The sequence below is a fragment of the Camellia sinensis genome, chromosome 11 (assembly GCF_055761805.1).
Source record: "Camellia sinensis isolate YWXY chromosome 11, ASM5576180v1, whole genome shotgun sequence".
NCBI classification, from domain to species: Eukaryota; Viridiplantae; Streptophyta; class Magnoliopsida; order Ericales; family Theaceae; genus Camellia; species Camellia sinensis.
Genome location: NC_138971.1, coordinates 8,953,941 through 9,026,029, shown reverse-complemented (window position 1 = coordinate 9,026,029; position 72,089 = coordinate 8,953,941). Strand labels below are relative to the sequence as shown.

The 72,089-nt window shown below is 36.7% G+C and overlaps 3 protein-coding genes across 3 annotated transcripts in view; 1 reads left to right on the top strand and 2 right to left on the bottom strand.

Moving 5' to 3' along the window:
* Window positions 1-32,044: 32,044 nt before the first annotated feature.
* LOC114268308 (uncharacterized) lies at window positions 32,045-43,783 on the top strand. The gene is made up of 5 exons (XM_082893553.1): window positions 32,045-32,641; window positions 41,168-41,232; window positions 41,328-41,503; window positions 42,599-42,707; window positions 43,318-43,783. Exons 1-5 carry the CDS (start codon window positions 32,311-32,313, stop codon window positions 43,618-43,620), a joined length of 984 nt encoding a protein of 327 aa, XP_082749679.1. The 5' UTR covers window positions 32,045-32,310; the 3' UTR covers window positions 43,621-43,783.
* Window positions 43,784-63,623: 19,840 nt separating this feature from the next.
* LOC145803329 (uncharacterized) lies at window positions 63,624-63,929 on the bottom strand. Its single transcript, XM_082896603.1, has one exon. The coding sequence runs from the start codon at window positions 63,927-63,929 to the stop codon at window positions 63,624-63,626; it is 306 nt and encodes a 101-aa protein (XP_082752729.1).
* Window positions 63,930-68,886: 4,957 nt separating this feature from the next.
* Window positions 68,887-72,089, bottom strand: part of LOC145801841 (pentatricopeptide repeat-containing protein At5g08305-like) — a 6,512-nt gene continuing 3,309 nt past the window's right edge. The window contains exon 2 of the mRNA XM_082893541.1: window positions 68,887-69,776. Coding sequence (XP_082749667.1) covers window positions 69,648-69,776 — 129 coding nt within the window. The 3' untranslated portion in view covers window positions 68,887-69,647. The remainder of the gene's footprint in view (window positions 69,777-72,089) is intronic.

Below are 72,089 nucleotides of genomic sequence, written 5' to 3'. Positions count from 1 at the left end.
GGTCTGGTGTGATTTTTGCAACAAGCCTCGCCATACACGCGAAACGTGTTGGAAGATCCATGGCAAACCTGTCAACTGGAAAAGCAGCAAACAAGGAGAGAAGAATCGTGGCTTTCCTACCGCTAATGAAGCCGATTCAAGTCCCTTCAACAAAGAGCAGATTGATCAACTCTTAAAGCTGATAAAATCCAACTCCTCATCCGGTACTCCTAGTGTTTTGTTGGCACAAACAGGTAGAAATCCTAAAGCCTTCTCTTGCCTAAACTTCTCTCCGTGGATCATAGATTCCGGTGCCTCCGATCACATGACTAGTTTTTCCCATTTATTTAGTACCTATTTCCCTTGTTCTGGTCATGACAAAATCAGAATAGCCGATGGTAGTTTTTCACCTATTGCAAGAAAAGGATTTATTAAACTAACTGAGAAAATTAATCTCAATGCTGTTCTTCACGTCCCCAACTTAGCCTGTAACCTTTTGTCTGTCAGTAAACTATCTAAGGATTCTAATTGTCGTGTTACATTTTTTGAATCCCATTGTGAATTTCAGGACCAGAACTCGGGGATGATGATTGGGCGTGCTAGGATGCTTGAAGGTCTTTACTACTTTGATGAAGTACCTGTTAGTAATAAAAAAGCTCAGAGCTTTAATAGTACTAGTTCAATCTCTGTTCGAGAAAAAATAATGCTATGGCACTATAGGCTAGGACATCCTAGTTTTCTTTATCTGAAACATTTATTTCCAGAATTATTTAAAGGGATTGATTGTTCTTCTTTTCATTGTGAAAATTGCATTTTTGCAAAATTTCATCGCTCTACTTATTTGCCAAAACCTTACCAGGCTTCCAAACCTTTTTATTTGATTCATAGTGATGTTTGGGGGCCTTCTAAAATCACTACTCTTTCTGGTAAAAGATGGTTTGTTACATTTATTGATGACCATACCCGCTTATGTTGGATTTATTTGATGAATAAAAAATCTGACGTGAAAAATTTATTCACAAATTTTTACAATATGATTGAAAACCAATTTCAAACCAAAATTGGTATTTTACATTCTGATAATGGAACAGAATATTTCAATGAGCAGTTGGGTGAGTTTTTGGAAAAAAAAGGAAATTTTTCATCAATCTACATGTCGGGATACCCCTCAACAAAATGGCATTGCAGAACGAAAAAATAAACATCTACTTGAAGTAGCACGTGCTATAATGTTTTACATGCATGTTCCTAAATATTTATGGGGTGAAGCAATTTTAACAGCCTCTTATTTGATAAACAGGATGCCTACAAAGGTGTTAACATACAAAACACCTTTCGATTGTCTCAAAACTTTTTTTCCTGACACGAGGTTGTTTTCTGATTTACCCGCCAAAGTTTTTGGATGTACTGCCTATGTTCATGTTCCCAGTCAATTTCGTTCAAAACTTGACCCCCGTGCTATAAAATGTGTTTTTTTGGGTTATTCCTCAAACAAAAAGGGGTATAAGTGTTTCGATCCTCAAACCAAGAAATTTCATGTGAGTATGGATGTGTCATTTGTGAAAACAAAATCCTATTTCCCCAACACTTCTCTTCAGGAGGAGACAAGTGGAGTAGAAGACCGTTTTTGGGATATTTCTATCCCGCTCCCCAATGTCATTTATCCTGCACAAAAATCACATCTGTCTGATAATGATCACTTAGGAGAACCAAGTTCTATGGTGCCTAGTCAAGAAGATTCTTGTTTAGAGGGAGAAGCACTACAAAATGATCTAAATCCTGAGCTTCAGGTTTATACTAGGAAGCGATTTCATCTGAGGAATAATGACCCGAATGTCTATCCTAATGACCCGAATGTCCACCCGAGTTCTGGCATCGAAATTTTAGGTAATCCTATTCCTTCTATTTCCGACCTTGATGCTCCTATAGCAATTAGGAAAGGTGTCCGAAATTGCATTAAACATCCTATTGCAAATTACCTCTCCTATCAAAGACTGTCTAAAAACCATAGAGCTTTCACATCTAGGATTTCACACTTGTTTGTTCCAAGGAATATACAGGAAGCATTGGATGATCCGAATTGGAAATTAGCAGTCATGGAGGAGATGAATGCTTTAAGGAGAAGTGGTACTTGGGAGATAGTTGATCTACCCAAAGACAAGAAAACAGTTGGGTGTAAATGGGTGTTTACGATAAAATGTAACGCAGATGGAAGCGTTGAGAGATACAAGGCGAGACTGGTGGCTAAAGGCTTCACTCAAACTTATGGGATCGACTATCAGGAGACGTTTGCTCCTGTTGCTAAAATAAATTCCATCAGAGTACTGTTATCTCTTGCAGTAAATTCAGATTGGCCTCTACATCAACTTGACATTAAAAATGCATTTCTCAATGGTGATCTTGAAGAGGAGGTGTTCATGAGCCTACCGCCGGGATTTGAGCAGAGACTTGGAAGCGACAGAGTATGCAGATTGAACAAGTCATTATACGGACTCAAACAATCACCAAGAGCGTGGTTTGAACGCTTTGGGAAGGCAGTTATCAGTTGTGGCTTCTCGCAAAGTCAAGCAAATCACACAATATTTTATAAACATTCAAAAAACAGTAAAATTGCAATTTTGATTGTTTATGTTGATGACATCATTTTAACTGGTAATGATGAAGCAGAGTTAGCAGCCCTCAAAGAGAAACTCGTAAAAGAATTTCACATTAAGGATCTGGGAGCCCTCAAGTATTTCCTCAGAATGGAATTTGCAAGATCCAAGGAAGGTATATTCGTTAATCAGAGAAAATATGTTCTTGATCTCCTTGGAGAAACAGGTATGCTTGGTTGTAAGATGGTGGAGACTCCGATCGAGCCTAACTTGAAGTTACAAGCTGCTAAGGCTGAAGAAGTCAAAGAGAGGGAACAATATCAGCGACTTGTCGGGAAATTGATTTACTTGTCTCATACGCGGCCTGATATTGCCTTTGCAGTCAGCATGGTAAGTCAGTTCATGCACTCACCAGGGGCAGAGCACTTTGAGGCCGTTTATAAGATCTTAAGATATTTGAAAGGAACTCCAGGGAGAGGCTTACTGTTCAAGAAACATGGACATCTTCAAGTTGAAGTATACACAGATGCAGACTGGACAGGAAGTGTTACAGACAGGAGATCAACATCCGGATACTGCTCCTTTGTAGGTGGGAACCTAGTTACATGGCGGAGTAAAAAACAGAATGTGGTAGCTAGAAGTAGTGCAGAAGCAGAGTTCAGAGCTGTTGCCCATGGAATCTGTGAAGTAATGTGGATTAAAAGAATTCTTGAAGAATTAAAGCTTTCTCACCCGACACCTATGAAGGTCTATTGTGACAACAAAGCAGCTATATCTATAGCTCATAATCCAGTTCTACATGATCGCACAAAACATATAGAAGTGGATAAACATTTCATCAAGGAGAAAATCAATGCTGGCATAATCTGTATGACCTACCTTCCAACAGGTGAACAATTAGCTGATGTGCTAACGAAGGGACTACACAAGAAGCAATTTGATAAGCTGACTAGCAAGCTGGCTATGGAAGATATCTTCAAACCAGCTTGAGGGGGAGTGCTGGAAATTTGTGTTAATGCATATAATAAGATAGTGGCATATGATAGTGGTGTTGGTGGTAGATAGTGGCATGTATAGAATATGATAGTGGTGTTGGTGGTAGATAGTGGCATGTATATAATATGATAGTGGTAGATAGTGGTAATATATAATATGTAAGTGGCATATAATGGGTTATAATGATGTTTGTAATATCTCCTATATAAGGAGTGTCATTTGGTCTTGTAAAATAAGAAGTTTTGAATATAACAGAAATATATTCCTTCTTCCTCATATTTTCGGAGTTCTTCTTCCTCATATTTTCTAAGTCATTTGGAGGAGGGTCCTGGTGATATACTTGTATTCTTGACTGGCCAAGAAGAGATTGAATTTGTTGAGAGGCTTGTCCAAGAAAAACTTCGACAGTTGCCAGAAGACAATCAGAAGGTCAAAGTTTTGTCGATATTCTCATCCCTTCCTTCAGAAAAGCAGATGCAGGTCTTTATGCCAGCTCCAACTGGATTTCGCAAGGTAGATTGTTGGTGCATGGTAGATTTGTTTTGGGTAGGGGATGACCAGATACATATTATTGTCATTATAAATGCCTAATTCGATGCCTTTTTATTGTAATTTTCGAGGGAAAACAATTAATGGATCTTTATTCAAGTCTGCCTTGAGTGTCATTGTAGTGTGATCTCCTTGGTTGAAGCTGATTCTGTAAATAATGGATAATCTCTGGCTGTAGAGGGCAACTTGTCATAAGAAATGCCGCAGAAAGTAATTCGAACTGACATGTTATTGCCAGTCATGCAATTGAAACTTTTATAGGCAACTATGCTTGTCTGAAGCCCCTATGAGCATGATTAATGAAATATCAATGGGTTGCTAACTTGCTATCAATAATTGGACAAAATTAAGTTATGTGAAGATCAAAAGAAGTCCATATCCTTGATCAGTGATTGCATGCCAAGTGCATTGACAATGATCTTACCAGCGTAAGGTTTTGGTGAGTGCCTGCAACGTACCTTAAACTCTTCTGGTTACTCAAATGCTCCTTGAAGCATACAAGGGTTTTAAAAAGTACATCCAAGTGCATCAGGATGGCACTTGCTCAGAACTAAAAATGGTTACTCTTGTATATTGCACGACTGTCACTAGTGTTGGTAGGACAGTCTGATAGAGTTCTCTGCCTTTTTGAAAGGGTGTCCCTGGTGTATATACTGAATCAGACTCTGCCTTTTTGGTAGAGGTTGTCCCTAGTGATGTTTTCATATATTTTAAGATGCTTCTAATCCTCTAAAATACTGGATCATGTATATTGATGTTTAAGATGAAATATATTGTGATAATCCAACTAATGGGCACTCTTTATTTCTTTGATCACTATTGGTTTTTGTTGTTCTTTTGGTATTAATATTTGGATTGGGCATGATTTTGAATATTGTGCATTGTAAGTGCAAGCTATACTTGCATTTTGGGTCATCTATTTTGTTGCTGATGCACTACTCTTAACAACTAAAGGTATCTGTGTGTCTAAGCACCAGTTACATGTTCTGTTCAGGTAATACTGGCAACTAATATTGCTGAAACTTCTGTAACAATACCTGGAATCAAGTATGTGATAGATCCTGGATTTGTGAAAGCACGCACCTACTGTGCTCATACAGGGATGGAATCATTGATCATTGTTCCAACCTCAAAAGCACAGGCTCTTCAAAGAAGGTAGGCATATTGGACTATAACTTAACGGAAAAAATCCATTTTATGCTTTATTTATTTATTTATTATTTTTAAGTATGTTTCTTATTCATCATATCATATCTTTAAAACATTTAAAAATGAGTGAATTTTTGTGAATTCATTCAATAGTCCTTTTGTTTACCTGCACACAATTTCCACTAAGGCTCCATTTGTTTTGAAGTAAAATATTTTACACAAAAAATTATTTTTCTTGTAAATTGATTTACACAAAAATGTTTTTATTTTTGTTTTTCGGCATTTGGTTGACACTTGAAACAAACACATTTATTGCCTAAAAGAGAAATTTTGATTTAATAAAAGTGTTATTTATGAATTTTTAGTGAGCTAAGATACTTATTTGAAAAGGCTAAATCTAAATGTGTTGAAAAGATGGTGAGTGAGTTAATTTTGTAAAAATGGACTTACGGAATTTTTAAAGGCAAGTCATTTTTGAAAAAAATGATGCAAAAATATTTTCTTTAAAAAATGTTTTACTTATTGTTCGACCAAACAATGGAAAATGAGTAAAATATTTTTGACAAAAACATTTTACGTTAAAATAAACGGAGCCTAACTGAAGAATAGATGAATGGATTTTAATCTTGTGCCTACTATATTTATTTCAGTGGACGTGCAGGCCGTGAAGTACCCGGAAAATGCTTCCGCCTCTATCCTGAGAGTGAATTTGAGAAACTCAGTGATTCCACAATTCCAGAGATTAGACGGTGCAACCTTTCAAATGTCATTTTGCAACTCAAGGCTCTTGGCGTTGATGATATTATTGGGTTTGACTTCATGGAAAAACCATCAAGGTGAAATAAATAATATAATGAGATTAGTTTAACACTTTTCTCAGCATTTCGCGATTGGCTGTTTGTGCATGCATTTTTTGATAAGTTCTGATTATGTCAACTTTACTAGGCCCAATGATGATTTTTTTGGGTTGATCACCTCATATTATTTGTTTATGTACTTTGTGTCGTTGTATTTAACTGCCTGTCTGGCCTCTTTTTTTTTTTACTATTTCAACAAAAGTCCTTCATTCCTTCTCATTTTTCTTCTTGTACTATCCAAACAACTTGATTGGAAGTAAAAAGTATAAAAAGTTAGGAATACATCTAAAATGTTGTTAATTAAGCAATGATGTTAAAAAAAGTCAATTAGATTGTTTTTAGCTTATGAGGTTTGCAAAGCATAATTTGTACCCATCTTATTGTTAAAGCTTGGATTAAAGCATGTTTTTTGGTTGGATTTGCTTTGATTTGTCTAATTATATTATTCCTTGGCAGTGCAAATTAAGTTTTTTTTGGGGTGAATCAGTGCAAATTAAGTTTTCATTGCATTTGCAGGAAGGTTTTATTGGGTTAATTATTATGCATATTTATGCCTACAATTTAGTGGAGCAATTTCTATAATCAGATCTAGGTACAAGGAGAGAAAAAATAGATAGAATAAGAGAAAATTCTCATTCCCCACTTGAATCCCTTTGGCATCAGTGTTGGGGTAAGCTTGCATTGCACAACCTTCAACTTCTCTAAAACTTGTGTTTCCATATTTAGTAACTTAAAGACTTAGTAGCAAAACTCATATAAACCTGCTTATGTCTATTAATGAAGACCAAATATCACAAATAACGTAAAATCTTACATGCATACCAATATTGCAGTCCATGTTTAAAGAAAATTTAGAAGATTATTAAAAGATCCTTGACTCCAAAAACATAATCAAACATCTGAAAAACTGAAATAGAAATGTTTGACTTCAAACATAAAATAAGATTAAATTTGATTTTAAAAGTAAATTACAAGCTCCCAATTTGAAGCCACATCAATAACATGCCAAAGTAAGGCTTGGGCCTCGGGAACATCTGTTCTTGCAGTTTGTACAGTTTGATAATGTACTGTAACTTGTCTCCATTAGTTATATTGTCCTCATTCGGTGCTAACTGTAGTTTCTTCAATGTTTTTATTTCTAATTTGCCACTTAGGTATATGTCTATATCCTCATGGCTGAACAGTATAAGATGTGTTATACAGTTCTTTTTTAATAATTTACTTGTTAATTGGATTCACATGACAAAAATATTCCTGACAAGCATCCCTATATCAATCGACATCGGGAAAAATTGCCTCTCCAATAATTTTGTTGTTAATTTGATCAAATTGACAAAATATTCCTGACAAGCATCCCTACATTAATTAACCTCATTATGATTCTATAGGAAACATCTACTCTTACCCTCTCCTTGGATAATTGAAGCGAGATAATCAAACTGGTTGTTTTTGGTCTAGAATGCAACAATATATATAGGCCTAATGTTCTGTTCATATTGGTAATTTTTTTTTTATTTACTTTAATCCAGTCTTCTTGATTTTCTTTGTTGTCTGTTAATTGTTAATCGTAATTTCTGTAATTATCTGTATATCATCCATCTTGTCTGCTTTCTCAAGGAGCCTACAATATTTACCAGAAAACCGCTGGCTTTTGACATTTGCTGAATGTTCATTCCATTTGCTGAATTTCATTTTTATGTCACAGAATAGTATTATATGTGTGTGGGTAAAAATCTGACCACACTGCCCGTTTAGTGATCAGCAGCAAAGCACCGGCAGAATAGATGGCTTTAGCAACCTGTAACAGAAAGAAAAAGCTCCGGCGGTGGTTCTTCCACCCGGGGGTACTCCGACGATCAAGTCAGTATGTTTCTCAAGAGTAATCAAATACTAGACTGAATATTCAAAGTATGAATTGCATACCTTCGACCCATGGGGGTGCCTCTCTTTTATAATATACTTAATCCAAGTCCAACTAGAAGTATGACTTCTATGAACTCCAATCTTAGTGCTTACTCTGGACTCTTTAAGAGATAGAGATAAACTCCCTAAGAGCTTTATCCTTATCTTAACTAAGTCCCCTCTTTGCCTTAGGACTCTTGTCCCTTATCTTCGGACTCCGACATCTTCGGAGATGACCTCGGCTTCTCCGAGATTACCTCGGCTTAACTACCAGGGCACGTGGCACCTCGGCTGACACGTCGGCGTCACCATGCCACGTGTTGGTATTCAGAAAATATGTCCCCACAACTGCCCCCTAGGTTCCATTACCTCGGCATTCTGAGGTGATGGAACCTATTCCGAATTTTTTGTCACTTCTTTTCTGAATAATGGCTCAAAAAGACTGTTTTGCCAAGATTATCTTCTTTCAGCCGACGTGTTCTCTTCGGAGAACGAGGCTTCGGTCGTACTCCCCTATGCACATGAGCTGTCATGCATATCTAACTGTTTCTTCCATGTGTTTCGTCTTTATTGGAGCGTGTCAGTGACGCGCCTGGAAGCTGTCTGTTCGTTCGTCTGCGCCGTCTGACGCGTGCGTTACCCTAGGCGTAATGATGGCCCTAATTTTGCCGCCGTTTCACATTTTTGACAAAACTTCTTTTGCCTCTATCTTTTCTTCACTTTTTCTTTCCATCTTCTTGCTCTTTCTCTTCCCGAAAGCTCGCTCTTCCTCTTCAAATCTGCCATTGCTTCAATTTCTTCTCTGGAACTGTTCTTAGTCCCGTATTCTTGCAAAGCCTTCTTTGCTGTCGCAACTGGTTTCTGGGTTCGACGAGTATTGCCTCGGCTTCACTTCTCCTGGTAAGACCCCTTCCTTTAATTTCTTTCATTCTCTTTATGTGCTATTGTCAGTCTGTTGCCATTACTGATCTTACTCGAGGTCTGGGATCTATTTGTATCTTGAATTTTGTGGCTATATTTTGAACCTCTATGCTTTTCCATCATTCTCTTTGCCGCTGTTCTTGATGTTTTCCTGTACCTCTATTGTTTCTGAAAATTATACCTCTGTTCTTGAATCTGAAACTTCGTTTTTGTTTTCTCTTTTTTGTATCTGCCCCAGATCTGTGCCCTCGATCTTTATCTTAATAGTTCGTAGATTTGGGATTTGTCTATAGAACCCTTAATCTTTAGGGAAACCTGAAAAACGCCCATCTTCTGAAACATATTCCTCTTAGTTTAGGCCGACATAATGGGTATGTGGAGGCATAGGGTAAATACCCCAACAAGTCTTGAATACTTTAGGCAAGAATTCTCTATCCCAGCCGACGTTCATCTTAAGCTGGCTGGGGATAATGACACTATCGTGCCTACAGACCATACAATGCCTTTTCCAGTAGTTGCTTTTATCGAATGTGGACTTCGGCTTCCACTCGATCCCCTTTTTCGTCAAGTTCTCTATTTCTATAAGCTAAACCCCATGCAACTTACTATCAATTCCTATAGGGTGATTAACGGTATTATAGCCTTAGCTAGGCAAGAAAACCTTAGAATCACCCTAGCTGACCTTCAATATTGTTATACCATGTGCCCTCTCGATCTGAAGGATAGGGGTTTTGTCTATTACCTTAAGCCGAGATCCACTCAGTACAAAATTATAGCCGACCTCCCAGACTCCAACAAGGGGGCTGGAGATGATTTTCTCATTGCTTCTGGAAATTGGGAATTTGGCCCAGATGAAGATGTCCACCTCTACCCTCTTCCTCGAACACTCACAGAGGGCAAGAGTAAGAGCCCTGAGTCAACACTTAATTATTTTTACTTAGGACTTTAAATACTTTTTGTTTCTGACGTCTGTTTCTTTGCAGATCTTCATCAACCACCGAAAAATTTTCGTCAATCCTTCTTCCCAGGACCAGATCTGAGAACACTTCTTGGCCTTCCAATCCTTAAACGAAAAGCCCCAGTATTATTAAACTTTGTCCCCACATACAAATCCACTTTACCCGACGTCCCTCGAAAAAGGAAGAAGAGTCTCTCTCCACCAACAGCCACAACCTTAACTGCTTCTACATCTCGGACAGATCAAGAGTCCACATCTGACCCAGCCGATCTTCCATCAACTTCGGCCCCCTTCTTGATACCAATTCCTGAACGTAAACGCCGACGAAGGCTAGTAAAGACTGCCGAGATGGTTCGTCCGAGGCCTGTCGTCCAAGACCTTCTCGCCGATCTTCCAACTGATGCCGAAGCCGCACCGGCGCAATCAATGCTCCCCCCCAAACAAAAGAGAGTAAAAAAGGCTCAGCCTAAGGCCAAGGCTATTGATGCCGAAGCTGAGGATGCTGTGCCTATTTCAAAGCTGGCAGAAAGCAGGAAATCAACCTCTGTCTCCACCAAGAGGTCTGCTGAGGGCCAACCCTCAGGGTCTACACAAACAAAAAGGCCAAAGTCATCGTCTGCGACGACCTCGGCTTCGAAGAAGCCCGACGTCCCCTGGGCCCCCGATCTATCCCTGGAGGATAGGCCTATTATGGCTAGTGAGAGTGCTGACGACATTAATGTTGCTGTCGCTCTTAGCACTGCTCTCCTTCTTCCAAATGACTTGGAGCGAAATGCCAAGTTTAGTGAGTATGAAAATTACGCCCTTATGCTCCAACACTCTGCCCAAGTAAGTATTTCTGTTTATATTTGTGTTTTTCCCTTTTGTTTCTTATTGAGAAAATTTTCTGATACTTCTGTTTTTATTCAGGCTATCCAACATGCCCATTCATTTTCAATGCAATCTTTTGAAAATCGTCAAAGATTGGTTGATATGAAGAGGGAAGCATCTTCAATGAAGAGAGAGATAAGGACTCTTGAAGCAAAAATGAAAAAACTGGAGGAGCAGGCCGAGGCTGCAACGAAGAACCAAACCTTAGCTCTTGAAAAGGCCGAAGCTGCTGAAGCCGTTAAAAAAGTAGCTGAAGCCGAGAAAAGGGAGGCCGAGGCTCAGAAGGTCCAAGCGCAAAAAGAACTTCAACAAGCTCTGGCCACCAAGGAGGCCGAAGTCAAAGAGGCCGATGAAAAGGCCTATGCTCAAGGCATGGCCGACGTTGCAGAAGACTACAAACTTCAGGTCAGGCAGGCATGCAACAGGGGATTTTCCCTTGGTTGGATGTCCCTGATAAAGAAGCTTGATCTCCCTGCTGACTCGCCATTGCGCCAGGCCGATGCTATTCCTGTACCATTTCCTCCTCCAAGTCAGACTGAAGATGAATCAGAGACCGAGGTAGAGGCTGAGGGTGAAGACGAAGAAAAAGATGAGGGTGAAGCCTTGGTGAGAAAACCCAAGGACGCTGCTGAGGCCAAGTCCTCTCTTCCAGCAGAGCAAATTTTAGACTTAACTCAAGATGAAGTGGGTGATGAGGCTGAGGAAGTGTCCAAGGAATCTGTTCAAGGGTGTCCATCATCTGACCTCCTTCTGACTGACAGAAGTCTTGACACAACCTTGGCAGAGATAGATGCCGAAATACAAGCGGAGAAGGTGGCCGAGGAGATTCCACCTGAATCATCCGAGGTCCCAGTTCCTGCTGCTGCTGATGTTCAAGAGTCTTGATTTCCCTTTCGTTTTTTCTTTTCTGGATTTTGGACTTTGTTCTTTCTCTTAATTCTTGGACAATGTATATTCCTTCTTGTGGCTGATGTTCTTTCTTCACTATGTAATTGTACTGTTCTTGCCATGGATGTTTCGATCTTATGATGTTCTGTTGTTTGCTTCTGCATAGTTCTATACTTAGGAATTTTTGCATGCTTTCTTATTTTGCTTTCTTTGTGTACTCTTCTCGGGGTTACATACCTCGGGTATAACTGTAAAGCTTTTACTTCGGCAAGATGCTGACCTGCAAACCTTGTATAAATTTTGACAAGCATAAAACATATACTACTCAATGCATACTTTTGCTATCTTCTTTTCAAGTTTTCAACAAGTATTTAAATAGTGATTTCGTTCTAACCTACTTGTAAATTGCTACAAATTTCAACAAGTGTTTAAACAATATACTTAACCTTCGCTTCAACCTGTTAATTTTCTGTATACCTCAGCGGGTGATCATACGTCGGCTTAACATAAACTTGTAAATTGCTACAAATTTCAACAAGTGTTAAGCATCTTCTCTAGGGTTTAAACAACCCACATATTGCTATGAGAACTTAAGCAATAACCTCGGCCTATCTTCGACTTGTAAATTGCTACAAATTTCAACAAGTGAAGATAAGGAATCAGCTTAATTCCAACTTGTAAATTGCTACAAATTTCAACAAGTGAATTAAGGAATAACATCGGCTTAACTTCAACTTGTAAATTGCTACAAATTTCAACAAGTGAAGATAAGGAATCAGCTTAATTCCAACTTGTAAATTGCTACAAATTTCAACAAGTGAATTAAGGAATAACATCGGCTTAACTTCAACTTGTAAATTGCTACAAATTTCAACAAGTGAAGATAAGGAATCAGCTTAATTCCAGCTTGTAAATTGCTACAAATTTCAACAAGTGAATTAAGGAATAACATCGGCTTAACTTCAACTTGTAAATTGCTACAAATTTCAACAAGTGAAGATAAGGAATCAGCTTAATTCCAACTTGTAAATTGCTACAAATTTCAACAAGTGAATTAAGGAATAACATCGGCTTAACTTCAACTTGTAAATTGCTACAAATTTCAACAAGTGAAGATAAGGAGTCAGCTCGGCCTGGCCTTGTTTGAGTTTGATATGTCTTCAATATGCATAACTTTATCAATCGAATATATTGAAAGGATTCTGAAAAAAAAACTTTATTGATGATATCGGCCAAATATTGATGTTTTATCTAATGATAGAAAAATTTTAAATTACAAGTATTCCAAGGTCTGGGCAATGCTTTGCCCTCATTGTCCTCAAGCCGATATGCTCCATTGCCAAGTACTGAGGTAACTCTGTAAGGTCCTTCCCAGTTTGGGCCAAGCTTGCCCTCCCTGGGATCCTTCTTGTTCCCGACGACTTTTCTTAGGACTAAGTCGCCAACTTGAAAATCCCTTGGATTAACCTTCTTGTTGTAAGCTCTGGCAATCTGTTGCTGGTATACTGCGAGCTGAATCGCAGCCTTCTCTCTTCGTTCTTCCAGTAAATCCAAGTTTCGGGCTAAGAGTATGTCATTGGTTCCATTCTCTACTCCCTGGGTTCTGATCCCTGGGATGCCGATCTCCAATGGGATGACTGCTTCTGTGCCATAGGCCATGGCAAAGGGGGATTCTCCTGTTGATCTTCTCGGCGTAGTCCGATATGCCCAAAGTACGTTGGGCAGTTCGTCTACCCACTTCCCTTTTGCTGCCTGGAGCCTCTTCTTTATTCCATCCAGGATTACTTTGTTGGACGCCTCTGTTTGCCCATTGCTTTGAGGAAAACTTGGAGTTGAGAAATAGTTCTTGATCTTGAATTTTGCACAAAAGTTTTTGATAAGTTTGCTGTCGAACTGTGTTCCGTTGTCGGCAACTATTGCTCTTGGAATCCCAAATCTGGTAATTATGTTTCTCCAAATGAAATTCTTGACATCCACATCTCGGATTTTGGCAAGAGGTTCAGCCTCTATCCATTTTGTGAAGTAGTCTGTTGCTACCAGTAAATACTTTCTTTGCCCAGTTGCTTGGGGAAGTTGTCCAACCAGATCCATGCCCCATTGGGCAAACGGCCAGGGGCTGGATACTGGGTTTAGGTCGGCAGCTGGCTGATGTATCAAAGGTGCAAACCTTTGACATTGCTCACACTTTTTTACATAGGCTTCGGCATCTTTTTGCATGTAGGGCCACCAATACCCTTGGGTAATGGCCCTATGGGCTAATGATCTGCCCCCGGCATGGCTGCCACAAATTCCTTCATGAATCTCATAAAGAAAATCTTTAACCTGCAAAGGGTGTACGCACCTTAAGAGTGGTCCAGTGAAGGACCTCCTGTAGAGATGGCCTTCCGCTGTTAGGCTGAATCTGGCCGATTTCAGCCTAATTTTATGTGCTTCTTTATGGTCTTCTGGCAGCTTCCCTTCTTTTAGGAATGCAATGATTGCATCCATCCAGCTTGGTCCAAGGCCCACGCACATTGTTTCTTGTTCGGTGCTTTGTTTGTCTATACTCGGGGCCGACATGTAGTCGATCATAATTGTCCTTGTTTTTCCAGTTTGAATTGAGCTGGCCAGGTTGGCTAACGCGTCGGCGTGGGTGTTGTCATCTCGGCTGACTTGGAGTAATCTGCAGTTCTTGAATAGGGCTGCCAGTCGGATGACTTCCTTTGCATATGCCGACATTCTTTCGTCTCTGGCTGTAAATTCTCCTGTTGACTGGTTAACAATTAATTGTGAATCACAAAAAACAATTACCTCGCCTGCCTCAGCTGCTGCTGCTAGCTTTAGTCCCGCGATTAATGCTTCATATTCTGCTTCATTATTGGAGGCTTTGAACCCCAAACGGATGGACTGTTCTAATATTTCCCCATCTGGAGATATCAGCAGTACTCCTGCTCCTGCCCCCTGGCGGTTTGAACTTCCATCGACGAATAATCTGAATGAATCGCCGATGTAGATGCTGCATGGTCTGAGTTTTTCTTCCTCTTGCTTTTTGGTTTTTGACTGGGATTCTTTCTGCTTATTGGGATGGTCCTCATTTTGGCTCGACGGAGCCTGAGGTGTGATGGCTTCAGGTGTGAGTTCTGCGACGAAGTCGGCCAAAACTTGGCCCTTTATTGCTGTTCTTGGTCTAAATTCCAGGTCAAACTGACCCAGTGTCACTGCCCATCTTGCTATCCTTCCTGTTAAGTCTCCTTGATGCAATAAGGACTTCAGTGGGTGCTCTGTTAGAACCACAATCTTGTGTGCCTGAAAGTAATGGCTTAATTTCTTTGAAGCCATTACCAGGGCTAGCATTAATTTTTCCAGTGGTAGGTATCTTGTTTCTGCATTTGCCAAAGTCTTGCTTACATAATAGACAGCCTTTTGCTCTCCTTTTTCCTCTCGGATTAGCACTGCACTGACTGCGTGTTCAGAGACTGCTAAGTACAAAAATAATTCCTCCCCTGGGACTGGGTTAGAAAGGACCGGGGTTGTGGTCAGGTACTTTTTTAGGTCGGCTAAGGCAGCTTCACATTCTTCTGTCCATAGGAAGTCGGTGGCTTTTTTCACCAGGTTAAAGAAGGGTCTGCACTTGTCTGAGCTTCTGCTGATGAATCGGTTTAGGGCTGCGGCCCTTCCAGTGAGCATTTGGACTTGCTTTGCCGACGTTGGACTTTGTAGTTCCAGGATGGCCTTGATTTGGTCTGGGCTGGCCTCAATGCCCTTTCTTGTTACCAGATAGCCTAGAAATTTACCCGACCCAACTCCAAAGGCACACTTTGCGGCGTTGAGTCGGAGCCGATATCTTTTGAGTATGTCAAAGACCTCTTTTAGGTCGGCAAGATGACTTTTTGATTCCTTGGTCTTTACGACCATGTCATCGATATAAACTTCTACTGTTTTGCCAATCAGATGTTTAAACATCTTTGTTACTAGCCTTTGATAGGTGGCTCCTGCGTTTTTCAGCCCAAAAGGCATTACCTTGTAACAGTACAGGCCTTTCGGGGTGATGAACGCGGTCTTCTCCTCATCTGGAGGGTACATAGCAATCTGGTGGTACCCTCTGTATGCGTCTAGAAAACTCATCCTTTCGTGTCCCGAAGTGGCGTCTACCAGTTGGTCGATTTTGGGCAGAGGGAAGCTATCCTTGGGGCAAGCTTTGTTGAGGCTGGTAAAATCTACACAAACCCTCCACTTGCCATTTTTCTTTTTTACTACTACTGTGTTGGACAGCCACGTTGGGTACTGAACTTCTCGGATTGCCCTGGCTTCAAGGAGTCTGTCTACCTCTTCCTCCACTGCTTCGACGTGTAATAACGTCGGCCTTCTGGCTCGTTGAATCACTGGTTTTGCCGATCTGTCGACATTCAGACTGTGGCAAGTGACCTCGGGGTCAATGCCAGGCATTTCATAGGGTGTCCAGGCGAATGCCTCTATGTTTGCCCTTAAAAAATCTTCTAGTTCCTTTTCTTCTTCTTTAGCTAAGCCAGAGCCGAGAAGAAAAAATCGTTCTTCGTCGCCCTCCTGGACGAGGATTTTCTTTAGCGCTTCTTCGCTTTTTTCGGTCGGTTCTTTCCCGACGTCTTCCAGGACTTCCATGTCTCCATCTTCAACTTCTGCTTTCTTTGGTTCCTGTATACTACAGGTGGACTTTATCGCTGCCATTGAGCAATTTTTGGCTTGTAGTTGATCCCCTCTGACTTCTTCAATCCCATTCTCTGTTGGGAATCGGAGTAGTTGGTGCAACGTCGAGGGAACTGCCCCCATTGCATACAACCACGGTCTTCCAAGGATGATGTTGTATGGTGAGGGTGTGTCAATAACCAGGAATTCTGTCCTGATCTTCTTAGTGCCGGCTTGTACCTCCAAGCTTGTTGCACCCAGTGGCCATGTCGGCGTCCCATTAAAGCCGACCATCGGGCCGCTGGATTGCTCTAGGTCATCGGGGTGAAGGCCTAGCTCTCTGTAACATCTGACGTACATGATATCACAGGAGCTGCCTTGGTCTATTAGGATGCGTTTTACTTGGCATTCCCCAACCTGGAGGGATACTACCAAGGCATCATTATGCGGATGTTGGACCAATTCTAGGTCGGCTTCGGTAAAGGCTATCATTGGCCCTTGGCATTCTTCTGGCCGATGTCTCTTGTCCCCAACTTGGTGGATATGCTGTAAATGTCTTACCCTCTGGGTTTCTCCTCTGACCTCGTTTTCGTTGACCCTTGAGTGGATCACATTGACCACCCTTGGTTCTCCTGCCTGTGGTAGCTGTGCTGGGGGAGGGGGTGCTGCTGGTGCTTGAGGCAACCTTGCCTGTTCTTCCCTTGTTCTGGCCTCATCGACCAGGTCCCTCAGAAGGCCTTGCCTTACTAGGTCCTCCAAGTGTGCTTTTAAGGCTCTGCAACCTTGAGTTGGATGCCCTTCTTCATTATGGTAGGCGCAACGTCTGCCGACGTTTCTTCCCATGAATTCCCCTGGTGCTCTTTCCGGAGCCCTGAAATATGGTTGATTTCGAATCCGATCCAAGATTTTATGGATTGGGATCCGGAATACCGTGGTTACCGCCTGTTTATTTCTTAATTCTATTTCTTGTCTGGTGGGTCCATTGTTGACTCGGCCTCGCTTTGGCGAGCCGTTTCCCTTTTCTTGCTTCACCTCTTTGTTTCCCGACGTATCTTCCTCGGCCTTGGCGTATTTCTCAATTCTTGCCATGAGTTCTTCCATGCTCCTTGGCAATGTTTTTGCCAAAGACTTCCGTAGTGGGCAGTCATCTTTCAGGCCGTTCTTGAAAGACACGACTGCTACTTCCTGGTTGCATTCAGGTATTCGGTTGAACACCTCGTAGTACCTCTTCGCATAGGCCCTAAGGCCTTCTTCCTTGGTTATTCTTAGAGCCATCAAAGCATCAACCCTCAGGGGTTGCAGCTTGTTGGTCACGAACCTGGCCACAAACATCTCGGCCAAGCCTTCCCACGTCTTTATACTTCCTTTCGGTAACTTGTGGAACCAATCAGATGCAATTTCCCCAAAGGATGAGGGGAATACCTTGCAGAGCAATGGTTCGTTCCCGCTATATAGTGCCATTGAATTTAGGTATAGCCCAACATGAAAGTTTGAATCTGACTTACCATCATAGATTTGGAACCTCGGCATACTGAACCTCTTGGGTGGTTCGAATTTGTCCAGTTCTACCGAGAAGGCTGTCTTCGGTTTTACTGGGGAGTTTACCTCGGCCTCTGCATTTTGCTGCCTCCTCTTGAGGTAGTCCCTTAAGTCTTCTTTGCTCCTCCCTGGAGCTCGGCTGTCTTTTGATTTTAGTCTTTTTGGTATACTGCTCTCGGCCTCGAGGTGGGTCCGTTTGGGTCTTTCTTCATGGGTTGTGTCAAAGTGGAGTACTTGCCCCTGAACATGTCGATGTTCTTTGGGGTCTGGATTCTTCATGTGTTGCGTCCTTCGGGACTCTTCTTGCCTTGGCCTTTCTCGTCCGACTTCCTTGGAAGACCGGTGAGAATGCCTTCCGCTCCTGGTATGTTGAGGGACCTCGGGGATTGTTTTTCCTCCACCTTTCTGGGTGTTGGTTGCTGGCATCGGTGTATCTTGCAGCGGGTATGGTGGTTGCATAACATTATTCTGCATCATGAAGTTGACGACCGACTGGAGGTCCGCCAACTTGTTTGCTAATTCTTTTACTTCCTCGTCTCTGCGTAGGCACCTGTCCCTCCATACCTGGAGGTTGTCTTCATTGTAGTATTTTCCTTGGTTTGATCTTTTTGTTGTGTCACCTTCCTGGATATCGTCGTTCTCCCTGTGACCCTGGTCACGGGCTTCTGTATTGTGATTGTCTCCTTCGGCGTCAAGGTTAATCGGTCTGCTGCTTCCAGAAGGAGCATCGTCCCCAACGTTTCCTTGCTGTCCGTTACTGGCCATCTATTCTTCCTTCGTTCCCACAGACGGCGCCAAATTGTGTGGGTAAAAATCTGACCACACTGCCCGTTTAGTGATCAGCAGCAAAGCACCGGCAGAATAGATGGCTTTAGCAACCTGTAACAGAAAGAAAAAGCTCCGGCGGTGGTTCTTCCACCCGGGGGTACTCCGACGATCAAGTCAGTATGTTTCTCAAGAGTAATCAAATACTAGACTGAATATTCAAAGTATGAATTGCATACCTTCGACCCATGGGGGTGCCTCTCTTTTATAATATACTTAATCCAAGTCCAACTAGAAGTATGACTTCTATGAACTCCAATCTTAGTGCTTACTCTGGACTCTTTAAGAGATAGAGATAAACTCCCTAAGAGCTTTATCCTTATCTTAACTAAGTCCCCTCTTTGCCTTAGGACTCTTGTCCCTTATCTTCGGACTCCGACATCTTCGGAGATGACCTCGGCTTCTCCGAGATTACCTCGGCTTAACTACCAGGGCACGTGGCACCTCGGCTGACACGTCGGCGTCACCATGCCACGTGTTGGTATTCAGAAAATATGTCCCCACAATATGGTTAAAGAAAATTTATCACATTAATTTTGTCTTTTGAACAGTGAAGCTGTTGTCAAATCATTGGAGTTACTGGTCTTGCTAGGTGCTCTAACAGAGGAATATAAATTGTCAGATCCTGTTGGGCATCAAATGGCCCAGCTACCCTTAGAGCCTATTTATTCGAAGGCACTTATCCTGGCTAGTCAGTTCAATTGCTTGGAAGAAATGTTAATAACTGTTGCAATGCTCTCAGTGGAATCTGTATTTTATAACCCTCGTGAGAAGTTAGAGGAGGTATGCTGCATGATCTATTTCTAATGTATGTTGCTTGTGTTTTTGCAGCTGTTAAGTTTACATGATAAAGTGATTATGTAAAATAAATTGTAAATTGATAGATAGAGAATAAATTGTATGTATTATTGATTGATGTTATTGTTATATATTACAAATGGTGATGGGCTCCTTATATATGAGATGTAGTGAAGTAGGTGGTAGTAGGTGGTAGTGGTAGGTGTGTAGTAGGTGGTAGTAGGTGGTGGTAGGTGTAGTAGGTGGAGTAGGTGATGGTAGGTTTAACAGCCCCCCGCAAACTCAAGGGGGATAGGAACTAACCAACTTGAGTTTGGAGAGAGTAACAAAACAAGAAAATAATCTGAAAAATAAAAAATGGATAGGAGACACTGTATGGTCGTGTCAGACCGTTGTAGAAGACTGCATGGTTATGGCAGACCAATGTAGAAGACACTGGCTCGTGTTGGACCGATGTAGAAGACAGTTTATGGGGTCATGTCGGACCGTTGTAGCAGACAATGTTGTGACAGTTGTTGTGACAGTTTACGGAGTCTTGCTGGATCCTTGTAGAAACTAACCGGAATCAATGTCGGGACAGTTTATAGAGTCTTGTCGGACCCATGAAGGAGCTAACCGGAATCAATGTCGGGACAGTTTACAGAGTCTATCAATGTCGGGACAGTTTACAGAGTCTTGTCGGACCCATGAAGGAGCTAACCGGAATCAATGTCGGGACAGTTTACAGAGTCTTGTCGGACCCCTAAAAAGTCGCACCCTCAAAAGGTGTGCCCAATCTGTCAAAAGGCGTGCCATCAAAAGGCGTGCCCAATTTATAAAAAGGCGTGCCATCAAAAGGCGCGCCCATGTTGTCGTCGAGCGCCGAGCGGCGCATGATGCGCGTGTCTGCCTTGGCTATTTAACCAAGGTTGAGGCGGAGGCTGTGCAAACCAGTCTGAAACCGCCGAACATTTGCATTCTGAAATACTCTGTAAACATTCTGTAACCAACCCTTCTCTGAAACACTCAGCAACCCATAACATGGCCTCTTCTTCCCGTCCAGCTACCCAGAACATGGCATCCTCTTCCTGTGGTCTGCTCACGCTCTTTCCAGAACTGAACGAGTCCACAAGAGAAATAACTGGGGCGGTGGCCAGTGAACCTCAACCAAACACCTCTGGTTTTGCTCCGTTGAACTTTCCGATGCGGTCTGTGGAGCAAAAAATGGCGGTGCAAACTGATATTGAGGCCAATCAGTATACTTTGAAGTCATGTGTGGAGATCATGACGGCGGTCACAAATTTGTCGCACCGGCTGCAGAGTAGGACAAATGAGGTGCAGCAGTTAAACGCCCAACTGGCTCTGCTCCAACGCATGTATAAGGATGCGCGAGCAGAGATAAGTGTGCTAAAGGCGGAAAATAAGGAGCTGAAGCGAAAGGCCACCGTGATGTTCCGATTTGGAGGGCCGCCATATGCTGCAGTGGAGGAGCAGGGAGTAGTGATCGTGCCCAGTGGAGTGGGAAACACGGAGGCAACACCGGCAAGGGCCGCCCAGGACGGAGGCAAAAAGAAGAGACCTGCGGCAGAGTAGAGAAGAAAAATCCCACTGTGGGTGTGGTTGTTTTGTTGTGTTTGGTTGTTTTGGTTTGGTTTGGTTTGTTTTGTTTTTTTTTTTTTTTTTTTTTTGGTGTAGAATGGTGATCAGGGCGAAGTCCCGATAGAAATAAAATGAGTGTATTGTGCAAATCTAAATGGCTTGAAGGTACAAGACTGAGCAGAAAAATGAGATGTAATGAATAGAAGGTTTTTGTGTTTTTGTGTTTTTTTTTTTTTTTTTTTTGATAAAATAAAATAAATAAAGGAGAAAAAAAAAAATTAATTTTGAAAGCAAACGGAGGAGAGAGAGGGACAAACTCATGTGGATGTCATGATAAGAAAAGGCAAAAGAAAGAAAAAAGAGAAAAATGCAAACAGGAGTGGAGACAAATTGAGTGGAATTCGGTGGAAAGAAGAGAGAAATCAGGATTATAAATTGCTTTGGCTAGTGGTAGGGCCCACCAGCACTATTCACTTCAAAAAATGTGGAATGGTGAGCATGTGTTTTAAGCTTTAGCTCCAGGCTCTCCTTTTCTCCCTCACGAGAGAGAGAGAGACCGTGCAGCATCAATGATCTCTGTCAATGATCACCCCAGAGAGAGAGAGAGCACATGCCGCCCCATGTGTATTAAGGGGCCCAGAATGGGTCTTCTTTAGAGAAGCAGAACCAGAAACCCCAGAAGCAGAAACAGAACCAACTCGATTCACAGAATTGGTCATCAGTTGGCCTGAGTGCGAACCAGCACCACCGAAGGACCCAGTCCTTGAAGGGGCATTATTTATAGGTCCGGATTTTCGCGATCTGGAGCCATCAACAGGAATAGCAAACATTTTCCCTAGTTCTCCAGATTTTGTTTTTATATCACCACCAGTGTAGGGCATGGCAACTGAGGTCATTGTGGGAGGCCTCTCTTTTGGTTGCTCGGGCCGGCCTGAGACATAGAGGCCATGGCTCAACTGATGGGATGGGAATCGGGAACCCATAAAGCTGAGTTGAGTGATCCACTAGAAAAAAGACAGACAACAGCACACACAGCAATGTGGAACTAGCCACAAAATTCCAACTATACAAACTTAAGAACAGAGTCTGAACACTCAACTTGGCGCTGCCAGTTCCAGAATATAATTACACCTGAAACAGAGCTTGAAGCTGGAATTTGAAGGTGTTCAGACATGGTAGATCGTCTTTTGACGGAGGAGCCGTACATGGTGCAGCAGTGGGCGGCGGCGGAATAAAAGCGGCTAAGTTGGTGGGTTGGATAGAGAGAGAGAGAACTTCGAGGCAGGCACGTGTACGGGTACTCTCGGCTATGCATGCATCATAGCAGTGACGGAGGAGCGATCTTGGTGACTCGATGCCGAGAGAGAGAGAGAGAATGAGCTGTTTGTGTATGTTGCAGAGAGAGAAGAGAGAGATGGGTTTGAGTGAAGAAGCTGCTATTATTGGAGGAGCTTCACATGTATTTGAGCCATACTTCTTCTCAGAAAGAGAGAGCTTCTCCAAAACTGGAGCGAAAGGGATTGGCCTCATTGACACAGATGCTAGGGCAACATCCTTGGCAGGACTCTGGTTGAATAACAAGTCCCTTAATAGTGACTTGTCAAGATTGATTGCGGTTGGAGGCTGAGTGTTTCCATTTGCATACAGGAATATCTGAGCCTGACGCATCAGATCATTTGAATCTGCCTTTTGGGAGAACATATCAAGGGTACTTTGTCCACTAGGTAACATTGCTGCAGCTACATAAACGGCTTTCAAAACTCTATGTGGAAACAGCTCCATTGCATATGATATACTTGCAGAACCTGCCGTTGGAGATGATGGACCAGAAGGTAATGGAGTTGATGGAGGTTTCAGTAAGCATGGTTGGGGTCCGGCGGAGGAAGGCGGAGTTTCGGTTCAGTTATGGAATTTGTGACAGCGGTGTGAAGGTATGTGTAGAGGTCCGGCGAGCGGCCAAGGCGAGACTGCCGCCCGCCGGTGAAGCAGAATGACTAGGTTGTTAACCTTGCTCTGATACCATGTAAAATAAATTGATAGATAGAGAATAAATTGTATGTATTATTGATTGATGTTATTGTTATATATTACAAATGGTGAGGGGCTCCTTATATAGGAGATGTAGTGGAGTAGGTGGTAGTAGGTGGTAGTGGTAGGTGTGTAGTAGGTGGTAGTAGGTGGTGGTAGGTGTAGTAGGTGGAGTAGGTGATGGTAGGTTTTAATAGATTATAAGTAATTTTATTTGCCAAGATTATCTGCAATAAATTAACCATCGTTTAGTTGATAAATATTTGAATCATAATGTTCAAAGTTTGGATACTTTATTTCTCTGAGCTTGGTATGTAAATGGAGTTACTTAAATAATTGAAGCAGTATATGGGGTAAGTGGAGGGTGGTTCTGGACTACTGTATGGTTCATGTATACCCATGAAGGTGAAAAAATCTATTAAACCACTATAAGGTGAGTCATAGATAGGGACAGAACATGCTCATGAAATGACACTTGGCTGAAATTGATTGTTGATATCAATGTGGAAAAACCGAAAAACTAGAACTGTGTTCCAACTTCCAGCATGTTCATGAGACAGTGGAAGCCTGATAGGAGGTTAGGAGAGAACTTACTAAGTTGGTTTGGTGATGTGCAACGAAGAACCATAGCTGCACCAGATGAAAACGAGTGAAATAAATGGTGTGCTCTACTTTGAAGGAAATGCTAGGAGAAGGGGTAGACCAATTGATGCAGAGTATAAGAAGGTCAAGGAAGGTTAAATTAAAAAAAGCAATGATATTTGGACGTTGGCACGATTTCAAAGAGAAACTGATAGCAATCTTATATAATTATGTTTCTAGTATAATTAGAGTCTTAATTTTCATATTTGATGACATGGCCTGTAGGGGTCACCAATGGGTTGTCTTGTAAGTCAAGTTATTTAATTGGTTTTTATGTATGTTTCTTATTTGATTTTAAATTGGTTTTGGAAGTCAAAATTTTAGTAGTTTCCTATTTTGGAATTTTAGTTGGTTTAGGAAGTCTGTTAGTTCTAGTCATGTAATACTTCTTATTTAATGGAATTGGTATTTTAGAGAATTTCAAACCTTTGAAGCTTTATTACGGATTGTGAGATGCAATCAAACCCTAGGTGCGAAGGGATTGTAGAAGTGATGCTTAGAACTCCCTTCTTTTTCTCCTTTTTTTCTTTCTTAATTTTCAGCGCTTTTACAGCATGAGAACAGCTCTTTTCAACGCTGTACTACATCACCAATCTTACGTGAATAAGATAGTAGAAAAATGTAGCATGTAATTTATGTATTGAACTGTAAGTTGTGGCCTAGATAGGGTGGAAATTACAATAGGATTCATGTAGCCAACTGCAACCCCAAATAGTTGAATTTAGGCATTGTTGACTTGAGTTTGCAATTGGAATTGATGAACTATTATAAATAAAGGCAAAGGGCCTTTTGATTCTCAGTCAGTGAGATGATTTAATGTGGAAATAAAAGTAAATCGAATTGTGGTGGATAATTTTGAAGGGCCTTAATGGGTTGTCATGTTTATGGTTAATTATAAGGAAAACCTGGAGTAGGACCAATGATTTAGACCATTAATAGGCATGGATAACCTGGATTGTGATGCAATTGTTATTGTAGCACAATTTTGTTGAAGTTGTTAATTGTTATAGTCGATTCTTGTTGCCGTTTCTGCTTGTTTATTAATTGATGTGGGTTTTCTCAGCTCTTTCACCTAGTTGATTTAGTTAATGTGATGCCTTCCTTTTGGTAATGCCTTTGTGGCACTCCATGTGTGTGTGTGTGCGTGTGTGAGAGAGAGAGAGAGAGCATTCAATTTGGAAACCGGAACTGCCCCAATTGATTTTCCCCTTGGCCAGGCACGAACTGCAGCGAAGTGCTTCTCAAGTCTAGAGGGAGATCATCCGACTTTGATTGCTGTATATCGAGCTTTTGATGAGTTCTTGGAAAAGAGCAATCTGGGGAACAGTAGAGAAAAAACTAAAAAAAATCTTAGAAAATGGTGCAAGGAAAATTTCATCAATAGCCGTGCCCTAAGGCATGCTCGTGACATTCACAGGCAAGCTACATTCTTCCCCTCGTGTTTAAAACAAAAATGCTTTGAAAACTGATCACTAAATAAAGTTTTTATAAATTTATTGTTTACTTTCCTTTTTGAAATGTTTTTCACCTTTTATTTGGCTCATGATATTCTCTGATCTCTATGATAGTGCTTCAAGAATTCTCAAGAGTTAATTCATTGTGCTTTCTTGCAGGCCAATTCAGGGAAATATTGAACAAATGGGTCTACATATTGTATCTTGTGGAGATGACATGCTTCAATTTCGCCGTTGCCTTGCTGCCGCTTTTTTCCTCAATGCAGCTTTGAAGCAGCCTGATGGTACATACAGGTACCAAAGACACTGTAATGAGTTTTTGTTTTCATCTGGCTGGTTGTTCTTAGTTCCACACTATACTACCTTCTAACAAGGATAGCCTTTACAATTTCATGTAATTTGTAAATATTTAATCATTTTTTTTTCCAGTTCTTTTAGGAACACTAAACCAATCATGGACAGAATCCTCACATGATACAGTTCTCGCCTTTTTGTGGGTCCCACACACATGTGAGAGGGGTTGTGTGGTTTTGTGACAAGTTTCTCTGTTCATAGATATATTCTTTTCATTCATCTTCACTAGTGAAAAATCTAGAAATCCCCTAGATGTTTATTTGTGATTATGTATCAATTTTAAGCAGAATATAACAATCCCAATCAAACAATCAAACAATCAAGACAAAGAGACACAACAATTTTAACGTGGAAAAAACCACAATTGGACACCTCCAACTGTGATCAAAAAACCACGGGCAACAGCCACAAGACAATCCACTAAGAAGAATTAAAGGAATTACACAGGTATACTCTCAATTACCTAGCGAATCCACAACGCCTAATTGAACCAACCTTTATGTGCCTCTTCCAACCCCATCTTCACCACGGAATTGTCTTTCTGATGAGCCACTCTGGATTCCACCACAGCTTCAGGCTCGAATTCTTCAGAATACACAACTGAAGAACAACACTCTCTTTTGTAGAACAAAACACAACCTTTGATGTACTCTCTTTAGAACATGAGTTGAATACTCAATAAAACATCAAAGAAAAACTCCCAAAGTATCCCCAGATATAAACCCTAGAACCCAAAAAGAAGATCTGGAGAAGTTATCCTAAAATCTGACCCAACACGCGAATTTATAGAATCTGTCCCGCGATCTCCGCTCGAGCTCAACTCCGCTCGAGCTCAACACAGCCCGCTCGAGCGGACTGACCAAAAACTGCGTGCGAACAAACTGAGATGCGCTCGAGCGTAGGAGAATCCGCTCGAGCGTAAAATCACACCTTCCAGTATTTTTACAGGCGACTGCAGAGATGCTGAGAGTTTCCAATCCCCGCTCGAGCGTCCCTTTTCCCGCTCGAGCGGACAGGCCAAAACTGGAAAAAATATAACATGCTCGGACAGGCAACTATGAATGCATTTTTGCATTTTGCTTCGGGGGCGTTGCCCCTCGACCCCGCCGTGGCGCTGCCCCGGACCCGCCAAGGGGCGCTGCCCCCTCGACCCCCGCGAGCTGACCGGGCAGCTCGATCCCCGTCATAATCAGCGAAGTGGCAATCTTGAAAGCTTTATCATCACAAACTTCTCTGAAATGCTTGATTCGGGTTGGATTCGCATCTAACAACTCATAGCCTCACTGAAATAAAAATGCGAATAAAATTACAACTCAAAGGAGTTTTGTCAAACGGGATTGCCAAGAAATAAAACCTAACAACTAGCAAATTTCTTATTATTGTATCTCATCTTTGTTATTAATCTGGAAACCCTCTTCCATATCTCCTTTTGTATGACCTCTCATTTACTTCACAAATAGCAGGGTTTTGTCAAGTGGTCAGGTGGTGCAGATCCATTCTTCTTCTGTATTTTTCCGGACAAAGCCAGACTGCATAATTTTTGATGAGTTTGTCCGAACTACTCATAATTACGTGCGCAATGTTACTAGAATTGATTACTTGTGGTTAGCTGTGCTCGCTCCTCAGTACTATACCTTGCAAGAGCAGGAGCAGGAGTAGAATTCATGGCCTTAATCTTAAGGGTAAGACAGACTTCTTATTATCATTTCTTTTTGCCTAGGTTCTAGCTTCGATAACCGTTCAATTTTCAGACTCCCAACTTGTTATATCTGAATGGAACCCGTGCCTCAAATGGCACGTTCAAACAGAAGCTGACTTCAAGTTACCTGTATAGGAATATATATATATATTATCGACTGAAGTTTACTATCTTCTATTCCACTTGAAATTTTCCTATCAAAAAGTTTGATGTACTGTTTATGTCTGGCAGCAAGAAAATGAGGGATTGAGGGTAGGTATTTCTTTTGCAGATGATAGGTTGCTGTTTGTTTGGAGGGGACTTGTTGAATTGCATTCCAGTACTGGACTCCGATGGACTGCAATCTTGATACATCCATTGGGCTATTGTTGCAAAGAGAGAGCCTGTGAAAGCTTTATTGATTTTTAAAATGTATTCAAGCTTGGTTTTATTTGCCTAACGAGCTGATTTTTTTAATGAGCCAAATATAAGTCAAGTTTGAACTGTTTGGTTTGTTTTGCTTATAGCAAACCCGGTCTTGCAGGTAGTTGGTCACATATTTGATACACAATGCCTAATACTAGCCTAGGGTTGGTCACATATTTGATACGCAATGCATAATACCAGCTTAGAGTTAGGGTTTGGAATTGTGATCTTCTTCATTTCATATTTGTAATGGAAAGATTTCATTACATCATCTAATAGTGAGTGTAATTATTCTTTGTAATTTAAATTAATTATAAATTTACATTCTTATTTTATAACTATTAGATTTGTAATGAAATTTTTTCATCAAATACATAAAATGAAGAGAATCAAAGTCTTACTTTATTTACTCTATTTCTTGTAGATGTTGGGGGAAAAATTTGACATTGACGGTTGGAATTATTTTGAGAACCTAGTCTTCAATTAAATTAACGGGAGGCTTTAATATTATAAGTTTACTCATTTTGATCAACAAAAAATGAGGAGTTATTTGTACATTTTTTTTGGGAGAAAAAAGAGTGACATTTTTTCAATTTGTTATTTACACCAAAGTGAATTGCTAGCTTTATATAATTAAATAGATTACATATATATATATATATATATAGTTCAAAACTGATAGGCTATACAAGGAAATTAGTATAAAAAACTATTAAGTTTTGGGGATTTTTTTTAAGGTCCCTAGTAATAAGATTTTATAGCGTAAAGGACATTCAATATTTTAATAATGTCTAAGATCCTTTAAGTTAATCTAAAGAAAATTCACGTCACAGAGAAAATTGGTCCAGAGAAATGATCTTCCCTAAACTTCTCACTGTAAATTTCTCTGCCTTTTTTTTTCCCAAATTTCTCTGTCCTTCATATACTTCCAACTCTCTTGGAGAAATTTCTCTGCCTTTTCACAAAATTACATCTCCAAAGAAATTTTAAATTTCTCTGCCCTCCTTGCCTTTCCTGGACTTAATTCTTCAGAGAAAACTTAGAAATTTCTCTGGTCTTCCCTTCTTTCCAGAGAAATTTTCCTTCTCTAGCCTTCAGAGAAATTTCCCTCTCAAGAGAAATTTTTTTGGCCTTCTTGGCTTTTCCTTCTCTCCAGAGAAATTTTCCTTCTCCAAACCCAGAGAAATTCATTCAAACCAGAGAAATTTCCCCTCTTCAAATCTAGAGAAATTCTCCCTCACAATCTTTTCTGGTTGAAAATCATAAACCTCAAACAAAATGTGATCCATGATTTATACATTGGCTGGAGTGTTACAAGATCTGTCAATAGTACCTTGGGAAATTTGAAGAAACAGAGTCAGAAATTATATCACATAACATGCCCCCCCGGTCTATGTCATGCCCCAAACCAATACATACACACATATATATACACACACAAACACAAAATTTTGAGTAATGACTGGTGATGTGATCGGTATTTATCATGATCAACACTCACAAAGGGGCAAATCGATGAAAGAAGAACAAAATTACCTATGAAGAGCGCCATGGCTATGGCAGTGAACAACCCTAGTACACAACTGATAGAGTTGGATTGAGGCCTGCGGTGGGAGTCCATTTCTCTCTCTCACCACATATACGTATACACATATCTTTCACTACATATACGTATACACATATATGTGGTGAGAGAGAGAAATGGATCGATCGTCGCCGGAAAACCTAATACTTGTGACCTAGGATCGCTTTCGTGACGATCAACCGCCCCAAATCTCTGAACTTGCTAACGAAGTCGATGATGACAGATCTGGCTCCAAAATGAATCACTCGGTGGGTGTGGCAGTGAATGAGAGTGAGAGTGGAGGCAACGATTTTGGTTGATTGAATCAGAGAGAGAGAGAGAGAGAGAGAGAGAGAGAGAATGATGAAAGCCCTAGCCAGAGGAAAGAAGAAAGCGAGAAAGTGAATTTTCTCTGGAATATACGGGTGTAGAATCAAGGGACTTCAGACATTACAAAATAATATTGTAGATCTCTTCCACCACAAAAAATAGGAGAGGGACCTTAGACTAATTTTCCCTTAAGTTTTTCAAGTGCTTTTTTTTTTTTTAATTCAAAGAATTTATAAATCTGTCAAACAGTAATAATTTTTAAACTCATGTAAGTAAGAAAAAGTTGTATAACATTAGTGACTATATATAATAGTCTCGTTTGCTATAAAAAAGATGTTAGTTTTTATTATTATAATTTTTTAATTATTATATAAAAAAAAATTAAAATAAGAGATGAATTTGCTTGGTGCAGTTTTTTATTTTTTTATTTATTTTTTATAATCTGTGAAAACAAAATAAAGAAACAAAAATTTGACATCTGGTTAAATAAGTCATTATATATATTTTTTTCTTATGTAAATATTCAAAATGTTTTTGAAAGGTTTGCAGCGGGGTGGGGGGTTGTAGACTCGTAATAGAGAGATGATGAAGCATCGTTGAAAAAAATTGGGGAGGTGGTGGTCGGCCAGAATTGTTGAGAAAGGGAGGTGTCGGTGGACTATGTGGTGGTGGAGGGAAGAGAGGAGGTTGCCTGAGCTGAAGAACAAAGTAGAAAAAGAAAAAAACGAAAAAAAAGAGGGTAATATTGTTAGTTGGTAATATGTTAAGGATTGGCAGTGTATTTTTCTCAAACTAGTGGCGTTATTTGTATTTATACCAATTGTCAAGAGAGGTCAATGTAATTCATCTCTATTTCTATCACTCCATTTTTTCACTGCTGAATCTGCCATTGTTTTTATGTCAATCCATTTTGGATTGTGTCCAAATCTTTGGCTCAATAGTTGCACATATTGACTCTCAAGTTCAACCCCATCCTCATAAATGAAGCTTAATTGCAGGAGGGTCGTGCATGGATTTTTTAGCTTCTCTATTGATCTCTCTAGTAAGCTCTGTGCCCCTCTTTAAGGCTTTTCATAATTCTAAGGGTAAATTATATTGACGGAAGAGGTTTGGAGAAAATATAGTAAGGCTCACAAGTGTGACATAAGTACTCTTAAAATTTTAATTCACACAACATTTATTTTTTCAGTAATTTGTTTGTCGTATAGACAAATAATGATATTGTCATATTTTTTTATACTAAAATGTGTATTTTATCTTATTTATCGTTTTGTCTTCATACCATTTGCATTAGTTTCAATACCTTTAGCTTATAATTATATCAAAATGGTGAGACTTGTTATATTTTCTTCAAATCTCACGAAAAGTTGAAGTAATTTACCAGTATTCTTATGTTTGTGAGTTCGAATTAGATGCCTGATTACTTAGGGTTTGTTTCATTGTAACTGCGGTCAATATACGCCGCTGGTAATACAGTCCCTATTCCAATCTTGAGGGCTACAGATGTATCACCCATAGCGTTGCTATCAGACAATAATGTGCTTGGAGGATGGCAGCAAGATGGTAGTGGAATCATAGCTGTGGAAGCAGTGCACAAGGTTTTTATTGGGGATGGTCGTCATTGTTGGATTCTTCCCATTTTATAAGGACTCGAGTTTTTAAAATAAAAGCTAGTATTTAAAATTGGTTTAATTTGTGGTTGTTGTAGCAGGTGTTATGAAGAGATGGCATCTCATCAGCTGCAATAGAGCAAGAGCAACAAACAATTCAAAACCTTTGTGATAGTCTTCGATCTATTCTACGTTTATAGTATTAGTTACCAGTATTCTTAAGTAGGGAGGTTAAAGATGAGAGAGAGAGAGAGGAATGTAAGCTTATTTTACATAAGTCTTAATCATGTCATTAGGAATGAAATTGGAGGCTTTAATTAAGAAAATATAGTATTTCTGATCTTTTAATTGTCACTTCCTTCTTTTTTTCTTCTTATAAAATCCGTCATTTGAGGTGAGGGTGGTGTAGGAAGGGGAGGCCTGGGGAAGGGACAAGGTGGTGGACTATGGGGGTGGTAGATTTGGTAAGGAAAGAGAAAGAAGAAAAAGGAAACATTAACCAACATGTTAATAAATTGAAGGGAATGAGAGATGTGGTTTTTTTACCACATGGTTTCTTGATTCATATATGATAATTTTTGGTAAATTTCAAAAGTGGTTTGTGTAAATTACCTTTATTGTTATTATTATTTTAATAAAAAATTTTATTCATATATTTATAACAAATTTAATAAAAATGTTTGAGACCTTTAATTAGAGGTGTCACTAGTGATGTAGCAGTGGATCCCACTCACTGTCATTATCAGTGCTGTGTCTGTTTGTTATTTATTTATTTATTTATTTATTTATTTTTCACCTCATTAGAGGTGCATTTAAAATCTCTAAATTAGATGTCTCTATCATCACTGTAAATTTAAATACAAGATATTTGTTTTGTTCATATATATATTTTCAAATAAAAGACAAATGTTCACATAAATTGATCAGCCAAAAACAAATGGTTCAAATATAGATGGAGTAAGAAGGGAACAGACTCAGACCCCCACCACCCAGTGAATTGTGATTGGTCCATATTTTTTTTTTTTTGAATCCTCCTGTGGCTGCCCCCCACGTGGGGGTGCTGGGGTCACCCCACTGGGGGTTCCCAGCTGCACTCGAGTAAGAATTGCTGTTTGTTACCCTATTATACAGAGGTTCAAGAGAGAGGGGAGGGAGGGAGGGAGAGAGAGAGAGAGAGAGGATGAGCATTAGGATTAAGAGTTTGTCACAACTAGTCTACAAAAGAAGTTACAGAGCTCATCAATCACCTCTGTCCTCAATCAGGAGCTCCTCTCTCTCAACCCACCAACAAACCTTAACCCTCTTAAACCGTCACTCTCCCTTTTCTTCTTCTTCTTCTTCTTCTTCTTCTTCTTCTAGTTGTTACTGTAACCATTACGCTTTCCATGTGGGTTTTTCTGTTCCTTCAAAATCCACCTCATCTTTTCTTCTTCGGTATCTAAGTACCACCACCACCACTACTACTACGCCTCAAGATATTGATGATCAAAATCAGGAAACCCCACTTCAGCGTAAGTTCATTCTTTCCTGTTATTGTCGCCGACTAATTATTCTTGCGTGTTTAATTTTATGCATTTCTGAGTATATATATATATACAATGTTCAAGAACCGTGGATTGTGTTTGTTTTGATTGATTAATATTTTCTGGTTTTCTCTCCCTACGGTATGTCGTCCAAGTGTTTGATTAAATTTCTAGTAACCCAGTTTTGGGGAAAGCACTTTTTCGATTTTGCTTTTGACAGAAAATTGTTTTTTTTTCCTCCCCACTTTGGGAAGCAAATGCTGTCCGAAGGGAGCCTACACTCTAGCGCTCTGTTTGGATGGTGGGAGAAAAGAAAATAAATGATTGTGGTGTCATCTATTTTGAAAGAAGAAAATTCATCTAGGTGTGAATACAAAAGAAATGTTTCACTATCATCTTTGGACTTGCAGGAAAACAAAGTATGTAATTATTAATACAAGTACATGGGTGATTTTTTTGAACTTTTTTTTTTATTTTAATAGATAATCTCGGTATTATAAAAAATACACAACCAATAAGTTCATATTGCACCAATTTTCACCGTTTGGTGAGAAATGAAACCTATAAACTATTTCTCTTAATTTCTTACCTAACCTATAAACCAAACATGAGAAAAGAGTTATCTTTCTCTTCATTTCTTATCATTTCTCACCAAATCACTCAATCCAAATGAGTTCTCTTTTCATGTGCATGTTGATGGCAAAAAAACCCATTGGGAAGTTGTATGGGTGAATAATCTTGTGTATAAGATTGGCTCAATCTTTTACTTCCAACTTTAGTATTATTTTAGGTTCACCATATAAACTTACCAAACCAACTTCCCCAAGCTTCAAATGCTCATCTTCACCCGAAACATTGTTGCCTCTCATACTTGTGTGAAGATGTATTACTAGTAAGGATTCTGGCCAATTGAGCTGGTACCAATTGATTGGCTTGTAACATTTTAATGAACAATAAAAACATATTTTGAAATCCATAAATGGTTTGAAAAGAAATGAATGCTTATGGAGATACATTTTCTCAAGACTGTATGTTATGTTTGCCCTAAATTTATGTTTTGAGGGGCTTGGAGCGGAGTGAGGAGGCGAAGTCGTCCTTCTTTCTCTATTTCTAAGATCACCTTGAAATTGTCTAAAGGGCACCACAGTGAAATATTGAAAATATTAGATCTCTTTCCATCCTCAATCGGCTTAATCAATGTCTCCCAAAAAAACAAGAAGTGCTATATTGGCAACTAGAAATAGTTTTGATTGTTAACTGACTTATTACCTTCATTGGTAATATCAAGATTGTTAAAATCGGGATCCTATATAGGTTCGGTGAGAGGGTCTCATGGATAGTATTGAGGATCGTAAGATTCTAATTTCTATTAAAAATAAGGTGAAAAATGATAAATCCAACATTCCTACCTACAATCCTACACAATCCCCTACGATCTCATATGATCGTACTTGCGATCATACTATAATATCAATCATACAATGATTTGGATGGTTTTGACAATTTAGGACCATGGGATTGTACCATCCTACGATCCGGATAGCAATTTTGATAACAATAGGTAATATCAGAGTTAGAAAGAAAAGTGAATTACTCATCTTCAGGCATTGGTTTAGCTATTTTCTTAGATGATAGTAGTGCTTTAGTGATGACTTGCGTACTGTTAAAAATAAAATTAATTTGTAATACAAATTGTCAAGTTGCCATCACAAGTTGCCAAGTTGTTATCTCAGCTTCATGTGTGTGTGAGATTTTGGAGGATCTTTGTTAGCAACTTGTAGATACTTGGCTTGTTATCTCATATTTACATTTTGCACCTAACATATTTTTGGTATCAGAGCCAAACCCCTTTTTTGTTCATACTCTTTACTCTAAACCTTGTCCATGTACCTTTAACTATACTTCAAATCAAATACCCATATTCGATGGGAAAAATTATGGTTATTGGAGTATTCAAATAAAGACCCTCTTTATTTCTCAAGATCTATGGGAGATAGTAGAGGAAGGTTTCCTTGTTCCAGCCACTAGTAGATCAGGAAACATTAGCATCATGGACACAAGGCAAACAAAAGGAGTTTAAAGAGAATAAGAAAAAAGATGTAAAGGCGTCACTCAACATACAATAGGGGTAAGCAAATCTATTTTTCCTAGAATAATTGGTGCAAAATATTCTAGAGATGTTTGGGAAATTTTAAAACAAGAATTCCAAGGTTTTGAAAAAGTCATGGCGTGATTTTGATAATCTAGCCATGAAAGAAAATGAGGCCGTCCAATCTTTTTCTAAAAGAGTTGCATAATTTATAAATCAAATAAGAAGTTATGGAGATACTATCCAAGAGAGAAAAATTGTTGAAAAAATATTAAGAAGTTTGCAACAAAAATTTGAATGTATTGTTGTTGTGATTAAGGAGTCAAAAGACTTTGTCTCAATTCACTTTTCATGAGCTCATGGGTTCTCTTGAAGCCCATGAAAAAAGAATACCTAGATTCACTGGGCCAAGTGCATGAGCAGATATTGAACAAACTTTCCAATCAAAGCTCAATATCACTGAAAGAAGACTACCAAAAAACAAAAGTCGTGGCATAGCTCAACCACAACAACAAAGAACAGGACATAAGAATTTTGGTAACCACAGTCGAGGAAGAGGGAGAAGAAATTTCCACCAAGAAACAAATTGAGCTGGTAACACAAAATTTGGCTTTAGCTGTCACTTGTGTGGTAAATCTAATCATCAATCTAAGGATTGTAATTTCAGATGTACCAAGTGCAAAATTCCTAACCATTCACAGAAGGACTACTAGTATCAGAAAAAGATCAAAAAAAGTGAAGCAAAAATTTCAAAATGGCCCAGCTCAAGTGCTCTTCTCTTGCATGAGCACACAACATGATGCACTCAATACATGGTTCCTGGACAGTGAATGTAGCAAACCACATGATGGGGAACCAGAAGTGCGTTGTCCAAATGGACAACCAAATCTCCTTCCAAGTCAAATTGGGAGACGGAAAGCAAAAACCAGTCTCAAAGGCAAATAAACTATTACGGTACAAACCAAGGGAGGTAAGACAAAACTCATTGATGATGTTTCATATGTCCTTGATTTGGGTCAAAATTTTGTTGGTCAATTGATTAAAAAATGGTACCTAGTAAATTTTATTGGAGATGAGTGCAAAATAAAAGACAAACAAAATTCACTGTTGGCAACTGTCAAAATGGCACCAAACAAAGTGTTTCCACTTACAATGCCACTATATGAAAATTTTGAAAGTTGACAAAATCAATGATTCCATACTATGGCATTTTAGATATGGTCATTTAAACTTCAATGGACTGGAACAACTGAGACAAAGGAGCATGGTAACTGGGCTTCCAAAGATTGAACAAAGTGACAAAACATGTGAAGGATGCATATTTGGAAAAATGCACGGATTACCTTTTCCTAAGATTGCTTGGTGAGCAAAAGTTCCACTTGCTCTAATACCAAAAATATGTTTGGTGCAAAGTGTAAATGTGAATTTTAGTGGGACCAAATATTCTAGAGAGCAATTTTGAGAGAGAGAGAGAGAGAGCGCATTGCTTTGTATTGCTATTGCTTTGTTTGTTGCTGGTGTGTTTACAAGTGAAAGAACATGCTTTTATACAGGCATTGTTGCCAACTCTTTCAACCAATAAAAATAAGCCAAGTATCTACAGGTTGCTAACAAAGATCTTTCATAATCTCACACATAAATGAACTTGAGATATCAACTTGGCAACTTGTGATGGCAACTTGGCAATTTGTATTACAAATTAATTTTATTTTTAACAGTATGCAAGTCATCATGCTTTCATTTCATCAAGGTGCACATCTCTTGAAGTCACCAATTTGTTGGTTTTTGGATAAAAAAAGTCGATAACCTTTTAATTTGTCGCGGTAGCTGATGAAGATGAATTTTTCTCCCCTTTGGTCAAATTTTACCCTATATTAAGAAGGAATGAGGGAATATGCAATGTATCCAAAAACTTTGAAAAAATTTACCATCAGCTTGCAGTTGTGCCGAGCTTCATAGGGAGTTTTGTTGACGAGAGCTTTTGTTGGAGATTGGTCCAGTATGACAGTAGTGTTGACTACTCTGCGAAAAAAATTGTTGGGAAGACTTTTTGCCATGAGCATACTCCTTGCCATCTTGACAATGGTGCTGTTATTTCTTTCTGCCACTCCATTTTGCCGAGTGTGGCGAATGGTCGATTGGCACCTGATTCTTTCATTTTTGTGGTAACTTGTGAATTCTTTAGACAGAAACTCTCCACCATGATATGTTCTAAGCACCTTCAAACAATGGCCACTTTGTTTTTTTACCATAATCGACTTTGTGCAGAAGCAGTCAACACTACTGATTTCATCCTAAACCGGTTTCCAATAAAAGCTCTTGTCAATAAAACTCCCTATAAAACTTGGCACAACCACAAGGCAATGGTAAATTTTTTCGAAGTCTTTGAATGCATTTTATATTCCCGTGTTCCTTCTCAATATAAGGAAAAATTTGACTAAAAGATAGAAAAAATCATCTTCATCGGCTAATGTGACGAATCAAATGGTTATCGACTTTTTGGTCCAAAAACCAACAAATTAGTGACTTCAAGGGATGTGCATTTTGATGAAATGAAAGCATGGGACTGAAAAAATTCCCACGAGACTGAAAAATTCATACATCTAGACCAAGGCGAGCCAAGTTCTTCCAATTCAGATTCACTAGTTCCGCAACAAAGACCTTTTGAAGAAAGTGACTCAAAAATTGATTCAGAATCACCTATTAGAAAGGTATGGCCATTAAGAGAAATTTATGATTCATGCAATTTTGCATTTTTCTCTTGTGAGCCACAAAATTTTGAAGAAGCAGCTAAAAATAAAATCTGGAAAAAAGCAATGGATGAAGTGATGTCCACAGTTTTAAAAAATCACACTTGGGAGCTTGTGGATCATTCTAAACAAAAAGATGTAGTTAGGGTAATATGGATCTACAAAACCAAACTAAATGAAAACAACTCAGTTCAAAAGTACAAAGCTCGTTTTATTGCAAAAGGCTACTGACAACAACCTAAAGTAGATTTCATTGAGACCTATGCACCAGTTGTCTGAATGGAGACAATCATAACAGTCTTAGGCCTGGTAGTACAACTGGAATTGCTGGTCCACTAGTTGGATGTGAAGTCAGCATTTTTATCTGGTGATCTAGAAGAAGTATATGTGGAGCAACCACAAGGCTATGTGGAAAAGAAGATATGGTCTATCTGCTAAGAAAAGAACTCTATGGCCTAAAACAGGCTCCACGTGCTTGGAACAATAAGATAGACAAATGCTTCCTTCATAGTGGTTTTCAAGAATTCTTAGTGAGCTATCACTATATGTGTAAAAGGAAGGTACCAAAGATTTTCTCATCGTCTGCCTTTATGTTGATGGTTTAAATTTCACAAGCACTAATTCTGTGATGCTAGATGATTTCAAAAAGGCTATAATGAAAGAATATGAAATGATATATCTTGGCCTTAAGAAATATTTTTTGGGCATTCCAGTGTGGCAGGCAAAAGGAGAAATTGTTATTTCTTAAGACAATTACACAAAAGACTTGCTGAACAGATTCAAGATGTCAACATGCAGGCCAATTTCAACAACCATGGCGAAAAATGAAAAATTTTAGCTAAAAGATGGAGCGCTAAAAGTCAACCCAACACTGTATCGCAGCCTGGTTGGATCACTTATGTATCTCACCAACACTAGGCCAGATATTAGTCAACATGATTTCCAGATTCATTACTGAACCCATTCAAATCGATTTTTCCACAGCTAAGTGAATACTACGGTATTTGTGAGGCACAAAATTTTTTGATCAAGGATGTGAAGAAAACAACACATCTGAATATGTGTTTTGCATGGGTTCAAAAGTAATCTCCTGGTCTTCCAAAAAGCAAAAGATGGCGTCTCTCTCATCAGCTGAAGCAGAATAGATTATAGCAACCGATGTCATTTGTGAAGCTATGGCTTGGAAGAATTCTTGCAGATCTACATCAAAAGCAAATAGATCCCACAACAATTTATTGCGACAACATACCTGTCATTGCCATGACAAAAAAATTCAGTTTTTCATGCTCGAACAAAGCACATTGAATTACGCCATCACTTCATTAGGCATTTTCTTTTGTTGATAAATAAACAAATTTTATTAGAAAGCATCAAGATGATGTGAAGAATACAAAAAGGCAACCCATATAGTGGCACAAAAACAAACCTTAACCAATTACATCATCCAAAAAATCTAAAAAAACAAATATATCCGGATCAAACTCTCTCTCCATCCAACTATACGAAACTACTAGAAGAAAACTCTCTAACCAAGAAGCACCATCCTCTTGAAAAGTTCGCATATTTTGCTCCAACCAAACAAGCCACATCAAACAAAATGGCGCCAACACCCACACCCGTTGACGCCGACATCCAATCCGAACACCCCGCCAACTCCAAAGCATATCCAACACCCCCTTTGATTGAATCCAAACAATCCCAAAGAGCGAACAAATAAAACCCCATAACCGTGAAGCCACTGAACAATGAAGAAACAAATGATCCACCGACTCTGCATTCGCACAACACATACAACACCGATTCACTAAAACATGCTTATGCTGCATCAAGTTATCCAATGTGAGATTCCGTCCTAAAGCCGCCATCTACATGAAGAAAACCACTTTAGACAGAACACCCGGCACCAAAATATTGTTTCATGGAAAAGCCCTTTGCACTTGCCCCAACAAACCCCAATAAAATGAAGAAATTGAAAACCGCTTCTTTGCACTTGCACCACTCCACACCATAACATCTTGCCCCACTCCAATAATCCCCAACCCAAGCAAAAAATCCCACAGCTTCACTAGCTGAGTAACCTCCCAATCTTGCACCTGTTGCTGAAGCTGAACGTCCTAAACGACCACACCCCCGTCCCCCAAATAAGATGCCACCATTGCCTCCCGATCAACAGCAATATTGAAAATCAAAGGAAAACGATCCTTCAATAAAACCTCACCACATCACCTATCCTTCCAGAATTGCACTTTCCGCCCATCACCCACCCGAAACCCTACCTAATTCCAGAACTCCACTCTCCCTAACCAAATCCCTTTCCATAGACCACAACCATGAGTACCAGTCATATCCCCAGAAACCCAATCCCCCCTTCCCACCCCATACTTAGAAGCCACCACCTTTTGCCATAAACTATCTTGCTCCCAAGCAAAACGCCACAACCACTTACCCAACAAGGCTCTATTAAAAGTCACCAAATGCCTAACCCCCAAACCCCCCTTTTTTTAGATTGACAGATCTGCTCCCAATCAACCAAATGATACCTAAACTTATCCCCTCCACTACCCCACAGAAAATCCCTTTGAAGCCTCTCCAACTGCCGCGCCACCGACTCTGGAATAACGTGCACAAACATGAAGTAGGTCGGAATACTAATGAACGGCTTGTAGACATTTTTACCAAGGCAATGTCATCACAAAAATTGGAGCAATGAGCTGGTACCAATTGATTGGCTTGTAACTTTTTAATGAACAATAAAACATATTTTGAAATTCATAAATGGTTGTGAAAAGAAAGGAATGCTTGTGGAGATCCATTTTCTCAAAGACTGTATGTTATGCTTGTCCTTAATTTATGTTTTTAGGGGTTTTGAGCAGAGTAAGAAGATGAAGTTGTCCTTCTTTCTCTATCCCTAAGATCACCTTGAAATCATCTAAAGGGCACCACAGTGAATTACTGGAATATTAGACATCTGTTTCCATCCTCAATTGGCTTAATCAGTGTCTCCCAAAAAAACAAGAAGTGCTATATTGGCAACTAGAAATAGTTTTGATTTGTTAGCTGACTTATTTCCTTCATTGGGAATATCAGAGTTAGAAACAAACGTGAATTACTCATCTTCAGGCATTGGTTTAGCTATTTTTTTGAATGATTGTAGTGCTTTCAATTATGATTTCGTTAGTGACGACTTGCGTACATACACATTTTAAGGAAAGGCACTTGACTAGTGGCTTTTGGCAAATTCAACCCAGCATCGTTGCTTTCCTTTTAATGAACACTTCAAATAAGAAGTGGTTAGGAGTCTTATTCATAACATTGCAAACTATGATCCAGACGACATAAGTAAACTCCCTTCATCTCTACAATTTTAAATTGTTGAAACTTGTCTTTCTTTCCCTTCTTGATGTTTAGAAAATGTAAACTGGCCACTTAGTATCTGTTGTAGCAGCAGTTGCAATTATGCCATTCTTTACATTGTAATGAACTGTAGAGTAGGGCCTTGTGTGTTTAATTTTTTCTCTTAGATATGGAGATGGAAATTAACAACTAGGTCTTATATGATGAAGTTCTTTCTTATTTGACGTTTTACAGTATTGATGTTAATTTATTGGTTTGTTGTTGTAAATATTTTGATATTAGCTGGATGTTTGCTTTACTTGAGTTTGTTGAGGTTTTCAGATGAAATGGATGACGAGGTAGAACCCATTGATTTGTGGGAAGAAGAGGACGATGCTGAGCCTGAGGTATGCTGTTTTGGGATAGTTACTTTGGCTGCTCAATTTAACCTTAGCCATCTCCATTCCGTTTTAGTTGATGTTAGTTATTTGAAAAAGTTTAGATTGGTGATGGAGGGGATGGTGGTGGAGTTGTCCTGCAAAATTGCCCTTGGGGTGAACGGGCTCTATCAATAGCCCATGAAATCCTGCTGCAGTTTGGTGATGATATGAAACTCTACGCTTTTAAGACTACTCCCCGGGGATACATTTATGTGAGACTTGACAAACTTTCAAATGAGTAAGATTTTCTATGCTCCCATAGATACTTTCATCTTTGTTGCATTACAGTTTTACATACTAGATATTGAATTCCTGGAGATTTTTCAATTTGTAAATAAAAATTAAGGAAAATTTCCACTTTCCTCTCAAAATTTCCCCTACTCAATTTTGGTGGTGTAGTTTCCTAGCCTCTCACCTGTAGGAATGGCTATGCAGACCCTACCCAATAGTTACCCATGGAGACTTGACCCAAAATAGACTAGTTTTTCCTGTTTTTCTACCGATCGGGTCAGGTCAGTGGCATGATTTAAAACTCCATTGGGATGGGTACTCACCCATTTCTCCATATGTTTTGACTCTATTTCTACCACCAATTCTAAATTTTTTTAAATAAGTTTATTTTTTAAATAAAAAAATTTTTTTTAGAAAAAAATTTAAAATAAAAAAATTAATTTTTTTTAAAAAAAATAATAATAATAAATTGTTTTTTTAAAAATTAAAAAAATATTTAAAAAGTCGGGTTGGGGAAATCCCAAATCTGTTAGGGGATGGGAAGGGTAGTACCCATGGCGGATGGGGAAAAATTATAATAGGGGAATGGGGACGGGGAATTTATATTTGTCCTATTGCCCGCCATTGCCATCCCTACTCACAAGAGCCCCAATCAACTTTTTCTCCTATTTGAGAAGAATAGAAACCATGGGTAGTCAATCATATTTTTGTATGATCTGCTCTATGCAGCATAAGATTGTGGGACTGTTATCTGACAAATCCTATCTCAAATGTTACGCATATAAAAATTCAGCAAAACATATATCTTAATCATTATTGTCATGAATTTCCTCAAGAATGTGGAGTAACAACATTAAGCATTCATGCAACCATGGCATTTTGTAAATACTCCACCCATTAAATTAGATTGAACCTTGTTGCTTGGTGATGTCAATTGGAAGAACCTATTATTAATAATAATTCGACGCTAAAATTCCATGATTTTATTAGTTAATTTTCATTTCATGAAATATCGTAGTCATCCAGAAGCATCACAGTTGCAATATTATTTCTCTTTTGGCTTTCGTTTCATTTTGTTTGAAGCACCACCATCTTTCATCAGATATGGTTGTCCTGGTATGGAGGAAATTGAAAGTTACAGCCACCAATACAAAAAAAGATTAGACGAAGTTGGGGCATTGGGAGAAATACCTGATGATTTGGCTCTTGAGGTAAAACTTATTTTATGCTCCTCATTGCTTCTTCAATATTGGAGGGTAGTGTGGCAAACAAACTGATCTGCTCATGAAGAGCTCAGTTGATTTGAGCTTGGCTCGTTTACTAAATGAATGAGCTCAAACTCGATTTTTAGGCTCGTGAATACAAGGAATACGAATTAATATTTATTTTTAATAATTTATTAAATATATTTTATTTCTCTCTTTATGTTTGATGATTGTGTAAATTTACATATTTGATTGATAGAATTTATTGTTAATATGAACATTCTTTTTATATTTTACTCATAATTTTCCACCTTTTTCTCTTAGTATGCAATTTAATTTAAGTTTGATTTTTCCTTCGAGTTCAAGTTTGGCTTGCTTACGTAATCGAGTCCAAGCTCGAGTTTCTCAAATACCTGACGAGCCGAGATCGAGCTTGATTTTTTAAGCTTGACTTTAGCCCAAGTTCTACTAATTTTTAACAAACCAAGCTCAAACACTGAGCCCTAATTGCTGGGATACATGCACATTCATATTATTATACAAGTGATTTAAAGAAATCTTCCATGAAGCACTTAGATATTTAAAGAAAATCTTTTTTCTTTTATTTATTTTGAAGGTGTCATCTCCCAGTGCAGAGCGGTTACTGAAAGTTCCAGATGACATGAATCGATTCAAAGGCATGCCTATGAGAGTAAGCTATGTAGAAGATCTAGAATCTAAATGTCTGGAAAAAAATGGAGTATTTTACCTGGACTCGATTAAAACTGAATCAGGGAGCTGCGTATGGAGGCTGGCAGATGTGAAGGAAAACAGAGACCCGTCAGCAAAAGGAAGACTGTTAAGCCGTAAACAGAAGGATTGGAGATTAGAACTGCCATATGCTATGTTTAAAAAGGTTACTCTGTTTCTTGATTACTGATTGGTATTTTATGTTTCAGAATGGTCATGCATGGCCTCAAGAGCCTACTGATGCATTTTTGACTTTTGGAATGTAGTAGTTGAAAAGGGTTGAATTTAGAAATTAATATTTGGTTAGAAAATGATTAATGAGCATTATCGGAGTGACAACTGAGTCTTTTCTACTCTTTTTGTTTCTAATTTTTTTTTGTTGAATTTTTAACGCTGTAACCATGCAATGACACCTAAAGCCACTCATACCTTTATCGGTGCCTGTCAATCAAGTACCGAAAGGGTTGGGTTGGGTTGGGTTGGGTTGGGTTGGATGTAGGGGCTAACCTATATTTGCAACAGAGAAAGCTACCCTCAAACTTGAACACGTATTCTAACATTCAGCAGCACCTTATTAACAGAGGGTGAAATTGAAGTTTTTCATATGATTGACATTCCTTCCTGCAAGTCCCTCCATAGCTGGTGGCCTGTGGAAACTGTTTATAAATTTATATCAGCAGGATCGGCTCTGTTTTTTTCGGGGCTCAAAGCAAATTTTTAATATGAGGTCTCGTATACATACATACATATACATAAATGTCCAAAAGCAGAATTTTAATATGAACTGATTTGTTTTTTTTGTTGACAGAATTCAACTAGTTGATAATTCAAATTTTATTTAAATTTTTTAAACTTTTGCATTTTTCACTATAAATTTACTAACCAAGTTTATTTTATCCAATTTATTAACCAATGTCATTTAATCATGTCACTGAATGTATGATTTAATTAATTTCAAATTTGTTCTAAAGATACCAGTTGCAATTGCTCCAAGCTAGCGAGATGCATCTTTGGTTGCTGATCACTTGGATTTTTTCTTTAAACTGTGTTTGGACTATAAATTTGGATAAAGATTTAAAAATAACGCAGGAGAATATCAAAATTGATTGAAAGTAGAATGGATTACTCCCTAGATTTTTACAACTCAATTTCATCCATGGCTCCTCCTGCACAAGTTATTAGTCATAATAATAGTAATACAACACTACAAATTTCGATTTATTAACCCAAAATTTATTCAGAAAAATGAATTAATAGTTTAAATTTATTTTACTCATGGACTCCACATTTTATCAATTTAATCTCCACCATACAAACACATTCACAATAAATTATGAACTGATAAGGGTAAGTTCATAATATATTTTATAGTAGTAAGTTACGGTATTAATGCACGCCCTCTCTCATTCATTTGTGGTTGCATGTACCTCTTGAACAATTTTAGCTTAACAACAATTGAACATGTTATTTTATTTATTTATGTATTTATTTTTTTAGTGTATGGGTTTATTGGCAAACATAGCAGTTACCCTAGATTTAGGAATTACTTTTAAAAAAAATATATTTATATTCCTGAAAGGGTTTTATATTCCCACATAGATTTAGTAATTACTTTGTACTGTTTTTATTTTTTATTTTATGAGAAAAGAAAATTTATTTTTATAGTTGAAGGTAATATCGTCTTTTAAATTATAATTGTTATTTCAAAAGTTTTAAAATTAAGAGTTTTTTTTTTTTAAAAATTTATTTTAGAAATATTATATTATTTACAACACATATATTCTACAAAAAAGAGTGAGACCCCCTTTCCAAGGGACCCCCACGACCCCCTTTGCCTTTTGATTGGTTGAAATTGTTTTTTTTTTTTATTTTATTTTTTAGTTATTTGATTATTTTAATAGGTTATTTTAATTTTTGTGTTAGGGAAGTTGGGTTGAATTTTTTGATTGATTATTCTATTAAAAAATGTATTTGAAATGATGTTTGAAACTGAAATGACAAATTTGTCCATAACCTCACTTTTTTTCAAAATTGGTCTAAAAGGGGCAAAATTTTCATTTACTACCTGTGGGATAGGTTGTCAATGTGATAGTGGTAGGCTGTCCCTAATCTCACTTCTTTTTCTTTTTAAAAAAAAAATATAAATTAGTGGCTTAGGCTACTGTTTAAGACTATTTAACTTTTTTAGGGTTTAAGGCTATTTTTTAGTCCCAAACAAGGGTTGCCAGGGCCTGTAATTAGTTGATATCAATGGTTCACATAAAGTTTTTGTGATCAATCAGTGATACATTCGCAACTATAATCTATCAATATATAATATAAGAGAAATGAGATTTTAACTCACAAGTTTTATAGGAGTTTTAATACATTAATTTTAATTTTCTAATTTTTTGATTTTAAAAAAAATGTCAGCATTTATTGATTTTTCTCAATCCACGAGCCTTTTTGATTTCTTCCATACCTGCTGCCGCACCATTTTTAACTTCTCCCATACACTATAGTTAGGGACGGGATTGTTAAATTATTTTTAATTTTTATAAAAAATCTAAAAAAAATAATGTATATACTAAACAAATATTTAAAACAAATATAAATTCTTATTAAAAAATAACATGTTGTAATAGCGGAAAAAAAAGAAAAAAAAAATTACACTGTAAAAAATAATTTGTATATTAAAAAAATATCTAAAATAAATATAAATTTTTATTAAAAAATAACAAGTTGTAATTGTAAAAATAAAAAATAAAAAAATTATACTGTGTATTTCATTCAAATCTAAAAAAAATAATTTTTATATTAAAAAAAATATCTAAAACAAATATAAATTCTTATTAAAAAAATAACATGTTGCAATTGCGAAAAAAAAAGAGAAAAAAAAATTACACTGTGCATTTCATTAATAATGCTCAAAAAATGTGCCAAGTATTTGTATAAAAACTTGAGATGTGTCCACTCTCAAATTATTAAGTGAATATAGATAGAATAAAAAAACTCCGTTTTAATGGCTAACAAATATTAGAAGCCCAATCATTGAAGCCTAATAACTATTAATTAATAGAATTCAACAATTGAAATGTCTCAAACCACATCTCTTTGTCTCACAATTGTTTGTGTTTTGTGTTATAAAATTTATTACATATGTGCTTGCTAAAACTATTAGATGGACCTAATGAAAGAAGTGCAAATTATTTCAATGTTATTCTTAGAATTAGAAGTACCAAAAATATACGCATAAAGTAAATGAATACACAAGATTTTATAAAATTTGTTTATAAGTCTCACTTCTTGAAAATCCTACAATTCATTTATATTTTGTATCACATTTTATGTTTAGTTTATGTACTTTTTTTTATTCTTATATTTTTCTTTGTTTTCTTTAAAATTTTATTTTTAAAAATTAATTAATTAATAAATAAATCATTTTCTATTTCAAACGATTTCATTTTTGTTTTTATTTTTTATTTTTTCTTAAAGTAGTTTTAGTTTTGGGCAATTACTTACTTTTTTTTTTCTTCTATATATTGTAATTTTGTACATTTTAAGTGTGATATTTTCACTAATACACTCGGAGATGCACTATAAAAGAAGTATATGCGAAAATCAAGCAAGAAAAAGAAAAATAAATAAAACAATACGATGAATGTGGAGCAAAAATCAAAGATCAAAATTCTCAAAACAAGCAAGCAAGCAAATAAACAAGCAAGTAGAATAGAATGTATAACAATAGACATTTGAAAATTTGCAACAAAATTTTATAACTTTCATTTTTGCTAAGAAAAATCTATTTGGTACTAGCTAAAAAAAATACTTTTAAAATATATTTTTTTAAAATTTGAAATTAAAACTATAGTAAATTTATGTAAGTATAATTGCTAACCACATTTTTTTACTTAATGTATAATATTTATATTGACTATCTTTTTAGGTTTATTTTTTTAAGTATTTATATAGAAGTAAAAAAATGTCGTTAGGAATAATTTTTTTCTTAATTCAGTTATAAATTTTTCCCCGTACCTTATTTTTAAATTTTGAATAAAAACAAACATAAAATAATTGATTGAAGATTTGCTTCATTTGTTATATTCCTTTTTTTGTGTGGAAAAAAAAATTGCAATTTACATATATACAAATAGTTATAAACAGAACATGTGCATAGCACGGGTAGAACGCTAGTTCAAATAGACTCTAATTGCTAATGTTATAATAATAGATGTACATTTTGATTATTTTGGTTATGATACAAGAGCTTCTTAATTATACTTTTTGTTGGTGTTTGGTTATAATTCATTTTTATTCTAATTCTGAGTTGAAAAAAAAATTAATTATGATATTTGTGATAACCAAACTTCCAAAAAATCACTCTAGAGGATCCTGACTCCTTGAAAATGGACTTGTATACTATTTTACTTTCTGCATTCAATATTTGTTTAGTCAGTCAATTAATTTTTTTCTAAATTTGGCTAATTTGATAGATTTTTAAATTGGGTAGGATTTTAAAGGAGGTTGGCTAATATATGCACTTTTTGGAGGAAAAAAAAAATCTATAAATTTTGTTGTAAGCCAATAAGTATTTATTTATTTAATAAATAATTTAAATAAAGTTGTAACAAAGTAAGATTTTAAAGGAGGTTAGCCAACAGGTACTTTTTGAATGTTTTTTAAAAATTTTAATTTATCAAATTTTATTTGATGATTTATTTTATTTTATTTTTATTTAGATAAGAATTTTATTTGAGGTTTTGGAGGCCAATTTGGCATAATATGTATAGATATAAAGGTAACATTTTTTTCTTACTTTTTCGCATGATAATAGGTATTGGAGGGAATATTGAAAATTTGATATCCCTTCAAAAATTTTGCTCTTCTTTCAATCAAATTATTTGAATTAAAATCATATGGAGGGAATATTAAATATTTGATTTCATCTTCCAAAATTGAAATTAATAATATTTTAAAATATATTATTATATTTTCAGTAAAAAAAATATTAAGACAAATATTTAAGATAATTTAATATTTTTAATATTTTTAATTTATAATTTTATTACTTATATTTTTAATTAAATATAATTTTAATATATTTATTACATCATGATTCGATTCCGGTTCAACCCGACGGTTGAACCGGTGACCCGTCCACCCGATCCCTTTTCCGGTTCGCTCACCGGTCCGGTTTTTAAAACATTGCCCCCAGCCCCACCAACAACGCTACGGATAGAATTTTTTAACCCCACCTCCACCCTCGCAGATACCCGCAAATATCCGATCACATTTTAATTATCAAAAAAATTAAGAATCATTTAAATTCTTAATACACTAAATAATTTTTTTTAATTTTTTTTTATTTTCATATATATAAACAGTGAGACTTTTAAAATTTTATTTATTTATATTTAAAAAAAATCATAGACTTTTAATATTATTTTCTTATATCTAATTATATTTTATATATATATATATATATATATACATATATTATTAATTATCGTTGAAAAAAATGATTTTTGCTGACTTTAATTTAATATTAAAGTGTAGTGACTTTAATTAAATATTAAAGTGGGTCCCAACCTTTTATTGTGTTAGGTCCAAGTGAGCCAAAACCATTGGGTTTTAAATAAGAAATTGCAAAGAAATTGCCTCATGATGTTAGATTCATAAATAGGATTTTAAAGAGTATTTAAATCTTTTTTCTTGGCTAAAGGGTGTGAATCCTTTGGGCATCCAAACTTTCATATTTTTGGAAAGGGGCTATGGATGCTTGGTGTTTTAATGACCAGCCTTAAAGGCTGGAGACTCTTCTTGTCTTCCCTTTACATGTATAAATTGAGACCCTCCTATCAAGTTTCAATATAGAAATTTTTTGCTTCCATTTTACAAGTCAGTTTGCCAGAAAGTTCCTATATTGAGAGAGTGCTGCCACTGTTCTTGTTCGCTAAGGTAGACAGAAAGTGCTTCTGCCGTAGCTGGTTTTCACCGTCGTATCTTGGGAGACAGACGCCAGGATTCCTCAAGCACTCGACCCGTGAGGCGGCGAAATCTGTTTTAAGGAAACAGCTTCCGTGCAGCCTTCGGTTTCGTCTCTTTACCCTTTTATTGTTTTGTGTATTTCTGTTGAAATTTAATTGTAATTATCAGCATATGTTCTTGATATATAATTTGATTTCTTCATAAATCTATTTATTTAATTTCACAATTTGAACAACAAGCTTAAAACAGATTTTATATATATTTTCTATGAAATTGATCGAATAGATTTATATAGACTATTAGGTTAGCTTTGTATAATGTTACTAGGAATTGTTGTAGAATTGCTCACTATTTCAATGATTGTAAATTATGCAATGGTACTCTCTAATTGCTTAGCTTTGTTAGAATTCTCTATCATAATTTGCATGAATTTTAAGGTATAAAATATAATTTATGGATGTTGCAATTTTGACATGCTAATTTTATTCTAGTTTTAATTTGTTACATGCTTATTATTTTCTAGACTAGATTACATAATTTAATGTATTTTGGAGTTATAGAGTTTTTTTTATATTTTTTTATATTTTTTATATTTTATGAATTGTGTACATGATTAATGTGAATTATTTAATTAGGTGCATTAATCTAAATTATCTAATTGGGAGCATTAATCTAAATTATCTAATTGGGTGCATTCATGTGAATTATTTAATTAGGTGCATTAATCTAAATGATCTAATTGGGAGCATTAATCTGAATGATTTAATTGGGTGCATTAATTTTGAATTTAACTTATTTATTTAGAGTTAATAGTTTAAATGTTTATTATGAATTAATTTCATTCATAACCCATGAGTATAGAACTTTATTTTAAAGTTTTAATTTAATTGGCATTTTAATGCATTGGTTACTTATATAATTAAAAGTTGGCTAGATGGTTTCATTTAATTTATTAAATTTTTTAGATTATTTCTTTGTATTTTGTTGTGGTTTGCTACTAACTTTCTTTGTAGGGATACCAATGAAAAAAACAAATATAAAACCAAATGAATAGTATTTGGGATGTAAAAACAAAAATGTTTGGACTACTAACTTTTGTGTTGAATAAGAATACCTAAGCGTGGAAAGGCTTTTGGACTAAATAGAATCCTTATGGATTGGCTATTTTATTTAAATGTTTGAAACATGTTTACTTAAGATGTAGTTGGTTTGTTTACCAATTTGTAGTAGCAAATTTTATTTGCTTATATTGTTGTAGCAATCATTTTACATTGCTTGTAAAAATTTTGGACCTTGGTTTGTTTTAACCTAGTTCATCCCTAAGAAAATTTAATTCTTAAAATTATTTATCACGGACTAGGAGTCAATATGCTCTTAAAAGTTTTGTCAAAAGGTTAACTGGGTTTTAAGTGGGACCGATGTGACCCCTCCAGTCTTCTTGGGAACTTTCTTGACCATGTTCGATTCTAGGTTTTATGGTGAGACTAATTTTTGAATTAATTTTTCTTCTAAGGGATTTTCTAAGGGTTAAGTTTAATTTCTGGAAACACAGAAGTGATATTCTGGTGTAATTTTCAGAAAATGGCAACTATCATTGATGCTGCTGCTACTGCTAATGTTGGTGGGGATTTGAACCCCGGGGCAATTAGATTACCAACCCCTACTGCTGTGACCTCTGTGGTCAACCCTGGTGTTACTCTGGTTGTTTTGGGAGGACCGCTTAGTCACCATGAGCGCCTAGAAAAATTTGCTGGGGAAAATTTTAAGAGATGGCAGCAAAAGATGTTGTTTTACTTGACCACGTTTAACCTTGCCAAGGTTCTGAGTGAGGATCCTCCAGCCGTGACAGAGAATGAGCCTGACAGGCAGAAAGTCATGGCGCTTGACACATGGAAGCAGACAGACTATCTTTGCCGAAACTATGTGTTCAACAGCTTGGCAGACTCACTCTATAGTGTGTTTTGTTCCAAGAGCTCAGCAAAAAAATTATGGGAATCTCTGGACAAAAAGTACAGGACTGAGGATGTCGGGGCAAAGAAATTTGTGGTTGGCCGGTTCCTTGATTTTAAAATGGTAGATTCTAAAACTGTGATAAGCCAAGTCTAGGAGTTCCAAGTGATCTTGCATGATATTCATGCTGAGGGGATGCCTTTGAACGAGTCATTCCAAGTTGCTGTGATCATTGAGAAACTTCCCAATGGTTGAAAGAATTTCAAGAATTACTTGAAGCACAAGCGCAAGGAAATGTTAGTTGAAGAGCTGGTTGTCCGACTCCGGATTGAGGAGGATAATAGAAAGAAATGAGGGAGTACCTCCTCAATAAAGGCCAATGTCGTTGAGCATGGCAAATCTTCTGGGATAAGGAAGAAGTCCCCTGTGAACAAGAGCTCTAAGCTGGGGCCAATGGGTGGTGTTGCAAAGAAGTTGGCTTACAAGCCGCAGGAACCAGGTTATTAGTTCTTTGGGAAGTTTTATAACTATGGTAACGAAGGGCATCGGGCTAGTGACTACCGCAAGCAGAAGAAGCCATACAAGACCAAACCTCGTGCTCATATGGCAGACTTACAAGAGCACTCCCATGAGGAGGATGATATGCACTTGTCTGCCGTTGTCTCTGAGGTGAATCTGGTGGGTTCAAACAGAAAAGAATGGTGGATTGATACTGGGGCTACACGCCACATTTGCTCCGAGCAGAAGCTGTTTACAACTTTCGAACCAGTTACAAACGGTGAGAAGTTGTTTATGGGAAACTCTGCTACCTCGATTGTTGAGGGAAAAGGAAAGGTGGTCCTGAAGTTGATGTCAAGAAAGGAGCTGACCTTGAACGAAGTCCTGTATGTTCCGAACATTCGTAAGAATCTTGTCTCAGGGTCTCTTCTTAGTAAACATGGTTTTCGCATGGTTTTTGAGTTTGACAAGGTCGTTCTTACCAAAAGCGGAATGTATGTGGGTAAGGGTTATATGTTGGGGGGTATGTTTAAACTCAATGTTATGACTGTTATCCCAAAGATGAATAAAGGTGCATCTTCTTCTGTTTACATGCTTGAGTCTTCCAATTTGTGGTATGGTAGAGTAGGACATGTGAACTTTGAATCTTTACGTAGATTAATCAAGTTAGATCACATACCATCTTTTAAGATTAATCCGAAACACAAGTGTGAAACTTGTGTTAAAGCAAAGTTGACAAGATCTTCGTTTCATTCTATTGAAAGAAGTTCAAAACCGTTGGATTTAGTGCATAGTGATGTGTGTGACTTAAAATTTATACAATCACGTGGTGACAATAAGTACTTCATCACTTTTGTTGATGATTGCACTAAGTATTGTTATGTCTTTTTGCTCAAAAGCAAAGATGAGGCAATTAACAAGTTTGTTCTTTATAAGAATGAAGTTGAGAATCAAGTAGGCCGCAAGATTAAGGCTTTAAGAAGTGATCGTGGTGGTGAGTATGAATCTTCGTTTATTGAGATTTGTGCTCAATCTGGGATTATCCACCAAACCACGACGCCTTATTCTCCTCAGTCTAATGGGATTGCTGAGCGGAAGAATAGGACGCAAAAGTGGCGATTCCTACACCCAAACGGGTTAGGATAGGCCCGAAATCCGTGGATTGTATATTCATTGGTTATGCACATATTAGTAGTGCATATCGATTTCTTGTACATAAGTCTGAAATCCCAGACATACACAGGAATACCATCATGGAGTCAAGGAATGCATGTTTCTTTGAACACATTTTTTCTTGCCGAACCCATGAAGAGGTTCCAAGGACTTTGGAGCAATTTGATGAGCTTGCTAGTGAGGATGATCATGTTGATGATTCAGGTGATGATCAAATTGAGGTTTTAGATGAGCCCAGAAGGAGTAAAAGGGCTAGGATATCCAAATCTTTTGGTCCAGACATCTTGACTTATATGGTTGAGAACGAACCTCAAACTTTCCACGAAGCTGTGACTTCTCCTGAGAGTCCTTTATGGAAAGAAGCGATCAAAAGTGAGATTGACTCCATCTTACAGAACCACACCTGGGAGTTGGTAGATTTACCTCCAGGTTGCAAGCCTTTAGGCTGCAAATGGATTTTTAAAAGAAAGATGAAGGCCGATGGGTCAATTGACAAGTATAAGGCGAGGCTCGTTATCAAAGGGTACATGCAACGAAAAGGCCTGGATTACTTTGATACGTACTCACCTGTAACTAGGATGACATCCATTCACATGGTGATTGCGATAGCAGCTTTGTGCAATCTTGAGATACACCAGATGGATGTAAAGACAGCTTTCTTAAATGGAGATTTGAATAAAGAAATCTACATAGAGCAACCTCAAGGGTTTTCAGCTCCAGGACAAAGCAAGAAAGTCTGTAAACTTGTCAAATCTTTGTATAGTTTGAAACAAGCGCCTAAACAATGGCATGAGAAGTTTGACAATGTAATGTTGTCAAATGGGTTTAGAATCAACGAATGTGACAAGTGTATTTATGTCAAAGACACTGACAGAGGTTATGTCATTTTGTGTCTATATGTTGATGATATGCTCATTATCGGTAGCAACGATGAAATGATCAAAACTACCAAGAAGTTGTTAAACTCTAAGTTTGACATGAAGGATATGGGCATTGCAGATGTTATTCTGGGAATTAAGATTACCAGAATCTCTGGCGGAATTGTATTATCTTAGTCTCATTATGTTGATAAGATACTTGAGAAGTTTAGTGGATCAAATACGAGTGTGTCATCGACACCTGTAGACTTAAGTCTACATTTAACCAAGAATAATAATGAAAGTGTCTCACAGTTAGAATATTCTTGGGTAATTGGAAGTTTAATGTATCTGATGAGTTGTACTAGGCCAGATATAGCTTACTCGGTTAGCAGGCTTAGTAGATACACAAGTAATCCTGATGCTTCTCATTGGAAGGGCATTATGCGGGTGTTAAGGTATTTACGCTACACTCGGGATTATGGGCTGCATTATACTCGATATCCAGCGGTGCTTGAAGGATATAGTGACGCGAATTGGATATCAGATATAAAGGACTCAAAGTCCACTAGTGGATATGTGTTCACTCTTGGTGGGGCAGCCGTGTCTTAGAAATCTTCCAAACAAACTTGTATATCTAGATCAACAATGGAATCAGAGTTTATTGCTTTGGATAAAGCAACGGAAGAAGCAGAATGGCTTCGCCATTTCATTGAAGATATTCCAAACCTGTGCCAGCTATTTGTATTCATTGTGATTGTCAATCTGCAATTGGTAGGGCACAGAATAATATGTATAATGGAAAGTCTAGACATTTCCGTCGTAGACATAATTCTATACGACAACTACTCTTGAATGGAGTTGTCTCTTTAGACTATGTAAAGTCTAAGGACAACATTTCGGATCCACTAACCAAAGGGTTAAGTCGAGTGTTAGTCGAAACGTCGTCAAAAGGAATGGGGTTGAGGCTTTGGAAGTTACTGGAATGGAAACCCAACCTAGTTGACTGGAGATCCCATGATCTAGGTTTGATGGGACAACCTAATTGCGTGTAACGGTGGTATGTTACTGAGGTGGTTAAACCTCTAGCCATTCCTTCTATCAGTGATACCTACAAGTGTAGAGGTTAAGCTGAGCTTTTAATGACTCTAGTGTGTTAAGCTGTTAAGTTGAGTATTGCAGGATACTCAAGTAGAGTCACCTATGTGAGTGTGAAGTGGGGCCGCTTCTAGAAGAATTGGGCAGGCCAAGATTCTTTGAAACCACTCGCTGAACCAGGCTAGTGTCCAGGGCCACACAGGGCACACCAGTGAGAACAGAATGGTGATAGGAGTAATTCCCGTGTGAGATCTATTGTCTCAGTTTACATAAACGGTAGAGCAGTTCAAGATGTCTTATTCACTGATCAGCCAGTAAACTCGATAGGTTTTCACTGGGAGAGGTTCAAAGCCAAAAGCTACCTTATCTGATGTTGGGGTTAGTTCGTTGTACTCTCTTTTCGAGTCATTATTGTTGAACGATGTCCGTTTGTTGAGTCTTTCGGTCAATTTTTATTCATGTGGGGGATTGTTGGAAAAAATGATTTTTGCTGACTTTAATTTAATATTAAAGTGTGGTGACTTTAATTAAATATTAAAGTGTGTCCCAACATTTTATTGTGTTAGGTCCAAGTGAGCCAAAAACTATTGAGTTTTGAATAAGAAATTGCCAAGAAATTGTCTCATGATGTTAGATTCATGAATAGGATTTTAAAGAGTATTTAAATCCTTTTTCTTGGCTAAAGGGTGTGAATCCTTTGGGCATCCAAACTTTCATATTTTTGGAAAGGGGCTATGGATGCTTGGTGTTTTAATGACCAGCCTTAAAGGCTGGAGGCTCTTCTTGTCTTCCCTTTACATGTATAAATTGAGACCCTCCTATCAAGTTTCAATATAGAAATTTTTTGCTTCCATTTTACAAGTCAGTTTGCTAGAAAGTTCCTACATTGAGAGAGTGCTGCCACTGTTCTTGTTCGCTAAGCTAGACAGAAAGTGCTTCTGCCGTAGCTGGTTTTGACCGTTGTATCCTAGAAGATAGACGCCGGGATTCCTCAAGCACTCGACCCGTGAGGCGGCGAAATCTGTTTTAAGGAAACTGCTTCCGTGCAGGCTTCGATTTCGTCTCTTTACCTTTTTATTGTTTTGTGTATTTCTGTTGAAATTTAATTGTAATTATCAGCATATGTTCTTGGTATATAATTTGATTTCTTCATAAATCTATTTATTTAATTTCACAATTTGAACAACAATTATATCGGGTCGGGCTTAGATCAGGGGAAGCGATGCTCGACCCCGCCCCAGCCCCATTGCAGGTGATCAAAACATAATCCACCCCTTGCCCTACATAAGTGTCGGGGTTGGTAAAATCTGCCCCATTCGGATGGGTATGGGCGAGCCCCCCTCGGAGTGGATTTAAATGGCCATCCCTAACTGAGATTAAACTGAAAATGTGCATTACAATTATATTAAAAAATTTATTAAATTTAGGCCTCGTTTGGGAACAGGTTTTTTTAGTAACTTTTTGGCTTTTTAGCTAAAATGTGATGTAAAAAAACTAATATGTTTGGGATGTATTTTTGATTTTTTACGAAAAGATGTGCAAAAAGTAGAGAGAAAAGGGAATCTTTGATTTTTTTGGTATGGGTTATTGGCTTTTTGATTTTTTTAATGACTTTTTGGTTAAAAAAATCATTTGCCAAACGAGACCTTAGTAAAACATATCTTCTTTTCTTTAATTCTTTTAATATATACATATATATATATATATATATATATATATATTTTGTGTTCTAAGGACACTCAAATCACAAATTTTTTATTTTCAAAATAAAAAAATTGTTCAATAAAAAATTATGACCTTTCACACAATTTTTTTACACTGAAAATACAAAATTACCTATAAAAAGAAATTCACAGATCCCCATATTACCACTTAGTTTTCACGTAACCCCAATTAAATGGCAAGAAAAAGAGGGTGAACTTTGAGAAATTATTCATTGGTCTTAGGGCAGCAGGTCACATGTCCTAGGTAGTGCTGCACACCAATCATATAATGTGCTAACTTAGCTAATTATATAATTTGCCAACTTAGCTGTATGTCAATAACTTTGCCACATCATGCATGACATGGCTAGTTATGATGGGTGTGGAGCACCACCTGAGACATGTGATCCCTGCCCAAGGACCAATGAATAATTTCTCGAGAACTTTGTGCTCAAATCATCTTTTCATATCCTAGCTTGTTAAAAAAATCAAAACCAAAATTAAATCAATAAATGCTATGGTAAAAGGAAAAAAATCTCTATGATTGTCCAGCAAATCTCTATGAAAAGGATATATATGTCTACAATAAATATAATGATATAAATATATATATATATATATATATATCATTCAATGAAACTTTCCACTAATTATCTCTTAATTCATCTATACTAATTCCTAATATTAACTCCATGTGCCACAACTTCTAGTATAATTACTGTAACGTATCAAGGATTCATCAAAGTTTTGAAATCAATAACTGATGTCTATTGGCAATTCCTACTCAAATATAGCTTAATTGTTGATGTCCTTTTGTTCTAATACCCAAATAACATGTTTGTTTAGACATATTGAATAAGGGGGGATTGAAATTCATCAGATTATAATCTTGGGATTCACAGTCCTGAGATTATTTGATTAGATAAAATATGTATCACATGTTTGTTTAGTCATGGGATTAAATGTCAGGAAAATACTATTTGGTTGGATAGGACATGAATCTTATGTTTGTTTGAAATATTATGGAGAAGAATAAATGCTCAAATGACTATTTTACCCTTTTCAATTATTTGCTAAGTAATAGCAATATTAAACATATCTTTAATATTTTAATTATTTTAAGCTAGATTAAATAAAAATTTATTTTGTTTTATTTTTTACACAATTAAATAATTTTTTTTAAAAATAAAATAAATAAAATATCAATAAAAATATATGCTATTTTTTTAATTAAAATTTTAAATAAATTTATTTTAAAAAATAATAATAATTAAATAATGAAATTAAATAAAACATTTACTAAAATTTAAATAATGAAATTAAATAAAATATCAACAAAATTTTATAATAAAACATCAATTAAATATTTATAAAAAATTATTTTAAGAAATTAAATAAATAAAACATCCTAAAAATTAAATAAAATTATTTTATTTTTAAATTCAAACTACTTTATTGAGTATGATTAATACAACGAGGAAAAAGATATTTAATATTAGAGGGTCAACAATGTAATTTGGCAACCTAATCCCATGGGATAAGTTATCCCATGATTTGTGTCCCACCCCCCTCCATGGGATACAATAGTCCAACAGATTTGAGATTAATAGTCTGGTATAAAAAATTTGAAGCAAACAACGAACTATTAATCCAGATGGACTATTAATCCAATCCCACCCTTCAATCCAACCAAACAAACATGCTGTAAGGGTGTGTTTGTTTGGACGGACTGGATAAAGGGGGATTGGAATCCATTAGATTGTAATCCTGGGATTCATAGTCCTAGGACTGTTTGGTTGAATAGGATATGTATTCCATGTTTGTTTAGTCATGGGATTAAATGTCAGGAATGACTATTTGGTTTGATACGATATGAATTCTATGTTTGTTTGAGATATTATAGAGAAGAATAAATGTTCAATTGACTATTTTACCATTTTCAATTATTTACTAAGTAATAGCAATATTAAACATATTTTTAATATTTTAATTATTTTTAGCTAGATTAAATAAAATTTTATTTTATTTTATTTTATTTTATTTTTTACACAATTAAATAAATTTATTTTAAAAAATAATAATAATTAAATAAAATATAAACAAAAATTTAAAATATAACATCAATAAAATATCTATAAAAATTATTTTAAAAAATTAAATACATAAAACATCAATAAAAATTAAATAAAATTATTTTATTTTTAAATTGAGACATTTAAATTTTATTGTATTTTACCAAATATAATACATAATTAAATAGTAGAGGGTCAAAATAATCATTTCACTACCTCATCTCAAATCCTCCTTATCCCCCCCATTTGTGTTCCAACCCCCTACCCATGAGACAAAATAGTCCAACACATTTGGGGCTAATAGTCTGAAGGGACTATTAGTCCGAAGTAAAATTAGAAAACCAAACAACGGATATAAATCATATCCATCCCCTAATCCTATCCCACCTTTTAATCTCTCCAATCAAACAGCACCAATGGATACAAAATCAAGCATTTGGTGTAACTAAAATTTAGAAATGAAAACAATTAGCATCATAGCTAGAATTAAGAGTGATCATAGATCCGTCCAACTTGTCCAACTCGATCTGATCCAATTCAACTCGGTTGATTTTGGGCGGATGTGTATTTTTCAGCGAACAGATACAGATGAAATATTTTAAAATTTGCGGATATGGTTTAGATTACAGGTCAACTATCTCGCACCTGCATGAACCCGATCTGCCCGTAGATGAAGTTCGAAAAAAAAAATGTTGACAAGTAACAACATAGAATAGAAATAATAAAATATATATTTTTATAAAAATTAAAAATAATACCTTAAAAATATGCATTTGTGGTGCCATGATTTATTATAGACAAATAATACTTATTTTTTCAAATGACTAGTTATTGGAGATTATAAAATTAATGAATTATAATTTAAAAAAATGTCCAAAACATGTAAAATCCAAACTGCTAAACTGATCGTATCCATTCGCCAACTCGCACGCCCCGTCAAATTGGTAGATATATGCGAATTAATTTTTTTCAATCCGCCTAATTTTAGACAGATGGTGAATGAGATGCAACCTGACCCAACCCGATCTGCAATCACTCCTAACTAGAATATAAAAGTAATAGTAGCCTAATAGGTTCATTTGTTGGCTATTCTTTTTAATTTGTTGCTTTTGAAATTTCGCCTTCAGAGTTAGCGATTGTTAACTATAGCCTCTTCTGGGAAGGTAAAAAAAAGTTAAGTTATTGAATTATTTGTTGAAACACTAAAACTGAGTTTGCTGCAGAATGAGTAAAAGGAATGCCATACTGATTCATTGATATGAAGTCTAATTAAATACAAATGCAAATGACTGAAAGCTAGAAAATAAAGCAACGTCTAATCCCACGACTAACAACTCCTAATAATCTGGGATTCTCCTAAGGAATTGATAAAAGCAACAGACTTCCTAACAAATAGGAATTATTGAAAACAAACGATTAAATATCTTAACACCCTCCCTTAAACTGAATGCCATCTACGCAATCAATTTAAAAAAAAAACAAACTCCAAGTAACTCACGCAACTTCTCAAATGCTTCCAGCTTTAGAGGTTTGGTCAGGATATCTGTAGCTTGGTCTTCACTTCGACGATAAACCAAATCAATGGTTTTTTCAGTTACAAGATCACGGAGAAAATGAAACCTCACATCTATATGTTTGCTTCTTCCATATAAAACTGGACTCTTGGAGAGTTTGATAGTTGAACTATTATCACAATGAATCATAGTAGGCCCATGTTGATAAAACTGTAATTCTTCAAGAATCCTTCTCAACCAAATTGCTTGACATGCAGAAGTTGTTGCAGGTATGAATTCTGCTTCTGTTGTGGACAAGGTAACAACCTATTGCTTCTTTGATGCCCATGATATGGCACCTGAACACATCATAAACACATGGCCTGATGTACTCCGCCTATCATCTAAATCACCAGCATAATCGCTGTTAGTGAAACCAGTCAAAAAAGGTCCTTCATTTTTCTTGTAGAAAATACCGATATCTGTTGTTCCTTTCAAGTAACGAAACACTCTTTCAGTAGCTTTGAGATGCAGCTCTGTTGGTCTTTCCATAAACCTGCTAATTAGACACATTGCATACATAATATCAGGCCGAGTGGCTATTAAGTACATTAAACTTCCAACAATTTGTTTGAAGTAAGTACTATCAACCCTTTCTCCGTCAAGATCACTTGAGAGCTTCAATCCTGGTTCAGTTGGAGACCCAACTGGATCATAATTCTCCATGTGAAACCTTTCCAAAACCTCCTGAGCATATTTCTTTTGCCCAATAAAACATCCAGTAACTGTTTGTAGTATTTCTATACCAAGAAAATATTTCATCTTTCCCAAATCAATCATGTCAAAATCAGCCATCATAGAATTCTTAAAATCAACAAACATAGCCTCATCATTGCCCGTGAAAATAAGAACATCAACATATGAGCAAACTATAAGGATTTTACCTTTTTCTCCAGACTTGATAAATAGAGTGTGTTCATATGGACATTTGTTGAAACCTACATTTTCAAAGTGCCCTTCTATACAATTGTACTAGACTTGAGGTGCCTGCTTTAGTCTATATAAAGCTTTTTTCAATCTGTAAACCTTATGTTCATTACCTTTTATCACATAACCAGGAGGCTGCTCAATGTAGACTTGTTCAAGTAGTTCACCTTTAAGAAAGGTCAATTTCACATCAAGTTAGAAGACGGGCCATGAGTTTTGTGTTGCTAATGAAACCACTAGCTGAATTGTATCCTGTCTTGCAACAGGAGCAAAAACCTCTTGATAATAAACTCCATGCTCTTGATTGTAGCCTTTCACAACCAGCCTTGCTTTGAACTTGTCAATTTCTCCCTTTTTATTCAGCTTCGTCTTATAAACCCACATTACACCAATGGTTTTTTGCCCTTCAGGAAGATCGGTTAGCTCCCAAGCCTCATTCTTCTCTATAGCTTGAATCTCTGCATCCATAGCTTTTTTCCACTTTTCTTCTTTCACTACTTCTGCAAACAATATAAGATCAGAGCCTGCAAATAAAGCAAAATGAGCAGTAGTATCCTCATCAAATAATTCATCTCCACTCACATAATCTATCATCCAAGATGGTCTTTTCCTTTGTCGTTGTGGTTCTGAGCTAGATGCCTGATCATCATTTGGAATTGAAACACTTGTTAAGGAACTTGGTGAAACTTCTCCAAGGGACTGACCAGGAAGCTAAAATTGTGATTTAGACCCCTGACTTTCAAGAGGAGGTGATAGTGGCTGTTTAATTTCCCTACCAGTTTCCTTAACATCAGTTAAAATTTGTTGTTGTTCGGTGCTGCTCCAATCCCATGTGTTTTCTTCATCAAACAGAATATCTCGACTGATGATTGTTTTCTTGGTGATGGGATTATATAACTTGTACACCTTGGATTCCTCACTAACCCCAATAAAGACACACTTCACACTTTTATCGTCAAGCTTTGTTCTGTTTTCATTTGGAACATGTGCATACGCTATACACTTGAAGATTCTGAAGTAATCAACTCATGGCCTGACTTCACTCCAAGCTTTTTGTGGTGTTATGTTTTTTACAAGGGTAGGGCTTCGGTTGAGTGCATGAACACTCCAATTGACTGCTTCTGGCCAGAAAGTCTTCAGAATATTTTTTTTCACCAACATGCTACGCACTATGTTCTTGATTATTTCTTTCTGCCATGCCGTTTTGCTGCGGTGTGTATGCAGCAGTAAGTTGCCTCCGTATTCCATGCAATTCACAAAAACTTGCAAAGTTATGTAAGTTAAATTCACCACCATGATTTGTACAAAGGATCTGAATGCACTTGCCAGATTCTTTTTCAACTCGAGCCTTAAAGCTTTTAAAAACACTAAAAGCTTCAAATTTCTCTTGCAAGAAATAAACCTATGTCTTTCGACTATAATCATCAATAAAAGTAATGAAGTACCTTTTGTTTCCATTTGATGTTGGATTGATTGGTCCATAAATGTCTGAATGAACCAACTGTAGGATTTGCTCAGCTCTCCATGCTTTTCCTTGCAGGAAAGAATCCTGATATTGTTTACCAACGATACAATCTTCACACATTTCTGTGGGAAAATTAATCTTAGGCAGTCCTTCCACCATGTTCTTCTCATGTAGGGTTTTCAAGCCTTTGAAACTCAAATGACCATAACGAAGATGCCACATCCATGTTGGATCTTGCACTCTTGTTGAGAGACACTTCTGGGCATCATATTGAATGTATAGAGGGAAGATACGATTGGCTGTCATTTTTGCTTTTGCTACTAGGCCCTTCTCTGGATGATGAATTTGACAACGCCTTTGTTGGATGATGATGATATAACCCCTCTCTTGCAGTTGGCCTATACTGATGAGATTGCTTTTCAAATCTGGGACATAAAACACACTAGAAATTATCTGCATATTGTTTTTCATATGCAATTTGATATCCCTTTTCCCCATGACAGAAATGCAGGAGTTGTTCCCAAGCTTCATAGTTTCTTTGAATGTTTCATCCAAATCATAGAACAAAGACTTGTTTCCACACATGTGATTGCCACAACCCGAATCCAAATACCAAGTGTCACCTGATGAATTCTCCTTCTTGTCGATGTAAGCCATCAAGAGCATTTCCTTTTCAATCTCAGCGAAATTTACCTTGGTTTCCTTCTCTTTGTTAGGGCATTCATACTAATAGTGGCCAAGCTTGTGACAGTGATAGCATTCCACACTCGCCTTGTCAAATTGTGCTCTTTGATTGCAAGAAAGTTGGCATCTTCTACCTCTGCCTTTTCCTCGAAATCCCCCACGTCCTCTACCTCTTCCTGGAGAAGTAGTTCCTTCATGAGTAATGATATTCAAGGCTTGCTCCTTCACAACATGGTTGGTCATCCTCTACTCATGAACAAATAGTGATCTTTGCAACACATCAATCGAAAGACTATCAATGTCATTCGATTCTTCAATGGAACACACCACATAGTCAAATTTACGTGTCAATGAGCGAAGAATTTTCTTAATGACTGCAACATCTTCCAAATTTTCTCCATGAATGTGCATCTTGTTTGCAATTGACAGTGTTCTTGCAAAGTAATCATTAATTGACACTCCTTCCTTCATGTGAAGAATTTCAAATTCTTTGCGAAGAGCTTGGTGTTGTGCACGTTTCACTCGTGCAGTGCCTTGGTACTTCTTATTCATCAAATCCTAGATGTCTTTAGTAGTGTCCTTTAGGATGGTTTCGAGAATGGCACGATCTATTGCTTGAAACAAATAATTCTTTGTCATCAAATCCTTCAATCTCTGATCCTCCAACGTCTTTCTCTACACTTTTATCAAAACAGTCTCACTAGCGGGCTCAACGATGCCGATTTCCACAAGAGTCCAGTACTCCTTGGATCGCAAAAAATTTTCCATCAACATACTCCAATGGTCATAGTGGCCATCGAAGCATGGAATCGCAAGTTGCACAAAGCTGTTTTCAGAAGCCATTGAATATCTTGCTGCGGCAAGAATGAAGACTGTTGCTTTTTCAAATCAAGCCCTAGTGGGGGGCTCTGGTACCAACTGTTGAAAACTAAAATTGAGTTTGTTGCAGAAAAAAGGAATGCCATATTGATTCATTGATATGAAGTCTAATTAAATACAAATGCAAATAAAGGAAAGCTAGGAAATAAAGCAACGTCTAATTCCACGACTAACAACTCCTAATAATTTGGGATTCTCCTAAGGAATAGGTAAAAACAACAGACTTCCTAACAAATAGGAATTATTGAAAACAAACAATTAAATATCTTAACATTATTGGAAATGAGGAGTAGGCGAATGAGGGTATTTGGCTGAGATTGCCAGCTGATGAAGGAGGAGTCTGGGCCGATATCATCGGCGGACGGAGGAGGAGGACGAGGACGAGAAAGACTTACTTGTTTGTTTATTTGTTTGTTTTTTACCTTAATTAGCATCATAGCTAGAATTAGGAGTGATCATAAATCTATCCAATCTGTTCAACTCAATCCGATCTAATTCAATTCAATTGATTTTGGGCGGATATGTATTTTTTAGCAAACGGATGCAGATGAAATATTTCAAAATTTGCAGATATGGTTTGGATGGCAGATCAACCATCTCACACCCGCATGAACCCGATCTGTCTGTAGGTGAAGTTCAAAAAAAAAAAAAAAAAATGCTAACAACTAACAACATAAAATACAAATAATAAAATATATATTTTTATAAAAATGAAAAATAATACCTTAAAAATATGCATGTGTGGTGCCATGATTTATTATGGGCAAATAACACTTATTTTTTCAAATGACTAGTTGTTGGAGATTGTAAAATTAATGAATTATAATTCAAAAAAATGTTCAAAATTTGTAAAATCCAAACCGCTAAACTGATCATATCCATATAGCGACCCTAGTTTGAATTCGACCTGTTGATGTTTTGGATCCGGGTTTCATTGCCTTTTATGGTTGTTCATGTCTTGCTTCTGCTCATTGTTTATCGGGTTTGGTTATTGGAGTGTCTTGTTTGCGTTGGGAACATGTTGGTGACTTGTTTCTCAAGCTGTTGTTGCCCAGATTTTTCTTCTACGCTCGAGCAGTCATTGTGAACTTCTAGCACTTTTGCAGGTCTGTAGAGATACTGGGAGTTGTTATTCTTCACTCAAGCGGCCATTCTTGTGCTCGTGTGGTGTTCGCTCGAGCGATACTTCTTGTGCTCTAGCAGTGGTCACTTGTCTGTAAAACTTTTGAGAGTTTGTATTCTACGCTCGAGTGACACTTCTTGTGCTCGAGTGGTCACACTTTTTGTATCTGGACGCTCGAGCATCACTTCTTGCACTCGAGCGGTCTGCGCATCTATATAAGGTCTTGATGTTAAGTACTCCATGAAGTGTTTTGGGAATGTTTGAAATAAAGGAAAACCTGTGTGGAACGGTGGTTCGCGGAGTATATTTTAAAAGAAATAAGTTAATGCAATTAACTGATAGTGAGTGTTATGGTGGTGATCGAACTAGGTGTATGTATTACACCGTGTATTATTGATGTTGGTTAGCTTGCTTATATTTTTATTGTAATGATGTTTGGGGGTCCATTACCCGCCGTGTTGTGCCGGCAAAGCGTGGCGCCTTGATAGAAGTTTCCTTGTCCCGTCTGGTTTGGGCATGGTAAAGTGTGAAAAGGGGATCTGTTTCCCGCCGTATCGTAGTCGGCAAAGCATGGCCCATTGTGATAGGTTCTTCGTTCCCTTTCGGTTTCCACCTGGTCAAGTATGACCCGAGGAGCACCTCCTTCCGGGTGAGGCCGGTAAAGTGTTATGTGTTATTGGTATTGTTGGAACTGCCATCCGTGCTGTAGGGCGTGGAGAGGAGATTGGTAGTGTGTATTACTTTAGTTATCTCGTTTGGATATTTATACATGTTGTCGGTTTTCATATTGTGGAGATGAGATTGGTAGTATGTATACTTCGGGTATCTCGTTTGAATGTATATATGTGTTAACGGTTTTATACTAGTTCTTTTTAAATCCTTGGGCCTATGGTCATGGAAGGTTGTAGATATATATATATATATATATATTGGGATGTAAATGCTTATGGTGTATTGAGAGGTAGGATGGGGATTATGATGTGGGGTAATATTTTCAAAACGGTTGTTTAAGTGGGATTATTTTATATTAACGTGAGAAGTTTTATCAAAGAAAGAATGAGGTTTTAAAACATTTTCTTTTGGATGTAATGATGGGAATGTAAAAGAGAAGAAATGGTTTTATACTGAATTGTGTTAAAAGGAATGTTTTGAGATAAACACAGTTATATGTGTATATTTTGGCTATTAAATGTCACACTACTTATATGGTATGTCTTGATGCATTCATGATCATTTTTATCTATATGTTGTGATTGGTTAGAATATTCGGGATCTCTACTGGGCTTAGTGCTTATCCTAAGGGTTGATAAACTTTTTCAGGTACAAGGCTGGAGGAATCACGTATGACTTAAAGTCTTTAAATTGTTGGCCACGGGGCCCTTTACTTATTGGCCGTGTGCCATGTACTATATAATGATAAATTCCTTTTGTTGTATTTATTGTTATTCAATGTAAGCCTAGGGGCATTGTACCATGTTTTATTTATATCATCATTGTTGCCGTGAGAGAATGTTATTATTTATTCTGGTTCATGTTCTCAACTAAATGGAACTATTATAATGGATTCGGTAATGGATTCGAATAATAAAAGTTAGGGTGTGACAATCTATTCATCAATCCCACGGCCCGCTCAATTCGTATATGCCAAATTGGTAGACGAATGCGGATTAATTTTTTTCAATCCTCCTAATTTTAGACAGACAACGAATGAGATGCCACTTGACCCAACTCGATCCGCAATCACTCCTAACTAGAATATAAAAATAATAGTAGCCTAATAGGTTCATTTGTTGGCTATGCCTTTCAATTTGTTGCTTTTGAAATTTTGCTTTCAGAGTTAGCGATTGTTATCTATAAGTCTCTTTTGGGAAGGTAAAAGAAATTTAACTTATGGAATTATTGTAAAGGAGGAGTAGGTGAAGAAGAGGATTGGGCAGAGCTCGATAGCCGACGAAGGAAAGGTCTGAACAGATATAATCGGTGAACGGAGGAAGAGAAAGGGAAAAGCCTGCTTGTTTGTTTTTTTACCTTAATTAAAACCACATCGTTTGGAATCATTTAGGAAAATCTTAGAGAATCAACTCTACTATATTTATGTATCCATTAATTTCATACTAAAAAAACACTTGATTATGAAACCTCAACTACTCATCAATGTTTAGCCTAAAAAAAAAAGAACTATCCATTAATCGGGTAGGCTCCCGCGTATATATCTTTTGTATATCATACAAAGACCACCAGATGACTATAGGAAACATTTACTCTGTTTGGTTTCTATTTCTAGAATTTATTTTTCAAAAAATTTAATTTTTTGTTTTTCGTGTTTTTTTGTTTTCACTAAATTTTTTAATATTTTAAGTAATTTTTATTTTTATTTTTATTTTTAGACACACATAACATAAATACACTTAAAAAGTACAATATTTAAAAAAAATCTTTAAAAAATTTACTGAACACCAAAAATATAAAAAAAAAAATCGATACATTTTTTTATATTTTTGTATATTTATTAATTTCTTAAAATATTTTTTTTATAAATATTTTACTATTTAGATACATTTAAATAAGGTGAATCTAAAAAAAATTTAAAAAAATTGCCTAAAATTTAAAAATATTCTCCAAAAGAAAACACGAAAAATAAAATATTCAATTTTCAGAAAATTAAATTGAAAAAATTGAAACCAAACACACTAATTTCTTTTCCTTTTCATTTATTACGGTTTGAATGTTCAGTTTTCTTTTCCAAAATATAGGGAATTTGTTCGCTTCAAGAAATTGTCTTGTTTCTCTATTTCATGCACATGCACTTAGAAAATTCTTTTTTTTTTTTTTTCTGTATTTTTCGTTTTCAATTAATTTTTTTTAACATTTTAAGCAAATTTTTTTTTTAAAACTTTTAGACATACCTAACATAAATACACTTAAAAAGTATAATATTGGCAAAAAAAATCTTCAAAAAATTCATTAAATACCAAAATAAAAAAAAATTAAATATATTTTTCTTATTTTTGTGTATTTATTATTTTTTAAAATACTTTTTTACAAATATTTTATTATTTAGATACATCTAAGTAAGGTGTATCTAAAAAAATAAAAATAAAAAATTGCTTAAAATTTTTAAAAATTTCACTAAAAACAAAAAAAAATCCAAGAAATAAAAAACTCAATTTTCAGAAAATTGAAACCAAACACACTTGATAGTATAAAACAGCTAATCTACAAGTTATCATTGTACTCATGTTTAGCTTAGATTCAAATAAACCCTATGGTATACAGAAAAAAAAAACAAAAAACAAAAAACAAAAAAAATCCACTGCTCAAATGCTAAATAATGTTGTGAGGATATTTTTTAAGACTACGATTAACTGAAAAGGTGTATTAAAATTATATTAAAAAATTAATTAAATTTAGTAAAAAATGTCTTGTTTTCTTTAATTTTTAACACACACACATATATATATATATATATGTATTACGTTCCAAGGACACCTATAAATAAGACTCAAATCACAAATTTTTTCTTTTAAAAATAAAAAAACTATTCAATAAAATATTATGACTTTTCACTAGGGATGACGGTTTGAACTCGGCCTGACAGGGACCAGACCTCTCGACCTCGATTTGGGCGTTTTTTCCCTGAAAAATATTCCCAACGGAGAGGGGATGGTATTCAAAAATCAATCCCCGATCAGTTTCGGGCTGGGGATGGAGATAAGCACCAAGGATCCTCTAAAATGAAATTTTCCTAAAGTTTCCTAGAGTGCTACATTGTGTGGTTGAGATTTACTGGTAAGTCATATCAGAAAAATTGATGTGACTTGCCAGTAAATCTCAACCACACAATGTAGCACTCTAGGAAACTTTAGGAAAAAATCACTCTAGAGGATCCTTGCTCGGAGATAAGTGTTCCAACCCGTATCTGGCCCGTCCCTAGCCCCATCCCCATTTGTCCTCGAAGTGAAATTACTATTTTACCCCTATATATATATATATATAAACCAAACCCTCATATCCCTTATCTCTGTCTTAGACCACGTCTCTTATCTCTCTTTCCCTCACTCAGATTTCTCTCTCTCGTTCTCTCACTCCTTATCATCATCATTATCATCATCATCTAGAACAGATTGAACAGATCCGCCGATCCTCCACCACCACCGCCTCTGCCGCCATGGCTTCCTCTATGACTCCCCAACGCCGCCACCTCACTCCTACATCCGCTGAAAAAGTGGTTGCAGCACACTGCTTGTCCTCCGCCGCAGATTTTGACATCACTCATTACGTCCTCCGTCACAGCACCGCCTCTGTTCGGTCTCTGCTGCAGCTCCAGTGAATGATTTGGATTTCGATTTGACCCAGACGACGGTATACGGCTTGAGCCGACCGGTGTGCCAGTTGATCTGTGAGGATAACTTAGATTTATATGTGTGATGATGATTGTTGATGATGATGATAGATACATACATATATGTGTGTGTGTGTGTGTAATGAACAATTTCAAATCTCTCTCTTTTTTTTTTTCCAAGTTGTTGTTGATGATGATAGATACATATATGTGTGTGTGTGTGTGTGTAATGAACAATTTCATATATATATATATATATATATATTTTAAAGTTGTTGATGATGAAATATACTGAAAACAATAGATTAAATTTTTTTTTTTTTTGTGTTGAACAAAATTATTTAAAAAAAAACAAACAAACAAGTCGGGGTTTTCGGGGTCGGGGAAACTCGATCCCCGTTAGGGGGCGGGAGCGGGGGGGCGATGGCGTCCCCGCCAAGGATCGGGGGCGGGGATGGAAATTTTTTTGCCTTCGGAGATAGGGGACGGAGAGTGTAATCCCCAGCTCCGCCCCGGCCCGTTGCCATTCCTGCTTTTCACACAATTTTTTTACACTAAACTACAAAATTACCTATAAAAAGAAATTCATAGATGCTCATATTACCACTTGGTTTTCACACAACCCCAGCTAAATGGCAGAAAAAAGAGGGTGAACTTTCTGCTCAAATCATCTTTTCATCTTCTAGCTTGAAAAAAAATAAAAATTAAATCAATAAATGCTATGGTAAAAGGAAAAAAAATCTCTATGATTGTCTTGCAAATCTCTACAAAAAGGATATATGTGTACAATAAATATAATGATATACGTGTGTATATATATATATATATCATTAAATGAACCTTTCCACTAATTATCTCTTAATTCATTTATATTGATTCCCCATATTAATTCCATGTTCCACAACTTCTAGTATAATTACTGTAGCATATCAAGGATTCATATAAGTTTTGAAATCAATAAGTGATGTCTATTGGCAATTCCTACTCAAATAAGCTGATATGCTTTTGTTCTATTACCCAAAGGATGCACAATCAGGCTTTTGGTGTAACTTAGTAGATAAGTTCTCACATTACTCTCTCTACTTTTTTATATATTTTTTCGTAAAAAATAAAAAAATTACTAAAATAACTTGTTCTCAAACGAGGCCTAAGTTATTTAATTTTTTAAACTTATTTGTCACAACAAAAAAAAAAAAGAGAGTGAGATTTTCTTAAGTAATAATTTATATATATATTTAACTTATTTGAAACTGTTAAATACTAGAAAAAAATTGTGACTTCAATTTTGTTTTAATTATAATTTTTGAAGGCATTCTAGATATTTATGTAACAAAAAAGTTATGCAATAATTTATTACTGGTTCAATTTCTCTTACAGATTATAAAAGTTGCAACAAACTTATTTATAATTTATTTTAATTCTTTTAAACTAATGATCTCACAAGTTATAATGATGAAAGCTAATTTATATGTGATACCAAATGGGCTTAATAATGCTTAAAATAAAAAATATGATAAGATGCTAATGTATTACATATAGCTACAATGAAACAGATAAATCATCCAACATCACAAAATCAGAACTAAAAACTAAAGTGGCATAGCAAATCGAGTCAAACTATTCAAACTCGACTTGTTAAAATTTTGTTTGAAATTAACTTGTTATACAAACGTATTTTAAAAGTCATTAAATTTTTAAGTCAAATTTGAACAATTTATTATTTCGCTAAAGTGGTCGTTAAAAGTGCATTTTCTTGTAGTGGATCGATAAATCGAGAGGGAGATCAGTAAATAGAGAAGACGGAAGGGAGAGAGTGAGCAACGCGAACACAGTGGGGGAGAGAGAGAGAGAGAGAGAGAGAAAAAAAAAGAAGAGAGAAAAAGAGAAAGAGATAGAGTGAAAGACAGAAAAAGAGACAGAAAGAGAAGAGAGATGAACGAGAGAGACAGAGAGAGAGATAGAGAGAAGAGAGATGAGCGAGAGAGACATAGAGAGAAAAGAGATGAACGAGAGAGACAGAGAGAAGAGAGATGAGCGAGAGAGAGGTGAGAGAGATAGAGAGAAGAGAGATGGGTGAGAGAGATAGAGAGAAGATAGATGAGCGAAAGAGACAAAGAGAGAAGAGATAGATGAATGAGAGAGAGAGAGAGACAAATAGACAGACAGAGAGAGAAGAGTGATGAATAAGAGAGAGAAAGAAAAGAGAGAGAGGAAGATGAAAAAATGGGTGAAAAGATATAGACAAAGAGAGAGAGACAGAGAGAGAAAAAAAAAGAGCGAAAAGAGATAAACGAGAGAGAGACAGAAAGAGATGAGCGAGAGAGCGAGAGAGAAAAAAAGAAGAGAGACAGAAGAGAGACAGAGAGAG

Bases quoted from the DNA above. Each gene is read 5' to 3' on its own strand.
- LOC114268308 (XM_082893553.1), top strand. From the start codon at position 32,311: ATGAGCATTAGGATTAAGAGTTTGTCACAACTAGTCTACAAAAGAAGT. The intron at 41,504-42,598 runs GTAAGATTTTCT...ATCTTTCATCAG, and splicing joins CTTGACAAACTTTCAAATGA to ATATGGTTGTCCTGGTATGG. The intron at 42,708-43,317 runs GTAAAACTTATT...TTTATTTTGAAG, and splicing joins CTGATGATTTGGCTCTTGAG to GTGTCATCTCCCAGTGCAGA.
- LOC145803329 (XM_082896603.1), bottom strand. From the start codon at position 63,929: ATGAATAAGAAGTACCAAGGCACTGCACGAGTGAAACGTGCACAACAC.